This window comes from Manis javanica, chromosome 11, assembly GCF_040802235.1.
Source record: "Manis javanica isolate MJ-LG chromosome 11, MJ_LKY, whole genome shotgun sequence".
Taxonomy (NCBI): domain Eukaryota; kingdom Metazoa; phylum Chordata; class Mammalia; order Pholidota; family Manidae; genus Manis; species Manis javanica.
In genome coordinates this window covers 109,419,520-109,488,675 of record NC_133166.1, presented here as the reverse complement: position 1 = coordinate 109,488,675, position 69,156 = coordinate 109,419,520, and the positions used below count along the sequence as shown (strand labels likewise).

At 59.6% G+C, this 69,156-nt stretch overlaps 2 protein-coding genes and 1 long non-coding RNA gene across 24 annotated transcripts in view; 2 read left to right on the top strand and 1 right to left on the bottom strand.

The window, feature by feature from the left end:
• LOC118971118 (uncharacterized) overlaps positions 1 to 1,306 on the top strand; it is a 9,270-nt gene extending 7,964 nt beyond the window's left edge. For 2 of the 4 annotated variants that reach the window (XR_012123023.1, XR_005059397.2), the window contains exon 5: positions 1 to 1,306. This exon is cut by the window's left edge and continues 875 nt beyond it. This is a non-coding gene — a long non-coding RNA (uncharacterized lncRNA). The other 2 variants (XR_005059398.2, XR_005059396.2) reach the window with 2 other exon arrangements.
• Positions 1,307 to 12,827: 11,521 nt separating this feature from the next.
• On the bottom strand, positions 12,828 to 40,885 carry TPCN2 (two pore segment channel 2). 2 transcript variants are annotated; one of them, XM_037011383.2, is made up of 25 exons: positions 40,737 to 40,885; positions 36,731 to 36,795; positions 35,970 to 36,046; positions 35,473 to 35,650; positions 34,048 to 34,164; positions 32,161 to 32,267; positions 31,511 to 31,583; positions 29,993 to 30,095; positions 29,019 to 29,084; positions 28,553 to 28,617; positions 27,889 to 27,986; positions 27,230 to 27,311; positions 26,930 to 27,016; positions 23,949 to 24,068; positions 23,757 to 23,816; positions 21,817 to 21,945; positions 21,031 to 21,080; positions 19,294 to 19,393; positions 17,020 to 17,091; positions 15,757 to 15,830; positions 15,209 to 15,290; positions 15,043 to 15,125; positions 14,557 to 14,638; positions 14,084 to 14,178; positions 12,828 to 13,473 (listed from the first exon to the last, which is right to left on the bottom strand). In XM_037011383.2, exons 1-25 carry the CDS (start codon positions 40,807 to 40,809, stop codon positions 13,395 to 13,397), a joined length of 2,217 nt encoding a protein of 738 aa, XP_036867278.2. In that variant the 5' UTR covers positions 40,810 to 40,885; the 3' UTR covers positions 12,828 to 13,394. The 2 variants fall into 2 exon arrangements, with proteins under 2 accessions (XP_036867278.2, XP_036867279.2); XM_037011384.2 differs by having other exon boundaries at positions 29,993 to 30,092.
• A 26,307-nt stretch (positions 40,886 to 67,192) lies between these two features.
• Positions 67,193 to 69,156, top strand: part of LOC108395368 (mas-related G-protein coupled receptor member F) — a 7,968-nt gene continuing 6,004 nt past the window's right edge. For 4 of the 18 annotated variants that reach the window (XM_073217258.1, XM_073217256.1, XM_073217253.1 and 1 more), the window contains exon 1: positions 67,209 to 67,406. Coding sequence is in view for 2 of the 18 variants with exons in the window: in XM_073217241.1 (XP_073073342.1) it covers positions 68,707 to 68,827 (121 nt within the window). In the remaining 16 variants the exon portion in view is untranslated. Of the gene's footprint in view, positions 67,407 to 68,317; positions 68,535 to 68,594; positions 68,828 to 68,847 lie in introns of those variants that run through there. The other 14 variants (XM_073217252.1, XM_073217251.1, XM_073217257.1 and 11 more) reach the window with 11 other exon arrangements.

Here is a 69,156-nt window from a genome sequence, read left to right as displayed (position 1 = left end):
CCCCCCGTCGCTCTGCGCTGTCCTCCCTGGGGTGACTCCTAACCCTCCCTTCTGTCCCATGACCTGGCCAGCACTTTGGTGTCTGGAAGCAGCTGGCCCAGGCGTGCACAGAATTACGGGGGCTTTATTCCACGATGGTCTGAGCTTCGGCTCCCTCCTCTGTAAGATGGAAGCGAGAATACTCAATCGTGCAAGCAAGTATGATGATGAAGAGCGAGCCCCGGGCCGGCACTGGGGGAAGCAGGCCCGGGGGCCTCAGGGTCTGCACCAGGTATGGGCCAGCACTGCGTTTATTGGACCCTTTTTCCAAGCACATGGGTTCAGGCCCCTTTTATTCCCCTCCTTGTCAATGTCCCTGGAGCATGAAATGGTGAGCCAGGAACTTGCCTGTCCTCAAGAGGGGCTGAGCCTGGACAAAGAACAGGTGGGGTGTGGCCCCTTGGTTCCTCATGGCCTGTCATCCTAGCTACGTCCTGGTGCCACTGAGCCCAGTACTCCTGGGCCTGGTGCTCCTGGGCCTGGGTGCACCTCACGGAGCCCCATCCCTCCCTCCAGACCACTTGTGGTCCAGCACCTGTGGGGCTAGAGAAGCCAGACTCATGTCCTGGACCCTGTTCCTCTACCAGCCAGGCATGACGGTCTGTGAGCCCCAGGTGCAGGTGACAACGGGCTTCTCCTGCAAAAGGTGCAGCAGACCCCACATCTGAGAGCAGGACCAGGGTCCCTCCCAGCCTGAACCCTACCTGGGCCAGGTGGCCGCACATCCCCCGGAATGAAAGGACACACTGGGGAGCTTCCCTCCCTCACCCCCACACCCTGGCTGCTCAGAGGGGGACTTGGAGGCTGGGCACATGGTCAGGCACCCATTCACTCGTCATTCATTTGGCCAGCAGGTGCTACAGAGCACATACTAGATGCCAGGCAGTATTCTGGGCACCAGGGATTCAGCAGTGAATAAAATAAAGTCCTTGCCCTCATGGAGTTTATATTCCAGCGAGAAGCCACAGACAGATAACCCCCAAAATATAAGCGACCCCAGACAATGGGAAATGCCAAGGAGGAAGTCAAGGCAAGGGGCAGAAGGGCTTCTGAACCTACAGACGGGGCGTGAGGGGGTGTGTAAAGGCCCTGGGGCACGTGCTCACAGAGCTATGGGGAGGTTGTCACGCTGAAGAGACCTGGGTGGTGGGGAGCCCATCTGAGAGGCAGGTTTCTGGGTAAATAAGGTGCGTGAATGGAGCACCCACAAAGAGTAAGGGGTTTTGAACCGCAAGAGACCACCCAGGAGGAACCCTGCCTGCTCTAGGCATCGAATGCAGATACCTCGTGCCAAGGGGACCAAAGCGGCCCCACCCAGACAGAAGGGGCTGCAGGCTGCCTCCACAGCGGCTCACAGGAGGGCCTGGCACTAGGGCCGCTCCAACCCACCCAGAGGAGTCCCCAGGGCCAGAGCGGGCCGGGCCATCGCCCTCGCTGCCGGCAGTCTCCCGGCTGGGCGCCGAGCAGTCCCACCACCTCCCCTCCAGCAGGCCAGGTTACTCTCCGTCCCACAGCCTGCAGTTCTGTTCATGTGTGGGGCCAGCAGTGGGCCAGGACACTGCCACCAACCGAGCCCCCTGGCATCCCTGAGGCCAGTAAGAATAGCAGAGTGAGTGACAACAGCAGGGGCTGTGAGGCCAGAGGAAGCTCCAGAGCAGGCCTTGGGGTCAAGAAGGGCTGTGGGACGAGGAGACACCAGACCGGGAACCGCCCCCCAGCGCAGGGGAGGGAGGGGGCCTCTGGGGACACCCGCTAATGGAGCTCTGCTGCCCTCCGCTGGCAGGCCCAGGCACTGCGTGTGTGTCCCTCCAGGTGTGCGCATCCTACCTGGCCCTCTACCTGGCCGGGCCTCCAGACGCCTAAGGCCTCTGTCTTGGGCCTCACCTGTATGCAAATCACCTCTGGGGCCCCCACCCAACTCCCAGGAGGGGCAGCATTAAGAATCTGCATTTCCGGTCCCCAAAGCTGGATCTGTGGGCATCAGGTGGATTAACAAGGTGCCTGCCCCAGGCCCACAGGACACCCTGCCCCAGCTGGGCCAGCACAGGTGCTGCCTCGCTGGTGCCCACCTCCTCTGTGGGGTGGTGCTGCTTGGCACCACCTTGGGGGCTTCTTCAGAAGGTGCCCACCTCACCCCTGAAACAAGGGGCACAGCAGGGACCCAGTGCCTGTGCGTGGACCTGGGGGTGGGAGGGAGGTACCCAGTGGTAAGGGAGGCCAGCCAGCACCTTAGCACTGCCCATTGGGTGCCAGGTGACGGGAGCAGCACCCAGGGAGCCCATGGGAACCCCGCTCCTCTCCGTGCCCCTTGTGGTCACTAAGGAGCCACACAGACACATCAGGCAGCAGGGCCGCTGGGAAATGTCGGCATGGCACCTGGTGTTCTTCCCTGCCCTGACTCCCCGATGCCCCCCGGTCATTTCCATCCCGCGTCACACACCTGGAGACTAAGGCCAGAGGAGAGCAAGTCACAGAAGGGGTTCCCGCAGAGCCGGGGCCAAGCCCTCCCCGGCGTCACCTCTGAGCCTGCTTGTCACCTACGCTGTGCTGTTAACAGGCAAACCTGCCCGGGTGGGCATCCTCTGAGGTCCCCAAGCCCCACTTCAGCTTACAAGGCCACAGCAGAACAGCTGGGGCCCCACAGGGGCTGGTGCGTGTCCCATCACGCAGCCACATGCTTCCCCGACCCAGACCCAGCCTCGGAGCCACCACTTGTGAACCGGCCAGGAGAGATGCCCTCTCTGGCAGCCCCCGGACCAGGCGCCTGCACGCGTTCCCGGAGTTGCTCTGGGTCACCCCTTTAAGAGCAGCCGGGGACCAGGGCCTAACACCATCCTGCCGAGCGCCGATCCCACTGCGAGGGCCTGAGCTCCCTGGACTCACCTTCCAGGATCTCCTGGAGCTCAGCAAAGAGCTGCTGAGTTCGCAGAGCGCATCAGGGGCGCGCGAGGGTCCTGGGGCCACTGTGACCGACGAGCACAGACAGGCGGCTCAAAACAGCAAACCAACCCAGGGTCTGGAGGCTGGAAGTCCAAAATCAAGGCGTGGGCAGGGCCGCACTCCCTCTAGAGGCCCAGGGGAGGGTCCTTCCTGCCTCCGCGGCAGGGGGTCCGGGCTCCTGGGCTGGCGGCACCCCCACAGCCTGTGCCTCTGTCCGCATGGCCCCTCCCCAGTGTGCCTGTCACCCCTCTTCTTATGCCGGCACCTGTCATTCCACCCAACACAGTCGCATCTACAAAGACCCTATTTCTGGTGAACTCACCTCCGTAGACCGAGGGGGTGAGGCCTTGGACACCTCTTTTGGGGGTCACCATTGATCCCACTGATCGCCACTGATGGATGCCGGGCCACCCTCCCCAGTGGGCACCCCCGCTGCGATGACCAGCCAACACCCTCCCCTAGCCCCTGCTTGGCACTTCGGTGAGTCCTCATGGCAGAACCCTGCACCCACCACCACGAGAACAGGAGGCCCTGACTGTCTCCCCCTCACACACACCTACCTTCCTTCCTTCCATGTCCGTGAAGAGCAGGGCGGCGTACGAGGGCCTCCAGAATGCACGTTCATTTGGGAGCCTACGTGCCGGTGAAAACTGGCGAGGTTGAGCTGGCCGCGCCTGGTGTGCCTCTGTGTAGCTGCGCCGCAGCCCTGGTGGCACCAAAACCCATGAGTGCCTACAGCCTGGCGCCAAGCTCCTCTGGGGCAAGGCCCCCTTCGCCCCAGGGTGTGACCCAAGGGACAGGAGAGGAGGGAGACCCCACTGCCTCCCCATGCTCTCCCACCCCCAGCCGCAGACCCTCAGGGCACAGGCACCCTCCAGGCTGTCTGTGGCAGCACCATCTTGGCAGCCCTCTGCCCCAGTTTCCCTGTCTGTAAAACAAGGGTATCAGGCTTGATGACCTGAGGCGCACCCAGACCTGAACTCCACCACCTCTGGCATTTCCCTGGAAGAGAAACCTCACCCAGGGCTGCCTTCTCTGAAGAGGCCGGGCCCCTCCTGCCCCTTGACCGCACCCATGGCCAGGACAGGACCCCATCTTTCTCCTAAGTGATTAAAAGGAGCTTGTGAAGGCCCCCAGGTGGGGCAAGTGCAACCTCCAGACAGTGGGAGCCTGCTGGCCTCAGTGACCCACCCCCAGGGGCCTGGGCTGCATCCCCAGATGGCAGAGGTGGGACTGATGGGGCCTCTGAGGATGTTTCTGAGAGTCCAGGTACAGGTGCCACACCAGGTATCACCAAGTGCCCAGCACTGGACAGGGAAATATGCAGGGAGGGGGCCCCCAGGAGGGGCCCAGACCCAGGCACCAATTCGGGTGCCCTGAGCCACTCTGGATACTGGCTGAGGCAGGAGAAAGCCCGGGGGAGCCCAGCCCACCCCTAAGCACACCTCACTGTGCCTCACCTCCCACCTTCTGCAGCCGCACACAGAGCCCCCCGGGACTGTAGAGACCCTCCCACGTGCAGGCGAAGGTGGTCCTGCAAGTTTCATCCAACGCAGGAACATTTGCTATACAAACCTCTACCCTGGGCCTGTGGCGCTGGCGTCTCACGCCCATGTGCCGTGGAATGCCAGCGGAGAATTACCAGGCCGGGTGGCCTTGAGCAGGTTACCCGGCCGCTCTGTGCCTCTGGCTCCCCATTTGTTGGCCGGGCGGCAGCCGGCGCCTTCCCTGGGTTAAAGGCGTCACTAGCCTGCTCTCCGGTGCTCACAGCATCGCCTGGAGAGCCCGCGCTCGCACAGATAGCTCTTATCATGACCAATCATCCCTGTCGCGCTTCTGAAAGTCCCTTTACAGGAAACAGACTGCCGACAGCTTGTGTGTCTGCTGCTTTGGAGACCAGAAGGGGCTTTCGCACCCCCCCGTCCCATGGGGCCCCCACGATGAGCCCTGGGAACGCGCAGATGGCGAAACGGGCTGGGGAGGCTGCCGCAGCAGCCTTCCCAGAGCCGAGTCCCAGCGGGGCCTAGCCATGCCCTGACGCAGGGCGCTCCCTCCGCCCCGGCCGGGCCCCACCCAACCCACCTCCACCCCTGTGGCGGCGCCTCCCAGGGCCTGGTGTGGGATTTGGCTCACCAGCAGGAAATCAGCTGCCCCCTCAGAAGAAACCTTTTCCCTTTTCCCAAAGGCTGCCGGGAAGCTCTGAGCGGGCCTATAGCAGGACGGAGTCCTCGGGCATCTGAGCAGCCTCTTCCTCCTCCTCCTGGCCCAGGCTTTCCTGTTTCCATCCCACATCACACCCGTGCCTGGCATGTAACAGACCCCAATACCGAGTCATAGAGTGAGTGCTAGTGCCCGACATAAGACCCCTCTGTTCTTCCCAGTACTCAATGGCATGAATAGCTACACATTCTTCTGCTCACAGATATCCACTGGGCACCAGCCATGTGCCAAGCACTGCCAGCCCCTGACAGAGGAAGGAGCAGAGACCCCACTGTCTCACAGGGTGGCTGCAGGAGTAGGGAGGAGAGCACAGGATCGCAGAGCAGAGGGTGGGCAGCCAGGACCCCATTTGCGCCCAGGGTCCCTGCCACAGCACCACACCCAACCTGAGGCTGGGCAGGGCTCCAGACTCACTCTCTACAGGTGGGAGGGAGGGAAGCGAACTGCCCGGGCCGGCCTTTCTCCCCGTGTGCACGCTGCACCCAAAGCAGCCTCACCTGGGAACTTATTAAAGGTGCAGCCTCTTGGGCCCCCACGCAGACCACAGACATCAGAAGGCGGGGCGGGCCCAGGGCTCTGGGCTTGAACAGGCCCTGCCCCAGTCCTCCGTGGGGCCTCTGGTGGTGGCAGCCCACCCACGTCACAAGTCCACATGCCATTAGCTGCGAGGAAAATGTAAAGGCCAGGGAGGTGGGTACGTGGGTCTGGCTCACCTGGCGACAGGTGTTGCCAGGGCCCGGGTGCAGATTAGCCAACTGCTGTGGGCCGGGGCAGCAGCCGGGCCCCCACAGGTGCGGGCCAGCCGCTCGGTGGCTCGATTGTGTTAGCCGGGAGAAGAGCTGGGCCCCAGCGTGATCAGAGGGCGGTGACACTGCCCTCATGCCTGCTGGCCACTTTGATGTGGGGCGTAATGAAGCTCCACGCCCCCTTCTTTAATTTTTAAGAGGAGCATGGTGTGCTTGCCTCCCACTTTTTTTAAACAAGGAATCGTTCTAACCTTTTAATAAGAACCACCAATTATCTCTGAGGCAGGAAACCAAACCCTGGCTGTTTTGGTGAAAGACAAGATTCCTCCCCGCGTGCTGAGCAGACGAGGCCACATGAAAGGCCGCAGGCCGCTCACTGAGTCTCCCCTGTGCGGTTCTAGCGGCAGATTGGGCCCAGGGCCTGGACCCTGTCCAGCTGCCAGCCCGGGGGCGGCCCCAGCAGGGAGAGGACCTCAAGTGCCGTGCAGCTCCTCCGTCTAGGGGTGGCAAAACCCCGCACAGGCACGGCTGAGGCCGCACTGGCCCTGGGGGTGCAGACCCCCCCCTGCCTCCCCAGCCCCTGCCCTCATTTCCAGGCCGCTGCCTCTCCCCACCCCTAAGCCAAAGGTCCGGCAACTCTTCTCCCGCCCCTGCCCCACCGGGGCGCCCCCTGCACCCGGAATCTTCCCCAGCAGCCTACACAATTGTCCCGTGTCAGTAACCACGGCTTTCTTGACCCCACTTGCCCCCCACTGTTGCCCCTACTCTGCTGCTCCCCCTTTGCAGCACTTCCCTGTCCACGCTCACTGTCCGCAATTCCTCTCCTTATCCTTTTATTATAATACAAAATTCGGCATCTGCAAAGGAGCACATGTAACCTGTACATCCTAAAGCTTAATGACCATGAAGCACACGCAGGCCGGGAATGAGGACATCACACATTTGCACACACCTGTGTACCCCTCGTCCTGTCTCCCCAGGGGTGACGCACTGCGGCATTACAGGCTCACCGTGCCCGAGTTTTATTTTCAAGGATTCCTGTTGCCGGTGTGTACATGCCCATGCAGTACATTACCTTTGGCTTTGAATTTTATATAAATACCATGCCGTATGGAGTCTTCTGGAACTTGCTTCGTTCACTGTCTTGCCAATGGGTTCCAGCCCCGGGGAAGTCCGCTATGGATTCAGTGACCAAAGAAATTGACAGCGAAATGTTCTTGGGGATGAAAGGGTTTATTACCCGGCTTGTTCTCCCAGCGGCAGGTCGAGCACTAGCGTCTCTGCCTCCGCCCAGAGCACTGGGCCGAGCTCTCTATATAGTACAATAGCTTATTGCCTGCAGGTGTGGAAGTGGCGGCCCAGCAACAGGCCAGTTACGTCATCAGGTGGTTTAAGTTCAGTGAGGATCCCGGCCCCAGGAGCCCCAACTTCCCATTCACTCAACATTGCGTTGCTAAGATTCCCTCCATGTAGTTGTCTGTAGCTAGAGTTCATGTGTTCACTGCTGCGTGATATTCCATTGTATGAATTAACCTGATGTACATGAGGGCCTTCACGTGCCCCACTTTCTGCTGGCACTGCCATCGCTCTTTTGAACAGTCTACCACCTGGCACACGTGGGAGGGGGCTTCTCTCCAGGAGGATGTGCCTAGCTGGAGAATAAAGTTTGTCACATTCAACTACAATTAAAAACACTGAATTATTCTCCCAAGAGACTATATCCAAGTTAATTCCTTCCAAGTGTACATAAACGTTCCAACCAAATGGCCACACTTCTTCAATTTTGATAGGTAGTGACACTGAAATGCATCTCGAGGTGGTCTTACTTTGCATGTTGCTAATTACTAGAGAGACAGAGCATCTTTTCATGAACCTACAGGATCAGAGTATTTGATTTTCTGTGAAAAGACAGCCCAAGCCCATTCTTGCTCTTGGTCTGCCTGTCTTTTTCCTGCTGGTCTGTAGTTCTTGTGCCCAGATATCTATTACAGATACATTCTCTCAGGTTGTGGCTTGCCTACCTTATGGCATCTTTCAAAGAAAGCTTTTGATTTAAATGCACTGAGTTTATCAGTATTTTCCTTTTGTTTTTTAAATGCTTAAAAGTTTGCCTTTGACATTTGACCTTACTCCAGCTGGGATGTAATTTTGTGTTAGATGTGAGACCAGCACCTGATTTCATTCCTTTTCCACAGATTGGAATTTCTGGCAGCATTTACTGGATAATACATCCTTTCCCCGTGATTTTCTGCTATTCATCAACCCTCACCTATGTATGCTCCTCCCATTGGGTGGGGGCAGAACCTGGGACTGACGCAACAGTCGCTGCTGGGGCAGGTGGTAAGTCTATGGCACAGCTGATTCGAAGGAAGGGAGATGATCCCTATGGGCAGGGCCTAATCAGGTGTGCCTGTAAAAGGCCAGGGTGAGGGGTAAAGGGGATTCACTTTGTGGCATTCTCTGCTACTGACTGGAGGTGGGGAGCCATGCAGCAGAGAACACAGGCAGCGTCCAGGCCCTAAGAGCAGCCCCCTTGCAAAAGCCAGCAAGCGGGCAGGGACCTCAGTCCTACGACCTCAAGGAATTCAAATTCAGCTAACAACCTGAATGAGTGCAGAAGTGGACTCCTGCTGAGGGTCTGGGAGGGATGCAGGCTGACCAGTGCCCTGAGCCAGGGGGCCCAGCTGAGCCTGCCTGGACCTCCGGCCTGTAGAACCACAAGCTATTTGAGTAGGGGGTGTTCCTAACTGCTATGTGGTCATTCGATACACAGCAATAGTAAACTAACGCAGCCTCTACTCAAGTCTGCAATCATGGATTTTAATGAAGTTCTAGTTTTCTGTATATAGGTCTTGAACATCACTTGTTCAACTTATTTTTAAGGGCCTTGAGGATTTAACTCTTTAACAGTTTTTTTTTATTAAGGTATCATGGTTTCATAATATAAAAACTCTTAAACAGTATTTTTATATTATCTTTTAAACGTATGAGTTTATTACTAGTGTTTAGAGAAAGCAATTTCAGTGTATTAATCTTATAGCAAGCCATTTTGCTGAACTTGTACTATGTTGAATAATTTTGGCTTTTCTATATAGTCAATTGTATTATTTGTGAATTGAGTCACATTCTTCTAATGCTACACACTTATTTATTCATTGGTCTTACAGAGCTGCCAGTTTCTCCAGTAAGATGTAGATTTTGCTGTTCTTGATTTTCAGGGGCCTAACGGTACCATCTCCCCACCTGAAAAGCTCTTTCCCGGAGGTTTGTTTGGAAGGGGTCCCAGAGCACCTGAGTGGGGTGAGGCGGTGGCAGGGGGCGACTCACAAGGGACTCAGTCAAGGAGAAAACAGGAACCACGCAGAGAGAAGGAGTCACAGGCACGGAGAGCAAACCGGAATGTGCCCCGTGGCGCTGGGCTGAGACGGGAGGGTGCTGGTGCCGCCTCACAGGTGTCGACGGATGAGAGAGAGGTGGGGTGGCTTTGATGAAGTAGATACAGATGATGAATGGGTGGGTGGGTGCCTGCACAGATATGGATAGATGGGCAGACACACACACACACCTCTAGCTCCGTCCGAGAGAACCTGGGTGCAGCAATTCCTCCAGAGCAGTGAGTGCACATCACCCCCGCACCTTGGTTCCCAGATGCCGTTGGCTTAAAGGGACAGGAGTCCTTGAAGAAACGGCTCATTACTGGGCTGGGGCAGAGAAGGTACAAGAAGGGCCCAGAACATCTTTTCGTGCCAGAAAGCAAAGAAACATTCAAAGGATGGTAGCTACACAGCAAACAAGACACAAACTAGATGCCGTGGCTCCCACTGGCCATAAGAGGACAATTAAAGCATGAAGTGAAATACAGTAACAGACCACAGCCTGCGGGGCTAGAGGAAGCATGACGCACGCGGATGGAGGCAGCTGGGGGGTGGGGGGTGAGTGCAGAGGTCACAGGAGGAACAGGATATTCACAGAATCCAAAGTCCCTCCCGCTCATCCACTACGGAGGGAGGAAGACTAACTTTACACCTGGCGGTGTGGCAGCCACCTCCACCCGGTGCGCACCAGCTGTGGGACAGCCTCAAACTGCACGCCACCTGCCAGGACGCACTTCTGTCATATTCCTGCAAAGACTGCAGAACCTGAAGCCCCTCACGAGGGAACCGTACACTGACCCAGTTCGGGAGCCATTCTACACAATCACTGGCTGATTTCTAACAGCGTCAAGGTCACCTGTAGGGAGACTACAGACATGACCCCAGAGGCCCGAGGGACAGGAACTACAGGGTCATAACGGGGGGACCGGGCAAGCTGTGAATGGGGGAACCACAGCCCTCCCGGGCTTCCTGGTGGTCTGGGGTTCTGTAGGAGGGTGTCCCTATTTGTTGGGAGACTCCCTGAAATACAGAGGGTTAAGGGGACCAGTGGGGTACAGGGGATCGGAACCACACCTCACTCTCCCGTGATTCAGGAAAAAGTTATTTAATGTGCTTGCCATTTAGATCCTCTAAGCTTGCGGTTGCTTTCATGGTATTAAACAGTCTGCAAACTGACTGCCCCCAGTCACCCCAACTTTGGAAATGGCAACTTCGTCCCTTGGGTTTCTGCAGCCAATCCCGCATGTGCTCCCCACAGTGGAAGGGGCTCGGCACCTCCACGAGGAAGGTGGGTGCCGCCTGGGAGAGCCTGTTGTTCCAGCCCCTCCACCCAGGGAAAGCTGGCAGACTGGGGGATGGGGGCTCACTGCTGAGGCTCTGGGCCTCTGGGCAGGGTGGGAAGCAAGACCCTCCCCACATGGGGGCTGCAAGTGCCAAGCAGGCACACCTTGGGCATGCCAGGCAGGTGGGAGGGTTGGTGCGCAACCAGGTCCCTGCCTCACCCATGCTCCCAGCTCTCAGCCCATCAGGGACCCAAGGCCCTGCCCCTCTCTGGTGTGTGCAGCCTGCAGACACCCACGTCACCCTGCTCCACTCATGGCCCTTTTGCTGCTGGACAGACCTGCCCTGCTCTGACAGCCCTCCCAGGGGGCACCAGCCCTCCTTGGCCCCTGGGCCGGCCCCTCCTCCCCCGGGCCAGCGGCCCTCTTCCAGCTTCCTGCCAGCACCCAGGCCAAGGCTGCCCAGCCCGTGAGGACAGGCCGGTCCTGGCCCCTGCCCTAGGCTCCTCCCACCTCCCTAGAGGCAGGGATACCAGCTCCAGGTGTCGACTCCTGCCACTGCACTGGGTGGCACCTGGGCCCAGCAGGCCTGGGCTCCTGCACCTCACACTCAGCCAGGCCCCCCAGGAGGCGAGAGGAGCCCATCAGAGCTGCAAGGGTTTATCTTAAAGTCTCAGGCACACATTCCTTCTGAAGCAGGTCTTCCCCAGAGCCTCCGAGGGGGGCCCCGAGCCCCATGGAGCACGGGCAGGGTCGGGCCTGGGTCACTGCAGCCTGCACGGCCTCACCAGCCCTGCCCCCTTTAACCGGCAGCCAAGCCCCAGCCAGCCTTGAACTCAGCCCTGGTTCCGGTCTGGAGAAGGCTCAGAGGCCACCATTTGGAACTGGCAGAGGAGGCTGATGCCCCCCCCAGGGCGTCTGAGAGAGCCCAGCTCACGGTCAGAAGGCAGCAGCTCGATGGCAGCAGCTCAGTTACCCTCCCAAGGACAAAGCCAGCCTCTGAACAGCGCCGTCTCCCAAGCCCAGGGCAGGTTGTCCAGAGTCATCTGCTGTGTGACGGCAAAGCCCGAGACGTGGCTCCACTGCGCATAAGCCGTGGATCAGCAAGGCAGCGGACCCTGGGGGTCAGAGCTGGGCCCTGCACCAGGGCAAGGCAGAGGGCCTAAGTCCCGCCAGACACGCGCCCACTGGGGCCAGGCTCACTCCAGAGGACAAGCCTGCAGCCCCGACAGTGAGGCCTGGCTTCCGGCCTCGGACCCCAAGGGCAGCAGAGGAAGCCGATCTCCAGTGGGCCTGCGAGCTACCCCAGGGGCACACCAGGTCCAGCTCACATGAGCGGACAGCTCGACCCAGTCCTGCCACTAGATGGCGTTCAGGCCTGCGGTGGGGGTGGAGGTGGCAATACGGGCGGTACGGACAGCCCCTGAGAGGCGGGCCTCACGGGTCCCGAGGGCAGGGCACCGAGGTGCAGGCTCCTAACCCACCACACAGCGAGGTCCTCCCACCCAAACCAGCCTTCTGGTTAGGCAGCCTGCAGAAGGGACAGATCTGGGGTATCCTCACTGCCCCACAAAGGTCCCCAAACCGAAGGGGTATCGGGCAAACACACAGAATTTCAGGTGACCTCCAGGATCGGAGACGACAATGTGCACGTGTGCCTAAACCACTGCCAGGCCACAAACCCCAAGCACTGGGTCTCATGATGTTTTAGAAGCCGTGTTTGTAGTCAAATTTTCCTTGAGCCCGTTTTCCCAGACAAGCGGGGAAAGATGGAGATCACATCCGTCATTTCCCCTTCAGTGCCCACGAGAGACATTGCTAATCGATCCAGGCTTTCTTTTCCATGAAGATTCCAATCCTTCTCAACAGAGACCTCCAGGAGCCACCACCACTCAAGCTGGCCCTTGAAATGAGAGAACCGTTTGCCCATCTAGAGCTACAGGCGCTCCGGCAGCGATACGGCATGCCACACATCGCTCGTTTTCTCCTCCTCCCCATCCCAGCCCCCTCGGCCACACACCCTGCGGACACACAAAGGAGGGCCACCACTGGCTCACACATGCCTTTATGCAACTTAGAAAAAGGTGACTCTCGCCTGGGTGGACAGCCCACTGGCAGGACACACACCCTTGCAGCCAGATACCCTTGTGCAGTGCATAACCTGAACAACCTTACCTGGCAGCCCAACTCGAGAAGGATTGGAATTGTACCCAAGAATGACCACCTCATTCTTTGCAAGACTTACTGATGAAAATTATTAGCATTCTAATTAACAAAGCAGAACACACTCATATGAGCTGTAACTTAATAAAACAGTGAAGATTCTCTTCATGTAAAACCACGAGGATGCCAACCTTAATGCCCCAGAGAGACGCTGGTTGGCCTGTGCAGGGCCCGTACGGGCCTCTGGTCCCTGAAGGCCACCAGCAGTGAAGGCACCATGGAAAGCGCAGGGCAGGAGAGGAGGCCTCTGCTGCGTGCTTTTCACTGTCTCCAAGGTCCCTGTGGAGTCACCCTCTTCCCACATCTGGAAAGTAAGGGTCTCCCCGAAGCAGCTTACAGTGGAAAGTGGTGCAGGGCAGACACCACCCAGAGCCAGCGGCCGTCCGAGAGGCTGGTGGGGGCAGCAGTCCTGCCTGCTCGAACCAGGGCCTCTGTTCTCAGTCTGGCCTCAGGGGCAAAGTGGTTCTATCCAAGGGAAAGCCTTCCCGGGCGGCCGCCGCCTCTTCCCATGCAGGCCTGTCCAGAGACCACGTTGCCATCCACGTCCCTGGCCAGGGAGGCGCACCTGGATGTCACCTGCACAGCCGCAGGTGCGGATGGTGGCTCAGCTTCTCCATCAGCTCCTCCTCTGTCGGCTCCTCCAGGACATCCCTGTGGCGTCAGGGAGAAGATGCCCAGGGCGCACTGGAGGGAGAGGCCCTGGACACCTCCAGAAGGACGACAAGCAGACCCAAGGACACCCCGGGACATCCCGTGCAGGGGCCCCCGGGGTCACCAGACTCCTGCAGAAGGGAGCAAGGCAGGGACTGGGGACACAGGGATGCGGATCCGCCTCGGGGCCATCCACACGCTGCTCTCAGAAGCCCAGACACCTGTGTGCCCGTCCAGAGGCACGCGACATGGCTAGTGCTGTCTGAGGGGATCTGGCCGCCCACAGCGGGCGGCCTCTGGGACAATCTTCACCTTCCTGAACCTCAGGGCACCAGAGAGGAGAGAAAGGCGAGGTTCCCTCAGGCCACCTGTCTACACCCATGAACGGCATCACCTGGAGGCTAAAGGGCCTGAGAAGGCTCCCTTCAACGTGCGCATCACGGGGCAGGACAGAGTTCACAGGCTACCCAGCAGAGAGGCAAAGGAGCCCAGCCAGGGGCTGGGGGAGGGGGACAGGGTGCCCAGGGGGCACGGGGAGTACCACTGCCACAGAGGACACCCTCCCCTCGCCCTGGGAGGCCGAGCAGGAGCCTATTCCCCGGCCACGCACCTGAACAAGAGCTCCACAGTCGTCTGAGTGGTGGCCTCTGGGTCGCCGGTGAGCGACTGCAGGTGACTGCGGCGGTCCCACTTGTGAAGGAAGTTCTGGCAGGAAGGGGGGAAGGGTGTGAATACAGGGTCGGCCTGGTGTCGACTGCAGGGAGCTAGAGGCTCACCCTGGACACTAGGGTCCTGAACCCGGCAGGGCCACCAGCTCCTGCAGGAGCAGATACCTGCAGGCCCTCCTGCCCCGCCCCAGGGGCTGGGGACCCCACAGGGCAAATACGAGGGGCATTCCAGGGGGCTCCCAGAAGCCAGGGCGAGCAGTGCAGAGCCCAAGGGAAGGAGAGGGCCTGAGCTCAGGCCCCCCTGGGCCCAGCAGGGCCTCTGCCAACCACGGTCCCCAGTGGGCCGGGGCAGCAGCCCCACGCCACCAGCGAGTTAGGAACTACCAAGGAGGCAGCCTGGGCAGGGACCTAGTACCTCCAGAATCAGAGCGAGAAACAGGCTGACCCAGATGACGGATGACACCAGCCACCACAACACAAAATAGACCTTCGACCACCTGGGAGGACAAGAAGCGGCGGCCACCGTGAGCAGAGTGAGATCACGCCCATATCAGAAACATGGCACGTGTGCCACAGCTCCCGGGGGGTCGTGCCCAGGAATTCTGCTGTTATGCCCACTTTAGAGATGCCCTAACCAAAGTTTTAGAAACACTCAGTGAGTTGCCAACGTAGCACGGCCAGCACGAGGTGCTGACCCGGGACCACCTGCTGGGGTGCATCTGAGCTCCGCCCACCCCCGGGGGCCCCACACCCAAGCAGCCCTAATGCTGCGGACCTCCCAGAGACCCTCACCCCCCCAGTGCCCCCGTGACCCGGGAGCTGTGAACCCAGAGCCCGGCAGGGGCGGGGCAGTGCCACAGCCCTGAGGCAGCAGGGAGGAGACCCAGCACAGGCCACTCACGGGCCCGCGTAGCGGCGATAGGCGTCCAGGAACACCTGCCAGTTGTTCACCACCATGACATTCCACAGAGTGATCAGGGCGGCCTGCGGGGCAGCAGACGAGGGTCCATGGGGTGCGGAGGGCGGCGGGGGGGGCCAGTCCCGAGCAGCTGGGGTGCAGGACTCACCGCGAAGTCGTCGAAGTTGTTGGCCCAGTACTCCAGCTGCTCAAAGCTCCCGCAGGGCGCCGAGCCATTGTCAGAGGCCAGGCTGGGGACACGACAAGCTGGTTGAGGGCTGGGGCAACACGCACAGGGGGCACCCGCACAGCCTGGAACCCGTATGCACCGCTGACAAAGGCGGGAAAAGGAGAAATGCCCCCCTGGGCTGGGAGGCGCTATGAGCGCGGCGAGGGAACCAGAGCACCAGAAACTACACTAGGACCGGGCAGCTGGAGGGGCCTTCTCCCAGCCCCAAGCCACCATGGGCTCTACAGCCCCAGAGCTGGCATCACAGAGCCCCCTGCCCGCTTGCGGCTCAGCCTCCAGGTCCAAAAAGGGGCCACGGGCCGGGGGCGCTGCCCTGAGCATTCCCAGTACACCCCCTGGGTGCGGGCCTGGTGGGGAGCAGGGGGGAGGGGGGAGGGGGGAGGCAGAGGAGGAGGAGCCAGGAGGCCCCCACCGCGGACCCCCGCCCCAGCCCCTCCCTGCCCGCCATCCCCCAGGCCCCATCCCACCTGCTGTTTCCAGGAACCACGAGCACACCTCGGAACAGGCTGATGCCGACAATGGCGAAGACATAATACACCACCTGGCGGGGGGAGAGCTGGTCAGCACCCGGCCCCGGCCCTCTCAGACTCCGCAGAGCTGGGCTGAGGCCGAGGCCTGCACCCAGCGGGGGTCCCAGCCCTGGCCGCTCCCCTGGGAACCCCCAGGGCTCTGCTCCCAGGTACCCGTGCTGGCCACCAAGCTGCCCCAAAGGGAAGGAGGGAGGGCCGGCCAGGAGAGCCCCAGAGATAAACCGGGGGCCAGGGGAGGACCGAGCAGCCCACGGAAACAGGCTGCAGGCCCCTCCTCCAGGACTGGCACAGCACCGGCCACCCTGGCTAAGGAGTCCACCTCTGGGTCAGGCGTCTGGGGAAGGGCAGTGGGAACTGGCCAGGCCCATCCAGAAGGTGGCATCCCAGGAAGGCAAACAAGTAGCCCCATGCCGGCCAGGGGAAGGGCTGCCAGTGGTCTGGCCTGGCCCTTACACGCTCAGGGGACAGTGGCACACACCCCAGGCTGACCCAGCCGCTCCTGGGCCTGTTCCCTCCACTGTGCCAACAGGGCTCTGGGTGGGTAACAGCCGATACAAGTGCCTATTTCTAACATCCTGTGTTGGGCCCAAAGCACCTCAGGCCCCAGGCAGCTTCCCACCCCCACGATGCTCACAGTAAAGGCTCCCAGTGCCTCAGGTGGCCCTCTGCAGCCAGCAGGTGGCTAGCCTGCCCCGCCTGCCCCACCTGCCCCACCTCAGGCTGAAGCACCCCAGGACGGAGCCAGCAGCCCCTCGGAAGAGCAGCAACACCACGGGGCGCAGAAGGCAGGGAGAGCCAGTCCCGGGCAGCGGGCTCTCCCACGGACGTGGCTGTGAGTTCCTGAAATCCCTGAGCGAGGAGAGGTGGCCAAAACCCCCCCGGGGTCATGTGGGCTCTGGGGGGTTCTGGTACCTCTTACACTATTTTTCACCAGTTCCTCAACAAGCCCATAACCCAAAAAACATGACAGTGGCCGAGAGGCTCTCTGGGGGGGACAGGGAGGTGGTCAGGCACAGCCTCCAGGAGGGAGGGGGCACCCGGCTTCCTGCCCGCCCCGGGGCTTACCAGACCCGAACTAGAGCTGCGAGCACAGGAGGGATGCTCCCCCAAGCAGGACGGCCCCCCAGCCCCATGGAGACACTCACCGACCCAAGGCCCCGGCTCCAGGGCCCGCCCCACAGCCAGCACGGGCTCACTCACCACCAGGATTCCGCCAAAAGCCCGCATGTTCCTGATCAGGTCCAGGATGGTGCTGGCCACCAGGGCCGTCAGCTGCGGGAGGGAAGGACGCACAGACCTGTCCTCCCGGCCCTGGCCAGCCCCATACCCGCACACTCCCCACAGCCCCCCACACACCTGCACAACACCCACAGCTCCCCCCACACCTGCACACACCCCGCAGCCCCCCTGACACCTGCACACACCCCGCAGCCCCCCACATACCTGCACACACCCCACAGCCCCCCACATACCTGCACACACCCCACAGCCCCCCACTCACCTGCACACACCCCGCAGCCCCCCACACACCTGCACACACCGCGCAGCCCCCACACACCTGCACGAATCCCGAAACCCCACCTGCACATACCCCACAGCTGTACACACATACCTGCACATGTACTGTGTACACACAGCTGTATGCACAGACCCCTATAAACTTACACAGCTATATGCACACCCCACAGTTCACACACACAGTCGTGGACACCTACGCGTGCCCATATGTTCCCACACCCCTAGACATCGCCGACCACTCAGCCTGAGGTGGGTCTTGATTCCAAGACCCTTTGGCAAAGCCACCGTGTGCAGGACCGCAGTCCACCGTGCCTGCTGACCTGCTAACAAGGCTGCACTAACTCCTCTCTGCTCAGGAGGCTCCAAAGCAGGCAGATCTGGAGGCGGCCAGGCCAGACCCCAGTGACCAGGTCTGAGAAAGGGGGCCTCAGAGCCCCAGCCAGGAACCCCAGCTTCACAGGACAGCTCCGCTCACCTGCCAACCTGAGCCCTGGACAGCTGATTAGGCCTCTTACCCCTTCTGATCCGGCAGACACGGGAACCACCACATACGTGTACATACGTGGTGATGTGCGTATACTGGTGGTCCTTGAACAACACAGATCTGAGCTGCGGGGGTCCACTTGCATGTGGATTTGTTTCAATAAACATACTGAAAAGTTTTTTAAAGGTTTACAACCACTTGAGGAAATATTTTCTCTTCTCTTTTACTCTTAGAATGCAGCATATGATCTGTAACATGAAAGTATGTTTATCAACTGTTTTGTCACTGGCACGGCTTCCAGTCAACAGTAGGCCATTAGTAGGAGTGAAGTTTTGGGGGAGTCAAAAGTTGTATGCAGATTTTCGTACTGAGGTTAGCACCCCAACCTCGTTGTTGTTCAAGGGTCAACTGTATGTGCATTCATACATGCACGTGTGTGCACATGATGCAGGCATGTGTATACTGTGTGCATGATTATACACGGCTGCATGCACGTGTGGGACTGTGCAGTCACGTGTATGTGTTCAGTTTGTATGTGTGTGTGTGGCTATGTACTACATGGATATGATGGTGTCACTACCTGCGTGGTTGTGTATGGCTGTATTATGTATGTGTGACTATGTGAACAATTATGTGGATGTGACTGCACACGTATGGTTGTGTGTGTGCTCACATGTGTCACGTGTACGGACTGCACATGGAGGCATGCGTGCAGGCCTTGGGGCAGAGCCCCCATCTGCACCTGGACCCAGAGCCGCCTTCAGATGGTAAATACGGCTGGACAACAGGTAACCCCCAGACAGGCAGACGCACAGTTTGCTCAGAGGGACAGACGTGCACACAGCAAAGACATGGACACCCACTAAGGGGTCTGACATCCTTGGGTGATCTCTGCCTCTGTGCCAGAGCCTGAACACCCTGATCACCAACCTTCCCTCCCCTCCAGGTCGGTGTTACTCCCAATGGTGCATTAAGAGAAACCGAGGCTTGGAGATGGTCACAAGCCAACCTGCTCCTGCACGGGAGTCCTGGAAGTGAGCACCCGGCCAACCCTACCACTCCCCTCATTACTAGAAGCCACTAGGAGCCCAGGTCAAAGGCCTTCTGGACACCCCAGGACACCTAGGAACATACTGGTGTCAAGGGCTCCTGCCCTGCCTCTCATGAATGCCAGGGGGCCAGCCAGGGAGCATGAAGGTGCCCCTGTGACTGGCCGTGGGGCCTCACACCAGTCCCACCACACCAGCCCTCAATCGCCTGATCCACAAAAGTCCGGCAGGACCTCTCCCCGGCTCCCAGCCGCACCCCAGCACCAGCCGGCTACAGTGCAGGGCTGCGCGCACACCAGGGGGCCTGAGGTGGCAAGGTGGCCGTCCTCGGGCCTGGTCCCTCGGCACCAGGCCCGCCCACTCTCTGGAGCAGTGCCCAGTCTGAGCCGACGGCAGGGAAGGGGGTCAGGCACAGCCGCACACCTTCACGCTCGGGATGATCCGCAGGAACCGGAACACGATGAGCATGTTCGCCAGCCGGGCCATGTCCCACAGCGACAGCAGGCCCAGCATCTCCGGCTTCCTGGAGGGAGACAGAGACGCGGGCTGGGGCAGGTTCAGGACACGGGCCACAGGAAGACCAGGGGACGCAGGGTACAGAGACAGAGGCGGGGAGAGAGACGTGGGGAGAGCACCAGGGGCGGGGGGCACTCACCCTGCAGCCGCCACCAACCAGAAAGCTCCTACTCGGCAAGGGGGCGGGGCCCCAACCGCCCTCGTCCATGCCCAAGACATGGCCCTCTGCAGTCCACGGGGGGCCACTGAGGCCTGGGCACTGCCACCCAGCTCAGGTCCCTGCACTGAGGGGGACCTTGCCCCAACCCCTAACCACATGTCCTAACCCCTGACCCTTCCTCTGACCCTCTCCTTCACCCTTGATGCCACCCTGTTCCCTGACCCCTGAACCTGTCCCAACCCCCATCCCTGGATGACCCTCACAGCCTTACCGTGCTCTCATTTCCATTTAAATTTAAACCCATTTCACCCAGAGCGCCGCCCTGTGTTACTCGGCGGGAGTGCTGTGTGGGTTTGGGTGCACGTTAGGCACTGGCCAAGCCGCTGGGCACCACCATTTCTGAGGTGGGCTCCTCACGCCAGGCCCTGGGGCCACCGAGGATGGCGCCAGTCCCCGCAGCCTGTCATCCCGTCCCGCATAAACCCTTCCTGCAGCTCCTGGGAGCCGACCCCAAACAGCAGGCGTCTCGGCCCCACTCCCCACCTCAAGCAATTCCCAGCTGCCCCACTGAGACCAGGGCTGCCCTGCAGAGGCACCAGGAGACCACGGCCGCCCAGGGCCCGCAGTCGGCTAGTGCGCCTGCTGGGGCAGCTGCGTTCTGGGCCGTGTGACCCGAAGGCTGCCACTAGCCATGCCAAGGCACCCCGGGACCCCTGCCCAGGTGCCCATGTGTGACCAGAGCCGGGGGTGGCATGGTTCACATGGTAGCGAGAGTCCAGCGAGCCCCAGGCCCCCTCCTCGGCCACCTGACAGGAAGGTAAACCTGACACCAGGTGGGAGGTGACAACCCAAGGTCACAGCTTCCAGCCAGAGGCGGTCCCTAGCCCGATTCCAGGGCTCACGGGACCCCCAACCCTCAGCGGGGCCCCTGTCCCTGCTTCCGGCACCCAGTTCTCCAGGGCCACGTGTCCCCCACCCCAGTGCTGGGGCTGAGCCTCGGGAGGGGCACCTTAACAGCTTCCTGACGAGCTCTGGGAATGCCACCGTTCTGGAGGCAAGCTACGATGTGCTAAGGAACCCCGAGAGCCACGAGAAGGGGCCCACTCCCGAGTCCTCAGCGGGGCAGGAGCCCCCTCCTAACAGCCAGGCACACAGTGGGGCAGGAGCCCCCTCCTAACAGCCAGGCACACAGCGGGGCAGGAGCCCCCTCCTAATAGCCAGGCACACAGTAGGGCAGGAACTCCCTCCTAACAGCCAGGCACACAGTGGGGCAGGAGCCCCCTCCTAATAGCCAGGCACACAGTAGGGCAGGAACTCCCTCCTAACAGCCAGGCACACAGTGGGGCAGGAGCCCCCTCCTAACAGCCAGGCGCAGACACCTAGCCTGGGGCAGGCCCGGGCCCGCCTCGGGCAGCAAGACCCCTTCCCTGGGCCCAGGCAGGGCACCGGCTGCCGCGGCCTCCCCCACTTCCCGAGCCACATACCAGCCTGGGTGCGGGAACCGGTACACAGCCAGAGTTGAGATCTCCAAAACCTTTAATCACCAAACAGAGAAGGCATCGCTACAGCAACGCTGATCTGGGCGGCTTTTCAATGAATTCTAAAGCTCGCGTCCAGCACATTCTCCCCAGAGGAGGCTTTTGGAGAGAAATCAGAGCTCAGTCCTTGTCCCCAAGGGGTGGTTCCAAACGTGGGGACTTCCTGCAACTGAAGGCGACACTCTGCTCTCAGAAATGGGGGGCCTGTGAGCACGAGGGCCGGGCTCCCGGGAAGGCTGGCGGAGTCTGGGTCGAGTCTCTCACACCGTGTCTGCTCCTGCCCCGAGGGGCCACGGCTCAAGGGGCCAAATACGTACACGCCTCCCTGACAGCACTGTGACACACACACCGGGCAGCGGCCCCGCACTCCCCCGGGTCCAGGGGAAAGGAGACTCTCCCAAGGACACGAGGTGCCTGAGAGCCACCCTGCCCCGCCCTGCATGTCAAGGTCCTACTGTCCTTAGGACTGTGCCCAGGACCGGGTTAGCCGCTGAGGGCTGTGGGTTGCCTCTGTGGCTCCCTCAGGGGTCAGAAAAGGCAGGCTGTCCCCACGAGGCCTCGGAAACCCAGCCTCTGGACCCCCGGTGGCCGCCTGCCAAGCTCAGAGTGGTGCAGGATGGCCCTTTGTAGCCGGCCTGCGGTTCTCAGGGCGGCCCGAGCAGGAACACGGCGCACAGTGGCCCCTGAGGCCAGTGCCCCCAGAGGCCAGCGCCCGCCCCTCCTGGACTTTACCAGCAGGACGATGGTGAGGAGCCCATCAAACACGTTGCTGGGGTGATACAGGTACCCCCGCAGGCCCAGGGCAAACACCTTAAGCAGCATCTCCAGCAGGTAGTACAAGATGAAGGCACAGTTGAGAATCTGAGGGGAAGACAGGCACCTGGAATCAGCCCCACTGCCGCCCCCTCCCCACCCTCACCCCTGGCAAAAGGCCCCTGCAGCCATTCGGTCCCCAGGCTCGGCCCAGAGGGGGCCTGGAGCAGGGCCTCGTGAGCCCAACTGGCACTGCCGTCACATCACCACACAGGAGCTGGCCAAGGAGCGCAGGCCTCCGGCCATACCACCCTCTCCCTCCGGCTCCCTGCACCTCCTGAGCCCCCATCCTGCCCGCAGCCCCTTCTCACACCATACCTACTCAGGCGACGGGTACCCCACACACAACTTCACTGGCAACTCGCACACCAGCTCCCTGGCCCCAGACTCCCCTGGCCATCCCAGGGGCCCTCGGCCCCCAGGCCCCACATCCGCTCTGTGCCTGCAGGGCCTGGGTTGCCCTCCAGCCCACCCACTCCTGTCCTGCCACATCGCTCCCTCCCCACGGCCACCACCTGAGCTCAGCCCCCAGCTCTCTTCCCCCTGGCCTCTTTGGGGGGCCCCCACCAGTCCACTCTCCAGGGGAACGTCAGGGCAGCCTCCTACAACACACAGGGGCCGTGCCCCACACCACCAGGCATTCCCAGCTCTCGGCAGGTCCTCCCGAGCCCTGGGGAGAGGTGTGCTGGGGGGGTCTCCTCATCAAAGGTAGTCGCAGGCTACTGCACCACTGTCTTTTTTAAAAACGGTAAATAGCTAGTAGCTCGTCCATAAAAGGAGGTCACATGAACCCTCCCCATACGTGCACAGACCCACATGGGGGTAATGGAGCATGGGGTCAGCTGAGCACAGCAGGTCACCTTGCCCAGGTGACCACTCAAAACCCTTGTGCTCCTGGTCAGCGCTGTCTGTTCACAGCCACGAAGGGATGCAGGATAAACATCTGGTCCTGCATTACGAGCAGGTATTGTGGGCACAGAACGGTGGAATTCTACAAAGTCATCCCAAGACCCCTCGGTGGACTCATCAGACCAAAGCCTCTCAAAATAATCAAGCTGATTCTAGCACTTAAAAAGCTGTTGTTAAAAAAGGTAAAATACAATTTGACATCTGTCAGGAATAAAATCCAGCCACCTCTGCAACGTTATTCATGAAGAGGGGCCTGACTATCCTCGTACAAGAAAAAATACAACAAAATTACAACATTAAAAAGCTTGACTTTCCTGAAGCATAAAATAGGAGGGTTTTCAAGAAAGCCATTTTTTTCCAACTTTGATGATGTGATAAGTTTTACTCCATTTAACATACATGAGATAATGTGCCATTTTTAAATTAGAGCGAATCAAGCCTTTCCTTACATAGAAAATATTTAATAGTTTTCATCCTTTTGATAATGTCCATATTATGTTCATTAAAATGAACTTTAAAGTACATGCCTTGCTAAGGTCCTGGTACTAAGTTACACAGAGGTATTGCTGCTCTTCTGCTTAAAATCCAAAATGGAAAAATTATTAAGTCATTAAGGAGACTGACAAGAACTTACACTACTAGGAAAGGATTCACAATTCTAAACGAGGCCGAGAAAACAGCTGACAGGAACGGTCACATCCCAGGGCAAGACCAGCCGGAAGACGACCTGTGGCCCTTCAGACCCGCCCGTCTTCCTGGCCCTCGGTCCCGTCCTCCCACTACGCCTGCCCACGGGGCCTACACCCTCCGCTGCCTCCACCTTCCTGGGGCGCCCCGGGAACGGCCTGCCTCTCCAGGCTCGGAGCGCAGGTGGGGGCCGCGCCCTCGGCTCTTCTCTGCGACGCCTGCGTCCCCGGCCACGGCCTGAGCGCAGCAGCCTCAGGACTCACCCCCAGGATGAAGTCATCTCGGTCCCTGGGAAGCACATCTGCATCCATCACAAGGAACGCCTGCAATGCCAGGGCGGGGGCAGCTCACCAGCCCTGCCCAGCACAGGGGCACCCGGAGGCAGGGCAGGCAGGGGAGCTGGGGGGTGGGGACGCAGCACCGCCCGGACCCCGCGAGGGCAAGCTCACACTCACACAAATGGACAGGAGGTTCCCGAGGGCAATCAGGTTCCCCAGGCAGTCAAAGCAGCGGTGGCTGAAGAGGAACTGGGTGCTTCGCAGAAACGGAGACCGGTACTCGGGCCGTGGCGGGGGCTGGGGAGGCAACACACGTGCTCAGAAACACACGTGCTGGCAGGCGAGCCCAGCCCACCTGGCCTCAGGAAATGCTCTCAGACACACACGTGCCTCCACACACGACGTCCATCACACGCTGCTTTGTAACTCCAAAGGGGAGCCAGAAACAACCCAAACAGCTACTGACTCCTTAAGGAAACCACAGCAGAATGTCAGGCAGGCGAGAAAGGCACAGGGTTTACCATGATGTGAAAGTGCTGTGAAAAAACACGTAAATCACGTGCCAATAACTATGAAAGCACAGAACAGGAGTAACCCATAGGCTGTGAACAGGCGGGAGTGGAAAACGACGGAGGGCAGCCTGGCAAGAAACACTATCGTCAGAACAACCGTGAGACCCCGCGCCTTCCACGCCCGCGTCCTCCCAGGACGCGTCCATGTGCACGAGGACAGAGGCCTGGACGGTCGCTGCAGCACCGCGACGGCAGCCACCTGGACGCTCCTCAGGGGAGGACGTGGCGCAGCAGCCAGAGGGCGTGAGACGGACCCACGCGGCAGCCCCACGGGAGCCGCTGGCGGCACATGGCTGCTTAGATTGGAGTCCAATCAAATCACTCAGTTCTCTGTCACAACAGTCACATTTCAACAGCCCAACGTGATCCGTGGCTACCGCATCAGGGAGGCAGACAGAGAGCATTTCATCATCATGCAAAGGTCCACAGGAAAACGGAGAGCTCCCTGGGGCCCCCCCGAGCAGCGAGGCACCTCATGTATGTCAGACAAAGGTACCGGCATTTCTTCAGGACACACACGCGCTTGTGACCACACGGGGAAGGGTCTGGAAGGAAAACACTGGGGCATCAAAAAGAACAGCACGGCTATTCTGGGCCTGAACTGGCCGCACTGTCAGTCCACTGCCTCTCGGCTCCCAGTTCACCCTCCCACGCCTGCCCCATTACAAAGGGCAGAGCCCTCCCGCACCTGCCAGGGGGCACGAGGCTAGCCCCCAGTAGAGGACGAGGCCTCCTGCACTTCCTGGCTCCCACGTGGTGGGTCAGCAGGGTGAGGCTGTCCCAGCCACACCCCCAGGTGTCTCCTGCCCCCCTTGCATCAGCATTTGGGGGATGAGAGCGTCCTAAAACCAAGGCACAGACATCATAGCTCCCCAAACCTCTGGGACCCAGACTTCCACCTCAAAACCACCGTTCTGGACTTTAGACCCAGGCACGTTGGGGAGAGAACATCCCACCGCACGAAAGGCACGGGCAGAGCGGGGATGTGGCCCGCGTGCTGCGCCGACCCCAAGCCTGTGCCCGATGCGTGCCTACTCCACCAGTCACGGCCACAGCACCTTTTTTTGATATCATGTGATCCCAACACCAAAAGGGTGGGAAGGTCAGATTTGGATGACCCAGACCCCACAGTGTCCTACAGACCCAGCAAGCACCCAGGGGAGCCCAGATGTTGGCAGACACCCCCCAGCAAACCGAGAAGCAAGCCCGCCTTTCCAGATGTCTCCCTACCCAGTCGACTTGCCCCAGGAGGGGCTGAACCCCAGCAGACCAAGCCCACAGCTGCCAGGAGCTGCCTCCTGCCCCAGGATGAGAACCATCGCCAGGAAGGTGCTTCCAGCTTCCGCCTGTGCTTCAAGGGCCATCGCCACGGTTTCCGCGACATCCGCCCTGATGTGGACTCACTACTGCCCCAGGTCACCCCGGAGTGACAGCCTGCATCCCAGGCAGAGCTTTGGTGCACTGACACACAGCGCCCGCCTGCACGTCCCTGTGGCCATCTTCCATGCCCAAAGGAGGCCACGCCGAGGGGCCGTCGAGGAGGGGCACCCCAGAGGACGACAGGAGGGACACTCGGGGCTGCACGCCAAGCAGGGCTTGGCTCCAGACGACCTGGGACACCTTAGGGAGACACCTCTGACAGGGGCCTGAGGCCACAGCAGCTGGCAGCAAACCACTTAGTTGTTACAGGCTGAGCTGTGCCCCCAAGGTGTACATACCGAGGCCCTGACCCCCAGCTACCTCGGGTGTGCTTATACTTGGAGGTGGGTCTTTAAAGGGGTGATCAAGGTAAATGAGGTCATAGGGTGACCCTGATCCAACGTGACTGTTGTCCTCAAATGAAGAGGGGGTCAGGGCACAGACAGCATACAGGGATGACCACCCGAGGACCCAGGGAGAGGACGGCGTCCACACACCCAGGAGAGGCTCCGGGGAGCCGGCCCTGCCCACCCCTGGGTCTTCGCCTTCCAGCCTCCAGGCCTGGGGAACAATAATCCTTGTTGTTTCAGCCATCCAGGTGTGGTATTTGCTACGGCAGCCCCAGCCGAATGACACGAGAGCGACAGAGCCAGCAGGAGATGTCTGGCTCCAACTCTGCCCCCACCCCCACTCCAGGGTCCAGCTCGGGCCTCTGAGCGGCGGGAAAGACGGCCCCTCCGCACTGCCTACGAACTCCTGGGCTGTCTCCCATCCTCTCCACCCCCCACCCCGAAAAACTGCTACAGGAAATGCAGGGGGGCCCAGGGTCCTCAGGACCCACGCTGAGCCGGATGCCTGGACCTGACAGACAAAAAGCTCTGGACGAACACAGGAACCTCCCAGGAAAGGACACCCGGGAAGAAGACGAATCTGTCATAGAGACAAAAAGTGTCTGCAGGCCCCTCCAAGCCCGGCGAGGCCCAGGCCAGTCCCTGGGGTCTGCGGACCTCAGGAGGTCAGCAAAACCACCCCACTCTGCAGGAGCCACACCACCCCCGCTCCCACTCACCCCACCCCAGGGGCCAGAATCCCCAGGAGGGTGGGTCACCAAGGGCCACCCAGGTGATGGAGTGACACTGGAGCCCCCTCCTCACCCTGGCCCGTTACCTCTTTAATGACCCTCCTGTCAAGCTCATTGAAGAGCTTCTGGAAATCGTCAGCGGACAGCCAGTCATCACCGTAGGAACACGCCTTCTGCAGAGGGGGAAGCACAGGTCAGCCGGCGTCGGTGGGGCCGGAGCAGGGCCAGAGGCGGGGGGAGGCAGTGAGCCGCCCAGCCCCACCCAGGCTGGGCCACCCTGGCGGACCTGAGATGACACCCCATCCTGAAGAGGGGCCGTGGGCCTGTGAGACCTCCGGGAGGAGCCCAGAAGCACAGGCCACGGAGGGTGGGGGAGGGGCTGATACCTCCACGATGGCCTGCTTGCGGCTGCTGTCCAGCTGGACTTTCTGGAGCACCTGAACAAGGTCCCAGGTTCTCACCCCGACTCTGTGTGGGGAAAGAGTGCCCATAGCCCGTGAGCCCAGCCAGCCTAGTGCCCCGGGCTGCCCTGACCTCTCGCCTGACCTGTGGCCCAAAGCCACTGAGCAGCTCCCGGCAGTGACAAGGACCTCCGGGAGGGAGCCCACCAGGGCCGCCTCACAGCCACCCGTCATCTAAACTCCCAGCAGGCACCTTCGTCCGCCTCACAGAGGAGCCTGTGGACACTCAGAAGGGGCTGCAGCCACAGGGCTGGCGCCTCCTGCGCTGACACCACCTCAGAACCAGGCAGGGAGGCCCCTCTGGTTCTGACCCAAGGACAGGGGTAGAGGGGGGATGGGGTACAGCCAGAGCCGCCAAGCCGCCCACCAGCCCAGGACCTCCAAGGGGCCATGAGGACAAACAAGCTCAGACCAGAACCATGGGGACCCCGGACCCCAGGGAAGGGGCACCTCTGGAGTCCACAGGCGGAGGGGGGCCAGGGCAGCCAAAGGCACAGCCACTGCCCGGAGACACCCCAGCTAAACAGCTGTGCGGCTCCCTCCAGGCTGGCAGCCCCACTTCCCTGGAGAAGCACCGCACTCACCCTTGAGGGCAGGCTGCTCCCCCCGCTGCCGTGGCCAGGACCTCGTAGGCAGCCCGGGTCCCCAGCCGCCGCCGGAACAGTGAGGTCTGGAAGGATTTCTGCCGGGAGTGCAGCTCTGGGTGACTCGGCTCAGTCCTGCCCCAGCACCCTGAGGCCGAGGGGCGCCCTGCCCACCCACAGCCTGGAAAGCAGCCCCCTGGCCCCTCAGACACCAGTCGCAGACCCCACGGCCGGTCCTCAGCGGAAGGAACCACGGCCCCATGAGGTATGTAATTCACTAACGTGTGCATTTCTTCCTAGCATATTCGGGGATCCCTGCCCTCCCACTGGTGGATTTGGGGTCACTTGCCCTGGGAGCTGCGATTCTACAGCAGAGGGGGTGGGCAGGGAAGAAGCTCCCAGGTGGCCCTGGGGACAGAACTGCCTGGGGGGCCCGCTGGCTCACAGGAGGGACCCACAGGGCGGTGCAGAGCCCACTGCAGACCCCTGGCCGCCCACTCCGCCGTAGCTCACCCATGCCAGGGGCCGGGCCACCACCCTCCCGGCTGACACCCCCGGAGCCCGGCTGGAAGAGCCCCCAGACCACCCAGCTGGTCAGCTCTAGGCACGCCCACTTGGTCTGCAGGGACAGCTCTGTGGTGGGGAGGTGAGCAGCCCGGCTCACCATCAGGTAGCCCCGAAACTGATTGTAGATGATGGCCGTCAGCAGGTTCATCAAAAACAAGCTTCCTTCAAGGGAAAAAGCCACCGTCAGGAGGGACTGCCCTGGCTGGCGGCAGAGTGTGGCAGGAGCCAGCCGCAGCCTCGTGGGCTCAGAGGGCAGACACGGGCCCGGCACACCCGGGGTGGGGTAGGAAGGGCCCAACAGCCGTGGGGCACGGAGTACCTGCTGTTCCTGCCGCACAGCCCAGGGCACGCCACCCAACACGCAGGCCACCCACCCACGTCCGGCAAACAGGAATGCCACCCGACCTGCCCAGACATGGGCGCTGAGCACACATCACCAGCAGTCACAGACCAAAGAGCACGGGTGAGGGCCACGCTGAGGTGACAGCACGGGTCTGGGGGCACACCCACCCTGAGCCCTCCGGATCCTGCCAAGTGACCCCTGCAGACCTGCCCAGACTCACCGATTAGGATGAAGACTATGAAAAAGATGGCGTAGGCCCGGTTCTTGGAATACGCAGGCATCATCACTACAAGAGAGAAACGGGGGAAACTGCAACAGGCCCACAGCCACAGCGTCCGGCCAGGCCCCGTCGCGACCCTGCGGGGTCCGGGTGGGAGAGCGAAGCAGCCTCCTCGTCCAAAGTCCCTGCCTCCCACCTCTGCTTCCACACGCATGGGAACAGCGGGCCCAGCACCGTTCAAGGATGCGCGTTCCTTACCGCTGAGCTGAGACCTGCCTCCCCGTGACCACTGCCCAGGCTGGAGGCTCAGGTCTCCCTCGGGTGACTCACTGGGACTCACAGGGTATGTGGGGACAGTGCCCAGGGTCCAACTGCACAGCTCTCCCTGGGTGTGGAAGCTGGGGCTGCCCTCCCGGGAGGGTCTCTAGGGTCAGTAAATGCCCCCAAGCCCAAGAAGGAAGGCACCGGCCGGCATGGCCAGGCTGCAGGACTGCGGCCACCGCATCCTGGCCACCCCCCGGCCCAAGCAGAGGCCCCAGCGGCAACCCCGACCGTGAGGGCCAGCCACCTGGGCCCGGGGCCTCTTACTCGCGTGGCTCCAAGCGGCGCCGGAACTGGGCTTGGGTGGCAACAGGGAATGGCCGGACCCCTTCAGGGTATGAGGTGGCCGCCAGGGAGGCCCCACTGAACACACCACCGCCCGCCACCACACAAACACCACTGCCCATCTTCAGCTTCCCCGTGGGGTCGGGAGATGCGGGGAAAGGAGTGGGGGGCGGAGCCAAAGGAAGAGAGAGAGAGAGCACAGGGTGGACCAGAGAGAGGTGGGAGGCGAAGGAAAGAAGCAGCAGACACGGGAGAAGAACGAGAAGGGAGGGAGGAGACGAGCGCCACCCTCTCACCCGCACCTGCCCGTGAGAAGGCCCCGGGGGCCGGCCTCCCCCAGCCCAGCCCTGGCCCCGCTCCTCACGCACCGTCAGGGTTGTTGGCAGTGGTCAGCAGCACCAGGAGGGAAGTCAGGGCCTCCGGCAAGTTGCGGAAGTAGGTCAGCCGCTCCCCGTCCTGCCCGTCATCCTGCTGAGAGCACGTGTGGCCCTCTGAGCGGCCACTCAGACCTCCACCCCACCGGCCAAGGCTCCAGGCCCCAGACCCCGCAGGCCGGGACCAGCCACCATGCTCCCCGCGTCCCTGCAGAGCCCGCTCTCAGCCAGGCCAGCCCCAAATCAGGGCCTCCGAGCCCGAGAGCCCAGAGAGGCCCAACACCGCATGGACACGGGCCACGGAAAAGGGCCTGCTTGGAACCACGGTGCAAAGCTCTCGGCCAGCCGGGCTGAGCGCGTCCTCACAGCCCAGCGGCCCAAACAGCACACGCAGGGGCCGGCAAGCCCCCTTCCGGCCTGCCTCTGCCAGGTGCTGCACCGTGCAGGCTGTAAGGCCGGATTCCTACCCACAGGTCGGCCACCATCACCACCTTGTCTGATCCCCGACGGTGGGCAAGGAACAGGACCCACACCAAGACCAAGAAGCACAGCCCCCTCGGGTCCACAATCACACACCACGCCGCTCCCCTCAGCCCAGCCGTACTTTGTGGGGCAGAAAACGAAACCACCAGAGGAAGCGACGTCCCCCGAGCCCCTCAGGACACTCAGCGTCCCCAGATCAGAGGGCTCTCCTCGGCCCCCCACCATTCTCAGATTCTGCACAACAGCAGCGTCACTGGGCCACTGAGGGGCCTGAGAAGTGGGGGGCTGGTCCCCACAGGCTAGCTGTCCCCACTGCCCACAGACACGACAGTTATACAGACACGTGGGTTCACATGTAAACAGACACACATATGCACAGAGACACACAAAGGGGCATCTAGCCCCCCCCAGGGTCAAAAGGGACAGTCCGTGGTGTTCCCCCAGGGACAGCACAGCCCCAACCCCAAATGGAGCCACAGATGCACCAACACCAGTCTGACCGAGCGCCGCCACGCTCCCAAGACAGACATGCAGACACCAGCCCTGAGGACAGCGGTCCCGGCCAGGACATGAGGACAGACACCGGGACCACAGACGCACGGGCCAGGGGCCAGAGCAGGCCCCAGGGCGCAGGCAGCAGACGCCTCCACAGAGCGCGGAGCGGCCGGGGCCAGGCGGCAGCAAGGACCACAGGGAAGGGGCTCGGGGGGAGGGCAAGCAGGAGGCGCCTGCCTGGAGAGAGGGGCAAGTGCTACAAGGGGCACTGATGGCCCCAAGCGCCAGTGTGAGGGGGCCTCCGTCCAGGAGGGGTGCAGGGAAGGCTGGGGGCTGGCCTGGGAGGAAAGGGGCACGGAGGGAGGGAGCGGGCGGGCGCCCGGCAGGGGCTCAGGTGGCCCAGCACTGGCCCTAGTCACGAGTCTGGGCGGGCGGCCTGACCTGGGCCTCCATCTCTGCTGGCCCAAGAAGCACAGACGGGGCCCCGCACGGGGGCCGCGGGCAGGGGCGGGCAGGGGCGGGCAGGGGCGGTACCTTCTCGCCGGTGAACAGCAGCATCCCGAGCACGGTGAAGACACACAGGTGGAGCAGCAGCAGGAGGAGCACACTGCGGGGCCCACACTCAGCGCCGGCCCGGACGGGGCCCCCACGGCCCGCCCCTGCCCCAGCCCCCGCCTCGGGCTCAGCCCTGGGGTCCTGCCCTGGCAGAGCTCTCTCCTTGGCAGCGACAACTGGCAGCTCCAGGGGCATTTCCCAGGGACCCAAGGACCCCAGGGACCCAGAGGGGACGGGTTGCTTCCGTCCATCTGGACTGGACGGGAAGGGTCAGCCACGTGAGCCTCTGGGGGAGCGGGGACACGCCAGGTGGGGGGAAGACTGGGGTGGGGGGATGGGAGAGGAGGGGGGCGCGGCCACAGCCACGGCGCTCTGGGACGCACAAGGCTCCAAGGAGCTGCCAGGGACCCCACAACAGCCGTCCCCCCACCCCAGGCTGTCACTGGCCACGCCCTAAGCTGGCAGGGGACTCAAACAGGTTGGGCACAGTGCCCAGTGGGGCTCAGATCACGTGCGGGGTCTTGATGCACAGCTGCCAGGACGGAGGCCCGGGTGGCTGGTGCCCTAACCCCGCCACAGGGGGCAGGAACCCCTACTCGCCCCCCAGCACACCGGGCACCAGAGCCCACCTGGCCATCTCAGGCAGCGACCACCTGATGCACTTGAGCGTCTTCTTCATCAAGGAGGAGTTCTGCATCAGGAAGAAGGGGCGCAGCAGCCGGCGCAGCCGCAGGGGCTGGGAGAGACCAGGAGGGGCCGTGGCTGAGCCCACGCCAGGGGGACACGGGTGCCTGGCCCGGCATCAGGCTGCTCCGCGGCTACCTGCCCCAGTGCTTCCGGTGCCTGGTCACACCGTGCCCATCCAGCGCCCCTGCCCACACAGGCTCTCACCGTCCCCCCAGAGCAGGCAGCCAGCACCCTCAGAGCAACCCCCACTCCTGCTGGGTCCCTGCTCTGCCAGGAGGGGGCACCTGTTCCCCCAGGGAGCAGACTGCCAGCCCATGGGGCCTCACCCACCCGTACCCACAGACCACGCAGAGGGAACTCCGCCCCCTCCACACGGGCGTATGTGCACACCCTCCACACACACACACACACACACACACACACACACACACACACACACGGGCACGCACGCACGCACACACAGCATCTCCCACACCCCCTGGCCTTCCTGTCAGAACCGAAGGCTGTCCCACCACAGACCGTCCTCAGGACACCCCCAGGCCGCTCACAGGCCCGTCACGCATGCTTTCCCCACGTTTCAATACCTTCCACTCACAACAAAGTCAAGACGCACCCCTTCACCAGCCCGCGCACCCCTGCCCGTCCCAGACAATCAGTCCTCCTGCCAGGAGTGGGGACCCACCCTCAGTGACCTCCAGGCCTCTAAGCCAGCCCAGTGCCTCGACCATCTCCTTTATACCTGATCCCCAGGTGCTGGACACCCAAGCCCCCGCACTCCCCTCCAGCCCCATGCCCTGGTGAATGAGAAGCTGTGGGTTTTTAGTGTCACATTTACACTCTGGACTCCCACACACAACCTCCAGCCCAAGCTCTCAACTCAACTCCATCCCACCGGACATCTCATGTTCGAGACACGAGGCTGGCTGTGTCCCCTCCCTGCCCAAGCCCTTGCAGCTGCCTGGAGGCCCCCAGAACCTGCCCCCAGCATCCCGCTCAGCCCACCGGCCTGCTCGGTGGGCTGGTCGTCCAGTCCCTGTCTGGGTGTGAATACCACCCCTTCTAGCTGCCCTGGGCCGCCTTCCTTCACACCAGCCACTGCACATGGACCAAAAGCCTCAACTGGAAAAGCCCCTGAGAGATGGTGACGAAAAGGACACCCTGCAGGGGGCAGGGTCCTTCCCATCTGGGCCGAGAAGGGGAACAACTGGGTGGGTGGTCAAGGCGAGGAAAGAACAGGCTGCATGCTGGGGGCGAGGAGTCCAGGGGGCCGACATGGATGGGGGCGCACAGACGGGGGCCACGTGCGGGCGGGGAGGATGCGTGGGGACAGGCCCCTACACGAGTTCTCCGCCACAGCACCGGATAGGCCTGTGTTCCCGAGCGGCCCTGATGGACACAGATGTCCCTGAACCCACGTTCCAGCTCTGCTCCTCCCATCACAGGGCAGTGCCTCTGGGGCCTCCAGGAGCCATCAAGATGCTGCCGTGGGGGAGGTCGGGGCCTGCCAGTCTCTGTGGGCTTTTTCTCACATCGCGCCTCCCAGAGCTCCAGCCAAGTGGCTGGGCTGAGGCCCTGGGGCGGCACTTGCATGGGGAACACAGCCAGGGCGAGGCAGGACCCTGGGATCCTAGAACATGCTCCCGGGCCCGGGCCCCCCAGGCCTCAGCCCCTCCACCTGCAAGATGGGGACGCAGCTCCCCAGCCCGTGGCTAGCTGGGATGCCACAGAGGGGTCAGGGCCGAGCAGGTGGGCAGCCAGTGCCCACCATGCACCTGGGCCACAGCACACCCAGAGCCCCACTCCCACCGTGGGGCTGCCGCACCGCTTACCTCCCGACAAACCAGACTCAGCGTCACGACCCAGTCCAGGAGAGACACCGCCAGCGCCACGAGGTAGGCCAGCAGCCAGAGGTTCTTGCGGAACTGAGCCCAGCCGACCAGATAGCTCTGCAGGAGAAATGCTGCTGAGCAGGCGGGACTGGCTGCAGACACAACCGCGCAGCCGGTCTGAGGCCGTGGGTGCCCGAGGCCAGGGGGTCGGAGCAGAGTGCTTCAGCAGGCGGCGTGGTCTCCGTGGGACTCGGGGAGCAGGAAGCTGAGCAGCAGTCGGAGGCCCACCCGGCCCACACTCCCGCCAGTCCATCAGCCACCTCAAGGGGCTGCTGACCATGGGCTCGGCACTCAAACTGCCCCAGCCTCGGCTTCCTCACTGGTACCAGGGTCCCCACCCAACCATCCATTCAGCTTGTGCAGGGGAATCTTTCTGGAAAGACTAGGGAACAATGACCGCTCAAGGCCAAGCTTCCGCTCCGTGCCTGGGGCTGGGAATGGGGGGGATTCTGTCGTGGATTCTGCCCTCACCCAACTGCCACCTCCTGCCACACTGACCCTCCAGGGGTCTCAGCTCGCAAATAAAAATGTGCACATTCCCACCTTTTGAGCCTCCTAAAGGTACCGACCATTCAAAAAATGCTGATAAGAACTTCTCTTCAGTTTCAAATGCAGCTATAAACCCCCAGACCTCCTAACCGCACATGAGCTAAGAGAGAAGAAATAAGACTGCCCAGGGCCCTTGGTCTCCCACACGCACACCCCAACTCACCCACGCCCCTCACATCAGCACACAGAGGTCCAAACCCCCCTCTCCCTGCAGGACCGCCCAGCAGGTGCCAGGCAAAGGCCCACATGACAGGGACCCACGGGCAGGGCGCGGCCCAGGCTCCATGCCATGGCTGTGTACACAGGCCGGACTGAGCACGAGAACCACAGCTGTTCAGCAGAAGTGACAGACCTTGGGGCTCACAGCAACCCATGGCGCCTCCAGGTCTCCTGGGGGGGTCTGACGCAGCTCAGAAGCTCAAACGAGCAAAGCAAAGCCCACTCCAGCTTTCAGAAGGACTCGGGTCACAGACAGAATCCAGAGCTGGACACACAGCAGCATGGCAGCAGAGCGGGAGCCCACTGTTCTCTCTGGCCCAGTCAGGGTCTCTCTCACAGTGGCACTGCCAGACCACAGCAGGCACCCCAGAGGTCCCAGCAGCCTGGGCTCCCTGGGTGGCTCCACCCAGCCTCGGCTTGCACTTGGAGGGAGAAGGGCTGGCAGGCACTGCGTCAGCGCCCAGAATTCTCCAAGAAACCCAGTCCTCTGCTCAGAGGGTCGAAGTGAAGCGGGGAGAAAGGCAGGGCCCCGAGTGCTAGAAATAAATGGAGAAAGCGGCCAACGGGCCGGGAGGTGCCTGTCGGTGCCCACCTCACCTTCACAGAGACGTCGGCCAGGAAGACCAGCAGGCAGAGCCCCTCCACGCTCTCGGTCAGGCCGCAGGGTGGGTTCCAGGGCGCCGAGCGGTAGCGCACGTCCGAGGTGCTTGTGAGCGAGGAGGGCGTCTCGACAAAAGCCAGAGACAGGATCAGGAAGATAGCGATGCTCAGAGCCCTGGGGAAAGGGCCAGACCAGCAGAGATGCAGCAACCGGCAAACAAGGGGCCGAAGGGCAGAGCCGCAAGCAGACACCCGGGGGGGTGGGACAGGCCCCAGGCGGGCCGGGGGAGCACTTCCCAGGTCCCGGCCTGCCGAGTGGTCAGAGAGTGAGCCGATCAGGCCGAAACTCAACTGCCATGGCCGACCCAAATGTTCTGGAAGGAAACTCACGCTGCCAGAGGAGCCCTTCTCCCCAAAGAGCCCAGGGGCAGGGGAGCCTGCCTGGCCTTGCACCCAGCCTCCCCCGAGCAACCACACTCCCCGTGTGTTCTCACCATTGGCACACGTCCGAGTAATACCACTGGTAAAGCCACATCGACCGGACGTCCATGCGGTGGTTAATGGAGCGATACTGTAAGTCAAAGGTCACAGGAGAGCGTGGGTGGGGCTCCCAGGGCCACACCACACAGCCTGCATGTGCAGGGCACCCCCTCAGCCGATGACAGGCCCAAGGCCGGGAGACAGCTGTGGGTGGCAGGGTCCACTGCGACTTAGCACAAAGTGGCGGTGCCCCCTCATGGCCCAGCAGGTCAGGGTCAGGCCTCCCAAGTGCCCTGAGGGGTGGACCCCATGCAAACAGGGGCATGAACAGATGCGCACTGCATTGTGTGCACCCAGCTGTGCCCTCTGCAGAGTGCTCCCCCAACCCCATTTCAACTGTGACCTCTGGAGTCCCGGCCTAATCCCCAAGCTGGGCCTGTTCGCCTCCATATTCCATGTCCCTAACGGGGCCTGAGTGTTGTTCGGGTCTGGCCAAGTTCGGACATCGTTCACAGGCCCTGGAATGCAGGGCACATGACAGGCCCTCGAAAGCTGGTGAACTGATGACAGGAAGGATTCCTGGACTCGGAAGAGCGCCCGGTGCTCAGTCCTCAGCAAGGACTCCAGGAGAGCTGAGTCCAGAGGTCAGCGTGGCCACAAGGACCACGTGGTCCAGCAGCCAGCCGAGGCCTTGGCCCCGGGGCGGTGAGGAGTGAGGGGCCAGCAGGGCGGCCATCACCCAGTCCCCACAAGACCCGGGGCAGGTGCCACCCACCTGAATGGCATCTTCAATGAAGACCACAGCCTGGTCAAAGCGGAGCTCCTGCCTGGCTTCAGCACCTGCAGGCAAAGAGGACACCCTGGGTGACAAGGGGGCGCACGGGGTGCTCGCCTGCCACAGCACGGCTGAGATCAAGGGAAGATGCTGGCTGCATTCCCCCCCAAGGCTCTGGAGCATGACGCCATCCACACAGCAGCAGGTCCGCGCACATCCAGGAGAGAGGCTCCTGCTCAGCGCTGTGCCCCACGGTGGCAGGCTCCGAGCACGTACAGGGCGCCAGGCCGGGGGAGTAGCAGCTCCGCTCCTGTGGCCCCCACGCACCCTGGGGCAGAGCAGCAGGGAGCTTGCAGCACGGAAGCAAGGCCTGGAGCCCGACTCCCTGTTGGCCCAGACGCTGTGGGCCCCGGGCCTAAGCTCTCTGCCTGTCTTTCCCCTTCTGCCTACTAGGGTGCTAGCGGCCATCCAGCTCAGCCCGAGATGCCACAAGGGGCAGCTCAAGAGCAGGAGAGCCCCCAGGCCTGGCCTGGCAGCGTGCTCACTACACGGGAGGCTGTCGCCACCCTTCTGCTACCCTCACCAACCAGCAACTTGGGTCCTTGGGGCCCAGGAGGCTGGGACGGGGCCTCCATGGGCCTGGCAGGCTCCTGACTCCCAGAGGCCGGCCGCAGGAGAGCCTTGCAGGAAGTCAGGCCCCAGGAGAGCCCTGGCCCGACACCCAGCCCCCACCCATCCAGGGGCCAGGAGCCGCACTCCAGGTCAGTCACCACGGGCCTGCCCATCACATCGCAGCTTCACTGCAGAAGCTGCCACCTGACACAGAGGGAGAAGGGCATGCGCTGCCATGTCCACAGCGACAGAGGAGCCCCACCTCCTGAGGCACACGAGAGGAGCGGCCCAGGCAGTCCAGGCCACAGAGCGGGCACAGCCAGTGGGCGGCCCCCAGCAGCTCCCAGATCTGGGCCTGGAAATGAGGTGCACAACCCTGACGCCAATCCACAGAAGAGTCCACTTTCACATCCAGTCCCTTGGGGCCAGCGGCTGCTGAAACCCCTTAACCGGTGCCGAGAGAATGTAGACGTGCGCCAGCCAGCCCAGAAGCAGAGGCCAAGGCCCGGGGCTCAGCAGGCGGGGCACCTGGGCAGCACTCAGCCCATGCTCACTCGGTCCACCATCCCGGGAAGGCGGCTGCCCTGTCCTCGGGGTTCGTGCAGCAGGGCCCAGGGGCCTGTCGGGGAGCTGGGGGCCCGGATACAAGTAGGAGACCGGACTCCCTCCTGGCTCTGCCGCCACCTCGCTGTGTCACCCAGAGCAAGCACCCTGCTGGGTCTGGGCCTCGGTTTCCCCCATGCACAACCACCAAGCTTGACCTGAGGAACCCTAAAAGCTCCCTAGGGAGGCCCCAAGGGTGACGACCACCTGCTTCTCCTGGAAGTGTCCTGGGACCTCATGATCAGTGGCACTCTGCTTTGCCCCCTGCTGTGCCCACACAACCCAGGACAGCCAGGCTCAGCACACAGCAGTTCTTTAGACAGGCAGAGACAGGTACCCCAGGGCTCCAAGGCTCCCTCCAGACCCAGGCTCACACTGGGGCACGCCATCACAGGCCAAGGGTGTCAGGCACCCTGGGAATTGCCCAGCACTGCCAATCCTCTGCCTGCTCAACCCCCTCACCTGACTTTTGGTTGTTGGCTTGTGGAACCTGGGTTTGGCTACATCAGCTGCCCGGCCCTCAGGTCACCAAACCTCAGGAAGGTCATCAACCCCTGCTTTGCAGCCCCCAACACCAGGCCCCCTTCCCCGTCCTGCAGCGGCCAGAGGAATCTTGTCACTACCCACAATTCTAAGAACCTCACAGCTTTCCATGGGTCCCCAATGCTCCAGGGGCGAGTCCACACTCTGCCCCCAGCCTGGCACGCAGGTGCCCATCTCCACCCACCTGCCTCCCCTCCTGCTGCTCCCTGAACCCTCCATGCCACTCATGTTGAGCTTGGTTCGTTCTGCCAAGGCCACACTCTCCAAAGGCTCCAGGCCCGTGCCCAAGCTATCGGTCCTAACAGGAGCAATCTCCCAACTCGGTGATCTAGAGACTCACTACCCAGTGGCAACACGACGGCAGCCCCCTCACCCCAGCAGTTTGGAGGGTCACGGCAAAGAACAGGAGGTCGATCGACAACCCACATCAGCCCAGGATGGCCTCCAAGGCTCCGCTCCCCGACATCCAGGCCTGAGCCCCTCCCCTGCGCTTGTTCCAGCCTCCACTCTGAACCTGGACGGGGCCTCAGTGAGCCCCCGCAGGACCCCAGGCGAGCCTTCACCTCTTGGTGCCTCAGCTGCTCCTCGGGAACTGGACCAGTGCGTAGACTGACAGTGTCCTACAGCTAAAGCGCTCTGCACAGAAGCCCTCCTTAGAGACTGGCTGTTATTTCAAAAGCCCTTCTATGGCATCAAAATCTCTCGCCCTCTGACTTCTCCAAAACCAGTAAGACCAGGAACAAGAAAATGACCAACCTCACCCTGAAGCCATGGCCCATGCAGTAGGGCTGGGTCAGAAGGACGTGACCACAGGGTCCCAGCAGCAGCCTGCCCCCCCACCCCACCCCCGTTAGCAGGAGAATCCAAGACAAGCCCCAGCTGGGAGTCCTGCACGGAGCTGGGCCACGGAGACTGAAGGGGCCATTCTCAGTGCCCACTGCCCCTTGGTCTGCAGAGTCTCGCCGGGCCTGGCTGGGGCGATCCAGAACACAGAGCGCCCTGTCCACATTCTCAGAAGCCCGCACTGAGGCCACAATGTTGGGACAGAGAGCCCTCTTCTAAAGTCGTCTCTCACCAGCAACGCTGCCAGGCCCCTGGCTCCTGTCTCCACCGGCATCGGCTCTGCCAGAGCTCAGACCTGCAAGGACTGTGGTACTCCATTCAGAAGGGTCGACATCCCGAGGTGCACCAGCTCTGCCACCTGGCCGAGCCCTGCGCCCAGAGCATTCTTGGATTCTCTCTGAATCCTCGCCATACCCCTCACCACAGCCACTCTGCCTACCCACCTTTTACTGAGACTCAGAAAGGTTAGCCAACCTGCCAGGTCACACAGCACCACAAGGGCACCAAAACCTCCAGACACAAAGTCTATGTCCCCTGAATGCTGCCACGTCCTATGCCCCTTGTCAGGGCCCTTCGGGGCCTGGCACGGCCTGATGGAGAGCTTTCCTGGGGATAGGTGTGTAGCCGCCTCATGCTCTGATTTTCGTACCTCCTGTGGGGGACCCACCCCCATATTCCACAGACTAGTGTGGGTACACGCTACAGGCTTCTCTGGACAGAGGAGGCAAGCAAGCCGAGAGGCAGGTGGCCCAGGAAGGAACCCCAAGCACAGCACTGGCAGCAGCCCGATGCCAAGGCTGTGACCTCAGACGGGCCCCAGAGTGTCTCTGGACCTGTTTCCTCCGTGTAAAACGGGGTTGAGGCCCTTCCATATCCCCACCCAGCACCCATCCCCTCCGGTATCTGCCAGAGGCATGGACCCCACCGACCCGCCCTGACCGGGATTCCGCACCCTCTCTGCTGGTAAACGGGAAGGACGGAGGGGCGCTGCAGAGGGTAAGGGGGGAAGCTGTCCCGGTCTGCAGAGGCCCGCCCAGGCCCCAGCCGGAAGGGGGACCAGCCTCTAGGGGGACTCCCAGCAACTGGCATGAGAAGGTGGGGCGAAAGAACTCCCAAGTCACCCCCAGCCGGCTCTGAATCCACATCAGCCACTTCCTGGCGGCGTGCGCCCTCGGGCAGGGAAACGGCCGCCTCCGGGCCTCGGTCTCCCCCACAGTAACCGGGCAAGTGGAGGTGCCGCCTCCTGGGAGCCACAGAGCGCCTCCACGGACAGCAGGGGCGGTCCCCCCGGGCGCACCGAGGGGCACGCGAGGGGCCGGCTGCCCGCAGGGTGCGCGCCCGCGCGGGGAGAGGCCAGGGGCGGCCGGTGGGGCGCGGCCCGGCCCCCTGCCCAGGCCCTGCTCACCAGGGCCGACGAGGACGCTGCCGCCGCGGGCCCGGCTCAGAAGCGGCTCCGACTCTGCCCTGGGGTCCGCCATGGGGCCGCCGGCCGACACTCCCAGAGGGACGGGACGCGCGCAAGCCCTCCTGCGCAGGCGCAGCGTGTCCACCCGGGAGTTCGAGGGGGTGGGCTCCTTTGCTACCAGCCAGCCAATGAGAACGGCGGCCTCGCGGGCAGAGCGGGGCTTTCTGCTGGCTCCGCCCCTCAGGGGGCGGGGCTCGCTTCCCTCCGTCCGGGAGCCGCGCTAGGGGAAAGCCTAGGGCGGGGAAGAAGGCGTTCTCAAAGAGTGGTCCGCGGCCCAGCTACACCGCCTGGGCGCTGCTGGCTAGACATGCAAATTCCTGGGCCTTCCCAGACCTGCCAAATCAGAAATGCAGGGCAGGGCCCAGGAATTTGTGTTTTGCATGTGGGTGTTGGGCACAGGGGGGTGCCCCCAAAGGACACACCTCCAAAACGGAACTTGAGTTTACCCTCTGATAATGTAATTAAGATCAAATATAATTGAGAAGGAAGTTTAAAAATACAGTGACACTCTTGAAATAATATTTGCAACATATATATAAAAAATTTTCAGTATTAACCTATAAAGAGCTTGTTTCCTATTGCTGCAGTGGCACATTACCAGATTTAATTTAAAACACCTCCCATTTATTATTATCTCAGTCCTGGACGTCAGGAGTCCAGTGGCTCAGCTGGGTTCTCATCTCAGGGCCCCACAAGGTGCCAGCAACCTGGCCAGGATCACCCAGGTGGTTGGCAGAATTCACTGCCATGGGGCTAGGGCTGAGGGCCCCATTTCTTGCCAGATGTTGCCAGGGTCATTGTCACTTCCTAGAGGCCCCTGCATTCTTCTGCTGGAGGCCTCTTCCATCACCAAAGCCAGCACGCTGAGCCTTCTCATGCTTTGAATGAGACACTTTAAGATGCAGCAAGATGCTTCCAATCTCTCTGACCTCCCCCTCTGCCACATCTCTTTGCTTTTAAGGGCTCACGTGACAATACTGATTGCATCAGATAATCCATGTTAACCTTAAAAATAAAACTCTCAGTTATTTTATCAATGAAATGGGTTTTTTCAGGAATAGCAGGGCGTTGCAATTCAGGACTTGCAAGCCAATGCGAAACCATAGGCAAGTCCAGAGAACAAAGGAGAGGGATTGCTCTGTCATAGAGGAAAGGGGGGAACTGGGAGGGGCTGTTTTAAACAAAAAGTCCCTTGGCGTAAGATATGGAAGCAACCTGAGTGTCCATCAGGAGATGAATGGATAAAGAAGACGTGGTGCATATACACCATGGAATACTATTCGGCCATAAGAAAGAAACAAATCCTACCATTTGCAGCAACATGGATGGAGCTGGAGGGTATTATGCTCAGTGAAATAAGCCAGGCGGAGAAAGACAAGTATCAAATGATTTCCCTCATCTGTGGAGTATAACAATGAAGCAAAACTGAAGGAACAAAACAGCAGCAGACTCAGAGTTCAAGAAGGGACTAGGTGGTTACCAAAGGGGAGGGGTGGGGGAGGGCGAGTGGGGAGGGAGGAAGAAGGGGATGGAGGGGTATTATGATTGGCACACATGGTGTGGGGGGGCTCATGGGGAAGGCAGTGTAGCACAGAGAAGGCAAATAGTGACTGAGGCATCTTACTACACTGATGGACAGTGACTACAGTGGGGTATGCGGGGACTTGATAATATGGTAAATGTAGTAACCACAGTGTTTTTTCATATGAAACCTTCATAAGAGTGCATATCAATAATACCTTAAGAAAAAAAGAAAAAAAAAGTCCTTTGGCGTAAACTGGGGGTTCCACACAAACTGGCTTCTCATTGGCTAAGTTGCAACAGTCTCTCAGTGGCTGGGCTGCTGCTGGGTGAGGAAAAAAAATCTTCCTTCCTCGTGCTGGGGTAGAAAAGTAGGCTTCCACCCTTTGGAGGCACAAGGTCATCTCCTCCTGTTGGGGTCTCACTTGATGTTTGGGTACAAATTCAAGGGGAGGCTGCAAGCACAAGCATCGGCACTGACTTTATGGTGTCCAGCCTGGTTTGGGTGTGGGGTCCTCCCGGAGAGACAGAAATAAATTTTCCAAGGTGCCAGTGGACTGGTACAGCCAGACTTTCCCTGGGGAGCAGACAGATGGCATCTGGGCTGTGTCCATCCCTAGTGAGGGGCCAAGGGCAGGCTGCCCCAAGATGTGCCGCTTGGGCACACAGGATATGTCAGAGCTGACAACAGTCAAGGCCCAAAGACTCAGAAAGAAACTGATCTCCCCCAAAAATGGCATGAAAAGAATTCAGATGGAGGACCTACTCCAGGAGGAGAGGCACCACTGTGGAGAGCAACAGCACAGTGTGACCAGAAGGGCTGGACAGGGAGGGACCCGCCAAGTCGTTCCAGTCCTTCTCTGCCCCATTGTCTCTGTGTGGCCTACCCAGCAGGTGACCTGCCTTCCTCCCCAGGCCCCTTCCCTTAGTCCAGGGTGACAGATGCTCCACACTGCCCCTGACAGTCCCCTCAACCCACAGGCACTGGGTTATGGCAAACGGGCCACCAAGCTGCTGCACCCCCCCCCCTCCGGTTTGGGGATGCTGTGTGCACTTAGGCTGTGGTGCCAGGAGGAGCCAAGGAGGAGCAGGGAGCCACAGGAGAAAGCAGGCAGTAACCTGGACGGTGTCCGCACGCAGCTCTGCTCAGCAGGAAACTGCCCCCGACACAACCCTGTTATTGCTAACACTGAACGCACCTACCATGGCTTCGAGGTCACTGCCAGCAGCACCCAGAGCTTCCCAAACTTCAGTCACTGTCCTTCCTCCTGAGTTTTGCCATCCCACATGTGGGTAAAATTGTAATATTTCCAGAATATCTCGCCTGGCTTTAGTACATCTGCATATCAGTAGGCCTTCAGAGCTGGAGAGAAGTATGGCTTTAGTGCAGTCGCATCATTCCTCAGGGGTGGAGAAGTCATCTCCGTATCAGTGGGTAATGACCTGGGCAGGGAGGGCTTGTCTGTACCTGAGAGGTGAGGGGGGGAGGGCCAGTTTTGCTTCTGCTGGAGCAGGAGAGAGAGAAGGGCCTGGACTGCAGTTTGTGAGCAATAAACGGACTTTAAACTTTATTTCTCCCTTTGACTGATTTCAGTTTTTAGAGGTATTTTGCCTGGGGATTTCCTCTCCCTGGACTTACACCACACCTCTGCTTTTATCTTATAATTCTCTCCAAATGGATTTAAACTCATTCATTTCCCCTATGTAGTTCATTGCTAATTTGATGTGCTACTTATATTTTCTCCAAGACCCATTAATATGTGTATTGGTTAGCCATCGCTGCATAAGAAATAACTTAATGGTTTAAAATGTTTATCATCTCCTAGTTTTTCTTGGGCTGGAATCTGACCATGGCTTAGCTGAGGCCTTTGGCTCTGCGTCTCTGCCAGGCTGCAGGCGCGGTATGGGCCAGGTGATGGCGTCTCCCCCCGTGGCTATTGGCCAGACTCAGCTCCCCACGGGCTGTTGGCCTGAGGGGCTCAGCTCCTGGCCACATGGGCCTCTCCCTCAAGCAGCGGATGCCCGGGCAGCCTGCTTTGTCAGAGTGGGTGGCAAGAAAAACCAGAGAAGACTAAAGAGGTAGATGCAGACCCCACCACGTGACTGTTAGAGGCCACCACCCGGTCCAGCCCCACCCCCCCGGGGTCACAGGGGGCAGGACCCTTGGGGGTCCTCTCAGAGGACTGCCTACCACCATCCGTGATGAGCAAGGCTTGGTTTCAATGTGACTTGAGTCCTGTGCCCAGATGGTCATCTCCACGCCGCAGCTCTGGTGTCACATCCATGCTGAGCCCAGACAGCTGTCACCCCCCTACTGGCAGGTGTGGAAACTGAGGCTGGAGGGGCTCCATGACTGTACTCCCAAGGTCACACTGCCTGGTGGGCTGGAAGGGGCACGTCCGAAAACAGCCCTGGCCCTCCATCCCCCAGGCCCGGGGACAGGCCCGGCTGGGCCCTGGTGCAGGCTGGGATCGCCACACAACACCACAAAGAGCGGCTTCCTTCTGCAGGTGGGGCCAACCCAGAGCAAGTATGGGGCAAAGTCAGAGCCAGTGATTTGCAAAGTACATGAGAAAGGGGGTCTTTGGCACAGAAATTCCCTTCTCTGCCCTGCCCCCCATGCAGGCATTAATGACCCCAGGACCCCCCACCGCTGAGCCCCCGCATCTCCCACACCGCCTCTGGTGCCCACGTCCTTACCTGCAGTGCAAAGCGGCACCACCCTGCTGGGGATGCTGGCTCAGCCGGAGGACCACCTCGTGTCTTACGGGGCGGCTGCTGGAGGCTGGCGCCATCAACACAGAGCTCCTCCTCCCCAGATTTTCCCCCGGAGGTGTCTACAAAATTGATTTGAATGTCAGAAATCCCTCCCTCCTCCAAACCCCCAAACACATGTGCCACCCGTTCCTTTGGGCAGAGTGCCAACCACCTCTGTGTCTGGTTCCCAGTTTGTCTTCTGGGGAAGTAACGGAACCCTTGTGGTGAGGCAGCGAGGTGCACAGGCGTTCCCAAGAGGGCCCCAAATGTCCTTGCAGCCTGGAGGCACCAACTGCCACAGGCTGGCCCCGGGGCTGTTCTGGATGCTTCCTGGTTCCATTCATTTCCTTCCTGGGTGCATCAGGCCAACCCCCCAGGGCTGGGTTTCTTGTTACCCACCAGGGTGGTGAGCTGGTGTCCACACAGGCCTTTCTAAACAGAGCTGTGTGGTTTGTATTCTCCCAATCACCCCTTCATCCATGCATCCACTGACCGCCTACTGCATGTAGGAACTGCCTTAGGCCCCAAGGGGCTCATTGCAACAGTTCCAAATGATTTCTAAAAGCCTGCTGAAAACGTTAAAGAGAAAAAAAGTAAAAACTCCCACATGCAAGTGTGAGAAACACACGGGCCTTGAGTCACTTAGACCTGAGTTCTTCTCCCTCCCCACCACCATCCTCATGAGCTCAGGCGGCCCTGACACCTCACTGGGGCTTCGTTTAAGTGCCCACAGAATGGGGTCGACAATGGTGGCCACTCCCAGGCTCGCAGAGAGAAGGGACAGAGAACAGGGCCTTTCGCACTGGTTCTGGGGCAAACACGACACAGTGTTTTAAGATCATAAAGAATTCCCAAATCCCTTGTCACACTTGAGCCTCGAAATCACCACAAGAGCAGAGCAGCAATTACCCTGCAGTTTGCTTGGGGAGACCAAGGCTCAGAGAGGCCATGTGCTTGGTCTGAGGTCACACAGCAAGTGAGGGACACCAAGCCTGGCCCAAGACTGGAAGGAGAGTGCTAAAAACAGGCCTCCGGTGGTGGCACTGCCCCTTGTCCATGCCCTGGGGACAAACCCCTGGGAAACCAGATACTTCCCAGGCCGGCACAGGCTGCACTTACTATTTTGAGCCATCTTATACATGACGCGAACAACAAGAATCTGGGAAGCCCGGGATCATCTGTTGTGCTGGAAACAGAGGCTCATGCTGGCAGCCAAGGGCCAGCAGGGCAGGGGCGGGAGGGCGGGCGGGCTGGGGGCTGCATGGTTGGGGTCCAGCCCCGGGGAGAAGGCCCCTGGGCGCCTGGGCTCAGCTCCTGGAAGACGCAAGGGGCCACGTGGGCCTGCCTGGAAAGCTGGCTGGAGGGGTGGAACCTGGGGCAGCACCAGGTCAGGCCCAAGCACAGACGCATCTTCCTAGCCAAGCCCTGGACACAGCCCCTGAGGCAGGGTTTGAGTAGTTTGCTTGGATGGCCAGCCCAAACAGCAAGTCAGGAAAGGGGAGGAAGCCACGGAAGGTGCATCCCCAGGGCATCACCTAGGGGCGAGCAAGTGGGGTGCTCCCCCAACTCCCCCACAACACTGGCCATTGGCCGGGGGCCTCTCCTAGGCACGGATCTCCCTGCACAGAGGCGCACAGGCCCTGGCAGGAGGGCACCACTGGTGAGTGTGTGGCCCTAGCCATAGGCACCAATAGCAGCAGCTGCAACGAGGCAGCACAGAGCTCACACAACCCTATGCACCCCTATTCACCAAGCACCCCCATGTGCCCTGCATGGCCATCATGGGGCCACAGCCAGGGGCACACAGACCAGGCCTTCCGTCTTGGGGTGACCATCTCATTCAGGAGATTGGAAATGAGGCGAGCACGCAGAGAAATCAAAAGCAGAAATTGCATCCATGGGCAAAGGGACCAGTGGATGAACAAAATGCATAATATCCGCACAATGCGATGCTGATCAGCCATGTAAAGGGAAGAAGTGCTGAATCTTGAAAACCATCGTGCTAAGTGAAGAAACCAGATACAAAAGGCCACATAGTATATGATTCCATTTATGTGAAGCGTCCAGAAGGAGGAAATCCAGAGAGACAGAAAGCAGATGACAGTCGCCAGGGTCTGTCGGGGGTGGGGAGTCACTGCCACTGGGCACGGGGCTTCCCCGGCGCGGTGAGAGCGCTCTGAAACGGGGCAGTGGTGATGCTGCACGACCTGACGAATATTCTAAGAACTACTGAATCACATGCTCTCAAGGGACGCATTTTATGGTAAGTGAATTATATCTCCATTCTGACAAGCGCACCCATGGCGGGGCTGTGTTCAGAGACAGTAAAGGAGGACCCCCGGAGGCAAGGACACTGTAGCTGGGGTCTGACGGATGAGGAGGAGCTGGCCATGGGGTGGGGCAGGAGGCAGGGCGTGTGGGGGGAGTGATGGAGCACCGCCACCTGGAGGGGACAGGGCAGAGGTGAAGGTGGGTGGCAGAGCAGACCCTGCAGGGCCTGGCATCCATGCTGAGGGGTATAGATCACCTTCTGGGGGCAAGGGGAGGCCTTTAGAGGATCTTGAGCAGAGGAGAAACCCAGTGGGATTAATGCTTTTAAAGGGTGGTGGGCTAGGGTGTGGGGGGGTAAGAGGGGGCAGGAGGCAGATGCCCCCAGGAGACCAGGTGTCTCCTGGAATCACTAGGGACCAGTACTGGGCAGTGCAGATGTGTTCACACCCCGTCCTTAAGAGGGCTGTGGGGGGGGACTGTGCTCTGGCGTGGCCATTTGTATGATGAACCCCAGGCGGAGGAGAGAAGGTGGGGGACAGGAGGGGGTCTCCGTGGGAGAACCACCTCAGGGCTGCGGGGCCAGTGTGCCATGGAGGATGGGGCACCCTGGGCAGAGACAGAAGCAGGCAGACCTGTGACAGCCAGGCAGCAGCCCGAGCTCTCAGCCCGCTGCCAGGCCAGCTTCCCAGGGCCCCTTGGCAGACCCGGGGCCAGGGGGCAGGGTCCACCGGGACTCAAAAACCCAGCTCCCAGAGTCCGAAAGGGGAGGCCCCACCCTGCCTCAGGCCTGCAAGGGGCCTATGAGGCTGGGAGACCACAGTTAACGGGCAAGAACAGCTCTGTGGGCCGAGGAGCAGCCCCACCCATCCCGGGCAGCGGGGGGGACCCTGCGAGCCCCTTGGAGAGCCAGCAGCGCCCCCCAGGGGAGCCAGGCAGCGGCTCAGAGAATGCTGGCAGGGTACTCCCAGCGGCCAGCAGGGCAGGTGGGCATGCCACGCCGCACACAGGCATCTCCACGTGCCAGGTGAGGGCCAGCCACCGTGCCATCCCCAGGAAGAGGCAGTTACAACCAGACCTCATGTTCCAAAGGAACAAGGGCCTGTCATTCCCTCCGGAGCTCACTTCAGAGATCGAACACATAGTAGGTGCTCAACAAACATTTGTTGAATGACTGACTGAAGCCATGAGTGTTGAAGGGAAGCAGCACATCGGTGGCAGCCCCTTTGGAAGGAGCATACAGCTGAGCATCGGTGGGGAGGGAGGCTTCCTGGAGGAGGTGATGTTTGAGCTGGGCCCTGCAGACTGCATGGTTTTTTCCCAAGGAATGGCAGGCAGAGAGAACCACAGAAGCACAGGCTGGAACCAAACAGTCCACGCCAGGGGCAGGGGCTGGAAAGCTGGGGAGACCCCTCCAGGAGGGGCGTGGCCCTCGGGTCCCTCTGCCAGGGGCCCCCTTGGCTAGCCCATGCTGGGACGGGCCAGCAGCACCCTAGCTGTTAGACTCCTTTGATTCTCCCAGCTCCAGCCTGGCCGAGGCTCCACCCCTCCCGCTGCCTAAGCCTCTTTCCCAGGTGATGCTGGGTGAGGACAGAGGTGGGGGGAGTCCATGTTCCCGCTGGACGAGGCTTTGGTACCCGGAGGCTGTGCATGTACCCAGGTGATGGTGCTCACCATCTCAGGGAGAGATCTCGGGGCCTAGCCCACATTTGCAACTCCCCTGCAGGGAACCCCACTGCAGAAGAAAGACGTGCAGTCGCACCCTTCCCTATAGTCACAGAAGCCACCAGCACATATGAGCTTCTGGGGGTGGAGTGGTGCAGCCCCAGGACGGGACCCAGGGCTCAACAAGTAGCACAAGCTGGAGTTCTGCCCCGCTTATCCCCTCAACCAGGTGCATTTGAGGAGTGCACAGCCCAGCAACCGTACAAGGCGGCCCTGCTTGCAGCTGTCTTCGCAGGGCTTCTGCAGTCTGGTGACGGGGACCTGGAAAGGCCCAGGTCCCACACGCGTCATGCTCTGTTCTGTGGCGCTACATGTTGCTGTTGAAGAATGGTCCACTTTGAGCTGTGGCCAACACTCTCAGAACAATTCGTTTACTACGCAGTCAGTGGGGCTTGAAGGCAATTCTGGGAAGAAGACACAGTGATGCTATAGGGTTTTGATCTTCCAAAATTCTCCTACAAAAATGGGCAGAGCACCTAGGAAAGCAAAACCCCAAACTCATGAGTAACAGCCACAGTGAAACTCGGAGGCAGGGCGGCCTGCAAGCAGGTGCAGTTGAATGAGCAGAGCTGTGAGCCCCGGGTCACAGGGGCAACAGCAAGAAAGGACAGTCACCGGGGCCGGGTGGTCCCGAGAATGGAGCACCTCCCACGCACTGTCCACTGAAAGCACAGGGGTCCCATCTAACAGCGGAGTCTGTGACTGGGGGGCACGCGCCGGCTTCCATTTGTAGTGGGCACAAGGACGCAGCGGCAAGGCCAGGTGGGTGCAGAGCCTACGGGGACCCCTGAACTATAAAACACGAGACCTCCCGCCCAGACAAAGCATCACACTGAGAGGAAACTGTCGGGGGGCAGCTGTCCAGGACGGGGCAGGGCAGGGAGAGGATAAAACCCACTTTGCCTTCCCAAAGAGTCAGAAAAACTCACCTCACTGGGAAAAACACAAGCAGCAGAAAAGAACTGTAGTCAAAACCCACACAAACTCTCTATGCAAAGCACAGAATGAGGAGCAGAATGCCAACCCTCCACAGCCCAAAAGATGCCTTCCAAGCAGGTGAAAACTGGGAGCTTAACATTTCCAAGTGAGCTGCCATTTTACTTTATTCTGTCATTTATATTTTGACATGTACATCCCAGAACTTAGTTATAAGCTCTTGTAACTGGAAGTTGGTATCTTTTGAAGTAGGGCGGGGACCTGGGACAAGCATCATGATTAAGTTTTCCTGCCAATGATGAACAATGCCCAGATATAAACAGTATAGTCAGAACAGGACGGACCCCATCTCAAGGTCAAGATTCCATTTTAAAAACCAGGGAGTCAGGACGTGAGATTCCTAACCGCCTTCTTTGGTAATCAGCCAAGAGCCTACCTTGTAAAGCCGGGCAGGCAGCCCTCACAGATACGGCCCCACTGCCGGGGCGGAACCACTACCTTGGAGAAGAACAGGATCAATAAATTCCTTGTGTTAAGTTTATCTGGCAGAATGTCCAGAGGACAGATGGTGACATAATGTCTGTCACTGGAGAAGGACATCGTGAGACCACACGTGAAGCCTACACGCCCCCTTCCCTGGCCCTTTGCCCCATTCTTCAAAGCCTTGAACGACAGAACCCCAAGTCCTTAAGTGCACCCCCTCTCTGAGGTTGCCTGTACTGCTCTTTCTTCGAGTGTGTACTTTTTGCCTTAAATAACAACTTCTCGCTGTTCAACTGATTGCATTTTCTCTCTGTGCTCTTCCAGTGGTAAGTGTCTTTGTTACTTTGCTATTTCATTCCGTTTTCTAGATTTTAGCACAAGTCTTCACTCTGTCTCTGACCTGCTCCAGACAAGCAGGGAAGCCCTGCTGAGAGCTCTGATCTGGGCCTGCAAGTTCCCATCGCCCGGGTGACCCGGGCAGGACTGCAGCTGTAGGATCCTGCTCTTTAGTAGCCTGCCTCCGAATCTCCTTTCTTTGCCCTTGGGAAGTTCTCAGAACATAATCTCACTCCACCCAGGGCTCTGCGGCTCCCCCAAACCCTGGGGTGGTCGGGGCTTAGTCCCCACGCTGTGCAGATCCAAGCGGACGCTAGACGCCCGGGGACGCTGGCTTTACAAGGCGGTGAGGGATGTGCCCTGTGCCAGGCAGCAGTTCAATGAGCTGCCCTCTCCTCTGTCTGCTCTTCCTTGCCCTCTGCTGTGGGCACGGCCGCTGCCATCCCCTGCCACTCTCACATTCATGAGTCCCTTCCTTACCTGCACTCGTCCCAACCTGCTCGAGAATCTGTTCTCTTCAAGGTCAAGAGCACCCCCTTCACCTGGTGCACAGGGAGAGACCCCCCCAGACGCAGCTGCCCAGAAGCCCTTTGACGGCTCTCACTCACTTCCCCCAGCCCCCAGCCCAGCCCCCCACCTCTGGCAACCACTGATCCGTTCTGTCATTATGAATTCAGCTTTTATACATTCCTCCTATAAGCGAGATCACATGGCATCTGTCTTTGTCTGATGTATATTCCTTAAGTAACACCCTCAAGCTCCCTCCATGTTATCACAAATGGCAGGATTTCCTTCATTTTTATGGCTGAATATTATCTATTACTTTAAATATTAAGAAACTAGTGGAAATTGTGAATGAATAGCACAAATCAGAACTGAGAAAAACTCAGAAACAAGCAATTAGAGAAAAAGAAAATGTGAAAGGTGTCAACTCAGAAAAGAATTGAAATAAGAGGGAAAACTCTTTAGAAGTGAAGACAAAGGATGAAAGAGCCAAGAAGGGCTACAAACTGTGCCTTAAGAAAAGCAGGCTGTGGGAAAACACTTAAAAATCAAAAAGAGATGTTGAGACAAAAAAAAATGTTGAGGGAAAATTATTAATGTACAAAATTGGCAAATAAGATCCAAGAGGCACAGAGGAATCCCAGGGGGAACCAAGGCCATGGAACAGAGCAGGCATCAGAAATGGTAGTTCAAGGAAGTTCCCTGAAATAAAAAGAAAATTTTAAAGGAATTGTAAAAGAGCTCACCTGCTCAGAGTAGGAAACCCAAAGGCCAAAAAAATGAGGGGCAAGGGGTGCTATATAAAGGTATGAAGGTAACCACAGGGATGAAAACATGGAGGTTCTAAATACAGACCCACAAAAAGGAGACATAGAGAGTGTGACAGTTGCGTGGACTGACTGTCGGTGCCCCACCATGACCCCTGGGTCACAGCCCACTCCCCAGTGGGGTGGTATTTGGAGGCAGTTAGGGTTGGATGAGGCCAGGAGGGTGGGGCCCTGTGACGGGACCGATGTGCTTTTCGGAGGGACACAGAGAGCTCGCTGGCTCTCCCTGCCGTGGGAGGGGGCACGTGACGGCGGCCATCTGCACGCCAGGACGGGAGTCCTCAGCGGGCTCTCACGCACGGCCACGGCAGCCCACGGCGGTCTCTCCCGAACCTCTCCGTGACCTCCGCTTCCCACCTGCCCCGGTGCCTCAGGTCAAAGTGAGCAGTGCCTGTCCCCCTGAGCCTCCGCTGCGGCTCCCCAGACCTTCCCCTCTACCTTCACAGAAGCCCAGGGGTCTGCATCAAGGCCTTTACTTCCAGAGAACATGTGGTTCTCTTCCCCTGATCAAACTCAGGTAGAGGCGGTTTTCTACGACAGAAGTAGGGCCTAGAGGAGCAAAACCCTAAAAATGAGAACCTGAAATGTGTTCTCTGGCCTGATCATAGTTAAAGGCATTTATTACCTCATTGCCAGTCGTGAACAGGCTGCGGGCAGTCATGTGAGCATACAGCCCCGGTACCCAGGTCATCACCGCCAGTCACAGGGAGCCGCCTACGGAGGACAGCATGGCGACGCGCAGCTGCCGCAGCAGAGTACGACGGTGAAAACACAGCCCAGCAGAGCACCCGTGCTGTGAGGCCGCCGGCCTCTTGGAGGTGCGCCGCAGAAGCTGGAGGACAGCGGTGTGAGCTCGAGGCTCTAAGCACCTCGGCTCACGGCCAAGTCAAGGTACCAGAAAATCACTGTCACTGCCCTAAAAAAGCCCAACCCTCTTGCAGCCAGAGTTGAGATTTCAGAAAAACCAAACCAAACTCTGACCCTATGGGGAGGTAGCTAAATCACAACACAACAATTTGAACTCGTGGCCACAGTCAAAACTTTAGGGCATCAGTTGGGAAAGAGGGAACCCTGATCGTCAGAACAGATTCCATTTGGGAAGAGCCAGTGCAGCTAGACACTGAAGCCCCGCATTCCGCAGCACCCCTCTCGCCCACGAAACAGCCCCTGGCCCTCTCTCTGAGACGTTAGCTTGAAGAAACTGCTGCACCACGACCCCTTCTAAGGGATACACTTCCTCCAGAGCCCACCACCACCTCCTGCTTCTGAATCTGTACTAAACTCAAATCACAGAGCACTCCAAGGGCATGGGCACGAAATCTAACCCAGGAAGATGTGCTTCACAGGGCAGAAGAATTGAGGGGTATTTCCAGGATCTGTTGACTGGAACCTTGGAGCTAGGTATGGTGACGGCCCCTACAGGTGTCAGGCCCAGAAAGACAGTGGGAGACGCTTCCCCCGCAGTGGGCTTCCTGAACTCCGAGGGGATGAAGGACTTCCAGGGCAGCAGCGGCCAGGGAGACATGGAGGGGGTCGTTACCGCACAGTAGCCGCCATAATCAGAATGGCTTGACACACAGAGATGGTGGCAGTGGCCTATCGATCATGAAGTTACTTGGGACTGAAATGTTTGGTTTAACCACCCAAAATTGCTGGTTGTCAACCATTTTCAATATCTGTAATTAAACCTGGTTCACCAACAGAGGAGCAGCCTCCAGAGATCTTACCTGATTTGAATAAGCAAGAAACAAACAAACAAACAAAAATTCTAGATCTGATCAACAGACCTGACTCGGATCACCAGGGACTCCTGGCCCCTCCTCCAGTTCCCAGATTTTTTTTTTAGAACCTCGTAAGGAAAGACCGCTGTCCTACTAAAAATGTATAATCTTCACATGTCCTGCTTGCTTTCCCCAGAAGAGGCCATTCACCTGGGGAGTATGGATGGGAAACAGGAGCACCTGATTGTGGGGGACAGCAGAGGGGACCCCTCCACTGGGCCTGAGCCAATGTGGATCCAGGGGGACCCAAACTGCCACTGTGGCCCCCAGTCAAAGCAGATCATGTGGACGTCAAGCAGTCAACAAGCCCACGCCAGGCTCAAGGGCCCTCAGACCCACCCGGGAGCAGCTCCCGGTTCTGGAAGCACAGGGAGAAGGAACCATCCCCGCAGGGAGCAGAATCCACGCAGTGGTTTCCTAACTGGTAGAACAGGGACTGATGGGGCGATAATGGCCAGCAGCTGCCTCTCTCTTCCCAAATAAAAAACCAAGAGTAATATTATAAAGTCGGTCGGCTGGTGCTCTGATTCCACGCGCTCTCCCAGACTCGGGATCCGTACCGAAGCAAAGCAACGCAGCTCCCAGTCCCTGGAAAATTCTTCTTTCTCTATACCTGTTATTCAAAAAGCGAAAAACAAGTGAGAAGTTCGTTCTCACGTGGCCAAGACAGCAGTTCACCCGCATCTTGTCTCAGGCCGGTCACCTCTCCGGCTGGCGTCACCTAGCTGCCAAGAACCCACAGGGCGACAGACTGATGCGCTAGACGGACGCCGTTGCCGACTGGATGATGTGCGAGAAGCGCACATACTCTGGGAATCGTGGTACACGTGCATGCATGCGAGCCGGAGGCTGGGAAGTGAGCCCCACAGAACACAGGGGCCTATCATATCAGTGAATTTCTAGAGGCACAGTGGTCTGGGGCCTCCCGAGATACCTTCTCCAAGAGACGTACAGGTCACTACACCAGGCAGCCGCTATAGCCGAGAAGGCAGCACAGCGCCTAGTGGGTGTCTTTCGACTTGGGATGCAACCTGCATCTCATGAGAGGTGTTCTTCCAGCTGATTCACGGGCCACCTGTAAGGCCTCCGGGTTTGAATGGGGAGGCTCTGCAGTCTGTCCAGGCTGCGGGGAAGCCAGTTGCCCCAACAAAACCCCCAGATCTTGAGGTGTCCGGGGAAAGTGCGGGTTCTTTATGAAGCCTCTTACAGGCTCCTACAGGTGCATACCGAACAGACCATTGGAATTTTGGAGCAAAGCATGTCTTCTTTTGAAGAAAACTGTCCTCTTCTTAAAAAACAGCTTCTGGCTTGCTGTCGGCCCCATCAGAGACTAAGTGTGTGGCCATGACTCTCAAAGCTACCATTGATCTGAGCTGCCAATCTTGAACTAGACATTAACCAATCCAACTAGCTATAGACGTAGCTGTGCACCAGAGCTCCACCTGGTCAAGCAGAAGTGGGATGCAGGACGTCAGACTTGAGCAGGTCCCGCAGGCACAAGTCAGACGCAGAAGCAAATGGCCAGACACTCACGGCACCTATTTCACTGGTCACAGGAAGTCTGGGGCAGAGGCATGAGGAAGTTTCTTTCAGCGGACACAGGCGGGCAGCGAGGTATTTGTGTTCCATGTAAATACTCACCAAAGGCCAACTTCGCGGGGGAGGCCCCCAGTAGCCAGATGGCAGGATGACCTGTGTCCCCAGCCACCCCGCGTTGCATGGGCTCAGCAGCTCCAGCATCCGCCCCCACAGCTGACACAGCTGGGAGGCCAGATGCCCCATGGGGACACCGCCCTCCAGGGGACAGCGAACCGCCTGGGGATGGGTGGGTGTCACGGGACCACCGCCACCTTGGAACGGGAGGCGATTTGCTTTCCCTGGAATAATGACTTGCTCTGAACACGAATCTGCCTCCCCTGCCCAAACCACCACGCATGGACCTTCAGAAACTTCTTGGCCATTATTATAGTCCCCACAACACTGCTTCTGATCAGGACATCTCTCCACAAATTGATGAAGTGCATCAATAGGTTTATGCCCACTGAATTCTCCGTCTGGCCATGTTCCCCATCATCCTAAAATTTCTGAATGAAGGAAGGGCCTTCGAATGGCTGGGTGATAGGACTCTAGGATGTAGTCTAGGCTCTAAACCAGGAGGAGATGGGCATTGCTGTGCCAGCTGGGGTGGCTGGCCCCGGTTCCCAGGGCACCGGGGGCTGCAGCACAGTGGGGCATGTGCCTGAACAGCAGGAGATTCTCCGAAGCTCCGCTGGGATGCTGGGTCCTGCGGGGCAAACCCACAGCAACCCAAAGGAGGCAGGCCTGCTGACAGCACAGAACCTTCAGGAATGGAGGTCTGGGTCCCCCGCCTGGCAAAGAGCCACAGGCCAAGATGGGTGCAGAGGGCGAAGGGAGTGGTTTGGAACAGGCAGAGGGAAAGAAAGCAAGGGGCATCCACTGCGCTGGGATCGCAGGAACAAGGACATGGTTCTGGGGGTTTTCTCCCCGCCTCCCGCTCCTACTCCATCCGCCGCAGGTGTGTGAGGGGTGGTGACCCAATGCCTAGGATTTCTGCTACAGGATATAGACAGGGGTGCGGCTCAGCTAGAAGGGAAGTGGACACCCAGAAATGGAGAAAGGAACAAACAGGACTGTTTGTGGCTCCTCCTCTGGAGGGCGGGTTAGTGTATCTTTGTACCCGGGACAGCTGGGTTCTGTGAGGCCGAAGCACATTATTGTCTTCTTTGTTCAGAAGTTACGTTGAGGTGTCCACAGTGAGATACACCTAGCCCCCTTTAGGATGGCGCCTAGGAAAACAACATGTGTTGGCAAGGATATGGAGAAACCGGAACCCTCGTGCCCTGCTGGGGGGAATGCAAAATGACACGACTGCTGTGGAAAACAGTATGGTGGAGACTCAAAAAATTAAAAAGAGAACTACCATGTGATCCAGCAGTTCGGCTTCTGGGTCCATCCCCACAAGAACTGAAAGCAGAGGCTCACGTTCCCAGCAGCACTGTTCACAACAGACAAAATGCAGACGCAACACAAGTGTCCATCAACAGACACAAAACACAACGGTTAACCAAGTACAATGGAATGTTATTTAGCCTTTAAAAGGAAACAAATACTGACACCCACTACAACAGGGACGAACCTTGAGGATGTCATGCCGCAGGAAATACAGCCACAAAAGGACGAATCATGTGTGATTCCACTTAGATGAGGACCTACACTCATCAGATTTCATGGAGACAAGGTAGGATGGCCGACGCCACGGCTGAGGGAGGGCGAAGCGTGCGAGGGTTTAGTGGGGACAGGGTTTCAGTTTTGCAAGATGCAAATATCCTGGAGACGGATGGTGGGGCTGGTCGCACAATAGTGTGAACGCACCGAATGCCGCAGAACTGCACACTTAAAAGAGTCAAAATGGCAAGGTTTGTGGTAGGTGCATTTCACACAATTTTTTTTAAATATTCTGGAGTTAAAACAATTTTTAAAAGAAAAAAGTGTGAAACACACACACACCAGTGTAATCTGCTTGGCTGGCAGACGGAACCAAGCCTCAGAGAACATTCCAGATCAAACAGACTTATCAGGACATAAACAGTCTTGAGTTTTATCTGGAAAATAGCTCCTTCTGCCAGAAGGTTTAGGAAGTGGCCCTCTCACAAACAGCAGACACCAGATGACTAACTCGAGAATGACTCTGCCGTTTTGCACCAGTTCCAGAGAAAACTGTGACTAATTTAATGCATCAACTTGTATGTTGTTTTGTACGTATGTACCCGTGGCAGGCCTATACGGAATTCCAGAGCATGATCTCAGTATTTAGTACATCACCTGTGGCCTCTCTGTCCTGTTTCCCCACATCAGGAGTGGGTTCACACCAGGCACCCTGAGGCCCTGACTGCTGGTCTCAGCCTGTCTCTTCCCCCTCAAGCCACCTTCCCTGGGCTCCGCGTAGGGTTTGCAGGTATTGGTTGTTGCCCTGACCCACTGAGGTGACCTGAAACCTAGACCCCTCAAAGCAAGGTGGGAGCGAATTCTCCACGTTCCTGACCATCCCTATCTCATTTCCCCACCTCCTGTGGTGCCTCCTGGGATCACCACCCAAATAGACTACTTGCACCCCCCCACACAAAAAAATATAAGTATAGTTAAAGTGGGGGATCAGCAAGGAGTCCAGGCAGGTGGTGCCAGAGGCCTGCACTAGGGTAGTGGCCACGGTGGGGTGAGAAGTGACCACAGCTGGAACATTTCTGGGCTCCAGGGAAGTGGAGAATCAAGAACCCAGCAGAGACGCTAACTAGAAAGACAGGAAGTCAGACAGGCCCTGTGCCCGCCCACCCAGACGTGGGAGGGGGCTGGGGTCCGGGCGGTGAGGCCGCCCCCACCTCCCAGCCTGGCCCACATGCCCACCCACCTGCCCGTGCTCTCCAGGACTCACGCCAAGCCCTTTCCCTCCTCGAGGACCCTGGAATGCTAGCTGGTGGGCACTGGGCTGGCTGGTCCCTTCTCGGGTGGCGCTGGCTCGCTTCAGGACACAGCTCAGGCAGAAAACGCTTCCTCTCACCCTGCTGCCTTGGCCCATCTGCCCCCCGGGGGGGGGGTCCCGGGGCTGCTGTACCCCAGACCACAAACTTAGTGGCCCAAGACAACACACAATTACTCTCCTGTAGTTCAGAGATCAGAAGCCTAGAATCAAGGTGTGGGCAGGGCGGATTCCTCCTGGAGCTCCAAGGGGAGGACCCATTTCCACGGCTCCTCAGCTCCTAGGGGCACCGCGCCCCTGCGCTCACGGCCCCTTTCCACACCATCTGACTCTGTTCGGGTATCACCCCACTCTGACCTTCCTGCCCCCAGGACCCGTGAGATCACACAGGCCCACCCCAATAATCCAGAACCACCTCCCAAGAGCCTTAACGGCATCGCATGTCAAAGTCCTGTGGATAAAGTGAGAGCTCCTGGGGCCAGGACTCTCCCCTGGCCCTGGTTGGCTAGCTCCCTGCACACCTGTGGGCACTACATGGCTGTGGACTCTATAAAAAGAGCTCCGCCCAGTGCTCTGGGCACACGACACGGTGGCAGGGCTGCAAGGCTGCAGGAGAGCAGAGCAGAGGCTGGAGTGGTGGCAGCGCTGAGGACAGAGAGGCCCAGAGGCAGAGACCGGCCTGCTGCCTGCAGACTCGGTCTGTGTGAACGGGGTTCTAGTGACTGACCTGCCGCCTGGAAATAAAGTTGGGTGTAACCCTTTCACCCCAAAGAGCATTCTGCTGTCAGTTTTCTTTGGTCACAGTGAATCCATAGCGAACTTGCCCGGGGCTGAAACCCATTGGCAAGACAGCCCCTTTTGCCACATTAAGTCATATATTCTCAGGACCTGGGGGGTAGGACTGCAAGATCTTTATAGGCCGTTATTCAGCCTACGTCACACCCTCTCCCTTCCCATCAAGTATTTCTCCATCTCCACACCTGCTCCTCCTTCTCACTACACTGATCTCAGTTGCAACTGTGAGAAAGGGAAGGAAGGAAGGCCCCGCAGAGGAAAGGACAGGGGCAAGCAAAGGTCCTGTGGCAGGGAGGCCAGCCACGCAGGAGGAGGTTGAGGGAGGGCAGGGGCCCAAGGGGAGGCGGCCCAGGCAGGGAGGGGGTGTGGACAGAGCCTCCTGGCCCAGAACTCACCCTCCTTGTCCTGCTCTCATGCCTCTGCTGCCATTTGCCCCACGTGCTCAGGGGATACTGCAGTGACCCCTCAGTGTGTGCTGTGAACTGGGGCCTGTGAATGCAGTCGTCTTGCCAGTGGGTTCCAGCCCCGGGCAAGTCCACTGTGGATTCAATGTAACCAAAGAAATTGACAGCAGAACGTTCTTTGGGGGTTTATTACCTGGCTTGTTGTCCGGCGGTAGGCCGAGCACTAGCGTCTCTGCCTCCGCCCAGAGCACTGGGCCGAGCTCTCTATATAGCACAATAATGGCTTATTGCCTAAAGGTGTGGAAGCAGTAGCCTAGCAACAGGCCAGTTACATCATCAGGTGGTTTAAGTTCAGTGAGGATCCTGGCCATAGGAACCCCAACTTCCCCACACTCCACCCCTCCAGGATTCTTGGCTTACAATCTACACGCTTTCAATCTTCTGTAAAGGTCCCTGTGTGAGAAAGCTGGAGCCCTGTAACCAGATTCCACAGTAGCAACAGAGGGTAACAACTTAGAGATAATAACAAAAATTATAATAGTCCTCAAGCCAGAGGAAGTTCCCAATCCACAAAGACTTTAGGGGCAATAAGACATGTCTCAATGCCACCCACATAGGCCAATCTTGTCCATCAGGTAGGATGCCTGCAAGAGTGTGGTCCTGCGATAGGACTGTGGCAGGAAGGGGGTCCCTTCCAGGTCTACCATACCATACTTTTATGGGGGTTACTGAAGGGTCTATATATAGTGCTACTGGAGGTGCATGCAGTGGCCATAATGATAAAACAACTCCCCGGTAAGATGCTCCTACGTTCTGGCCATTCAGGATACACTACTGTGACCTTTGGGGGCCACTCTGCTGTTATTCCAGGAATACACAGGAGGCCAGCTTCCAGGCCTTGTCCCCAGGTGCCAGGAGAGCCAGCCATCGTTGGTCCATGTGTCGAAAGGTCCAAGGCCACGTCCACTCAATGGAGTCTCCAGGGTTCAGTGCAGGTGGTGCTGGCAGCAGGATGTTATCATGGTGACCAAACCTCGGCTTCAGTGATCCTTCCTTGGTTTGTACTCACAGTTCAGGGGAGGCAGCCACATGTGCTAACATGTCTACGGGGCTCAGGGCTCCCTTTCGGGGTCTCTCGTTCAAATGCTGTAGCACAGTCCATAGGCAGACTGACCATCCCTGCTGACTATTGGTACCTGACTTTAGTCCGGATTTAACAAGCCACTGTGCCTCTGTCATGCCTGCTGCGGTAGGACTGTACGGCACATGAAACTTCCACTTGACTCCCAGCTGTCCACCCACCCTTGCAGTGCATGTCCGGTAAAATGGGTGCCCTGATCACTCTCAATTACCTGTGGTTGACCATAGGCAGCAAAGGGGTGCTCCAGGCCTCTTTTGGTCATCTGCTGGTCTGCACCACTGGTAGGAAAAGCAACCAGAAGTCCAGTAGCTGTGTCCACACAAGTTATCACGTACCGACATCCTTCTGACACAGGTAGAGGCCCAATATAGTCTGTCTGCCACCTGACGAGGGGTATAGGCCCCTTAGCTATTGTCCCATGTTGCTGTCAGTGTAAGTCCCTTTTGGAGCACACAATGCACTCCTGCCGGGCTCTACTAACTTCTTCGAAGGTGCAAGCCCCACCGAGGGGCTACAGCAGACATGGTCTTTTGCCCCGCATGCAACACACATTGATGTAGCCATTGGCAGGCTACATCTATGGCATTGGTTAGAAGGCAGGCATTCCTTTTAACCAACATATCCGGGCCAACTTACCTGCTTCATCATTTCCTGGGATGCCAGTGGCAAATGACCGGTCACATGGTAACTCTATAATTATTTTGGTCTGACCACAGACCTCTAAGTCTTACCACAGCTCTTGCCTGCAAAGGGGTCAGTGACCAACCAGCCAGTTGGCATGGTACCAGGTTGGTAGCCACAGGGTCAAGCCCCGATAGACAGCCCAGCTGTCAGTGCAGACAACTATCGGGGAGGGCTCCTGGCTGGTCACAAGCCACACAGCCCACAGCTCTGCCCACTGGCTGCTCTTCCCCTAACCATCTTCCATCCATATTGTCTCAGTCTTAGGATGGAAAGCTATGGCCCTCCACTTTGGGGGCTGCCCACGGCTGGAGCCATCTGTGCACCATGCATCTTCGGGTCTAGGGGCTCTTCCCTCCCGATAGGGACTCTCTGCTGCTGATGGTTCAAAGGCAAGTTCTTCTTGCTTTTCACTAGTATATGTCACCAGCCCCAACAAGCACTGGAGTTCTTCACTCAAGGGGCTACTAGAGAGGGCACCATGCTGCTGTAGGTAAGCGCACCACTTGGCTAGTGTGGGTGTTTGTGCCACACCACTCCTTGGCTTTTGGGTCCAGTCTCATACCCACCCCAAGATGGGATAGGTGGTTATTACCTTTATCGGGGCCACTCCAGTGACGGGTTCTGTCGCCAGCAAGGCGTGATACACGGCAGCCAGTTGTTTTTCTATCAAAGTGTATCGTACCTCTGCCCCTTTCCAGAGTTGTGACCAGAATCCAACGTGTTGGTGAGTTCGTTCAAGCCGCTGCCAGAGACCCCAGCCATAACCGTCTGCAGTGACATGAACGTCCAGTTCACAGGGCCTTGATGGGTCTGTCACACTCAAGGCCTGCCCAGCCTTGACTGCCCATTTTGCTGTAGTAAAGGCAGGTGCACATGTCTCATCCCAGTCCCACCAGATGCCCTTTCCTACCAACCAGTATAAGGTCTTCAGAATTTGTGCCAAGTGTGGGATAAACACTCTCCAGTAGTGAAAATCTTTCATCTGGGCCATAATTCTCTGGATTATAGATGGCATTTCTTATGCCTAGCTCTCCTAGCACCTGTTGGAGCGCAGCATATGTCTGCCATCTAACAGGAGAGAATGGCAGATCACCCAGATTGGGCCACACAGCATGACTGGCCTTAAGCCAATCGAGGAGGGAGTGACTCCCTGGGGTCTGATGTGCATTTTGTAATTGCTGCCTCAAGGCGGGCTGCACTGTCAGGGAAGACAGCTTTCCCATCTCTGATCCCGACAGCACAATTCCATCCATCCCTAAGTCCCACAGCCCCCAGCTCAGCCTGGGTACAGGGGCGGAGCACAGAGTGCTGCACGACCTGGGGAAGGGGCTGGCCTTTCCCTGGGGAACTTTCAGCTGCTGGAGCTTTATTTTCTTTACAACCACTGGGCCTGCTTTCAGTACAGGAGGCGCCAGTGCCTCCGGCACCACCCCTTCATCCTTCCCCAGCTCTTCCATTTCTGGGGCTGATGGCACCTTTCTCTCCCCCTCCCCCGAGTGCCTCCTCTGCTACAGTGCCTCGCAGCAATGCCAGCCCAGTCTTCAGGTCTCTTACCTTCAGCTCAATGCTTCACAGCTGGCATTCTCGTGCCACCTCCGCCTGTGCTTCCCTCAGGAGTTGGTCTTTTTCCTTGATGGCCTCTTCCTCCTTCAGAGCACCTGGCAGCGCTGCCGTCTCGTCTCCAATGGCACCTTGCTGCCAGCGCTCTCGTAGCAATGCCATCTCCTTCCTCAGGGGATCCACAGAGGTTTGCAGCTCACGCTCTCGTGCCGCCACCTCTCGCATTGATGTCGGGGTTCTTGTTCACAAAGCCGAAGAATGAGCTCCACAAAAACTCAAGGCAGGAGACCAAGAAACAGGCTTTTATTTAGAGATAAAGTGACGGGACAGGGCTCCCCGCTCACACCAGGAGGAGACAGGAGAGCCCAGGGTGGTGCGCTGTCTAGGGGGTTTATAGGCAGTTGAGGATATTAGGGGTGTGGACTTGTTAAGTGGTCCCTGAATATTTAGAATTAACTTAACATAAGGAATTTCCTGCCTTGATTTCTCCCTGGGACACCGGCACCTTGGTCTGGGAGCACATCAAAAGGCCACCCGCCCAGCCCCCAAGGTGGGCTGAGGTATTGTCTACTTGCTAAAGAATCTTGCCTCTTGAACTTCCTGGGTGTTAAAATGCAATCTTATCTTTAAGATGGAATTCTTCCTGCCTTTTACCATGTCATCTGCAGCGGAGTCTGCATGCTAAGCTAGTTGGTCAGTTTGCAAATCACCTCATCGTATGTGAAGGAGGAAAGACAGCACACAGGCCTGGGCCTTTAGCACGCTAAGGGGAACCTTACACATGGTTAAAATGATTAGCATAATAAATCATGTGCTGCTCTTCTTTATCTGGGGAATATTAACTGACCTCACTGAAGAATGACTCCAGAGCTTAATGTTCAACACAGAGTGTTGGTAGGGGGTTTCCTTGCTTGTAGTTACATGGCTCTGACTGCAAATATCCTGTCTTGCTTTCCCCGGAGGCCCTCACCCTGCTCTGACTACACCCATGGTCCCTGTCTCAGCATCGATGCCATCTCCCTCCTCAGGGCACCCACAGTGGTCTGCAGCTCACGTTCTCATGCCGCCATTTCTTGGGTCTCCTCTGTACACCTTTTTAATACTGTGAGAAGCAGCCAACCCACCGTCCCCGCCATCTTCCGGGCACTCCGCTTCTCAAAGGTTCTGCTTACGATACCAAGGGCCACCCCTACTGCCTCAGGTGGCACCTCCACTTGCCTGCAGTCCTGGGTGGGGCCCAGTCCTCTAGGAGGCAAGCCACCTCAGACCACATACCCACTGGGGGACATCCACTGTCTCCCCATTCTCAGGGGCAGCCCGCTGAAGCACCCCTCCCATAGGGGCAGCCTGTCTTTTCCCTTGGTCAACAAGGAACCCTGCCGACTTTCGCCAATTGTCTTGCCAATGGGTTTCAGCCCCAGGCAAGTTCGCTATGGATTCAATGTGACCAAAGAAACTGACAGCAGAACGTTCTTAGGGTGAAAGGGTTTATTACCCGGCTTGTTCTCCAGTGTAGGTCCAGCACTAGCGTCTCTGCCTCCGCCCAGAGCACTGGGCCGACCTCTGTATGTAACGCAGTAATAGCTTATTGCCTAAAGGTGTGGAAGCGGTAGCCTAGCAGCAGGCCAGTTACATCATCAGGTGGTTTAAGTTCAGTGAGGATCCTGCCCATAGGAACCCCAACATCCCCACAGTAATCATTTCATCCTCACAGCCTCCCCCACTTAACAGATTCACTTAGCATGTTCATACTGAGCACCTACTGTGTGCCAGGCATGTTCTCGGTTCTGGGAGTCTGTGCATAAGTGAAACAGATAAAGTTCTGTGCTACAGGGTGCCCAGATCCTAGGAATGAGGAAACCGAAGCCCAAGGGGTAACCCCGTGTGTCTATTCGAGACCCCTGGCCCAGAACCTGCACCGGGGCTGGCTCTGCTTTGACCCTACAGCCCCAGCCCCGGGGGTCCCCCGGCCACAGCAAGGAGGGGTGGTGGAATTCGGTGATTCCTCTGCTCCATACCCTCCCACCTTCCACTCCAGCTCTAAGGGGCTGGTTCTTTTTTCTCAGTGGGTCTATGGAGATAAAATTCACATACCAAATAGTTTGCCCTTTAGAAGTGTACAGCTCATCGGTTTTAGTGTATGTGCAGAGGTGTGTGACCATTATCACAGCCAATCATAGAACGTTTTTGTCCCCTGCCAAGGAAACCCTGTACCCGCTGGCCATCGCCCCTCAGCACGCTGACCTCCTGGTGACCACTTGTCCACTTTCTGTCTCCACGGATTTGCTTGCTCCGGACATACCACAGGTGGGGCACCACACCCCTTGTGGTCTTGTCTGGATCCTTGTACTCAGCAGAAAGTCTGCAGGATTCATCTCTGTGGTGGCAGGTGGCGGCGCTGTATTCACCCCTGCCAGCTTCCCCGGGGGCTCCGTCCTCACCTCCTCAGAGCAGCCTCCTATCTACCTGCCAAAACCTGTCTCCCACCCCAGGAACTGCCAGCAGAGGAGGGCATCTGATGGTAGGAGGGTGGGAACAGCGTGTGCGTGTGGCCACTCACCTCGGGACTGAGCCCTGAGCCTCACCAGGTTGCAGGGGAGGGAGGGAGGGAGCGGAGGACGCCAGGCCCACACACTGGGCCCTGGGCAGGGTGTGTCTGAGGGGCGCAGAGCTTTTATACCCAGAATCTGATCCCTTCCTCACTGCAACTCCGTGAGCCATTCATCTCTCCCACTGACAGGTGAGGAAAGGAAGTCCAGGATCAAAAAAGGTCGGAAGCAGCCGCAAGAGCCTCGTGGGCCCCCAGTGTCCCCCGCAGCCTCCAGGCAGGGACACCAGTGGCAATGGGGCACCCCCAAGCCCAGGCACAGGGTGACTTTCCCACTTACAAGCACCCCTCATTAGTGAAAGAAACAAATTTCCATACCAAATAAGGCGGTGGACCTCAGAGCCACTGCCTGCTTCACACAATTCCTTTTAAGTGTCCAAATGCAATTACACTTGGAACTTGCCTGGAGTCAGCCTCCCCAGGCCTGCCCCCCTCCCCCAGGCCTCCCCATGTAAACAAGCAGCCCAGCTGGGCCCCAGCTGGCCCCAGCCCGGGGAGGGGAGGGCGCTGCAAGCGCCTGCCCAGCCTCTCAGCCTCAGCATCCAGAGCCCCCCCTCCTTGCCCCTCCCTAAAAATAAAGGCCCCAAGAGACCAGCTGGACCACAAAGGACTCCGCGTACAGCTGCCCCCTCTGCTCTGAGGTCTGCACTTGGATAGGACATCAGGTCCTCCCAGGGGCCAGCGCCAGGGAACGGCTGCTTCTGGGGTCTCTGAAGATGCCCACGGAGGCACCGCCTCCCATCCGGGCACCATTTGCTCCTGCAGGAAAAGCACTCATCAGAATTCCCTTGGGCTCCCTGGGCCATGAGAAAGTTGGCCCAGGGCAGGGGGGCCTTCCCGGGTGGCTCCCCGGGAAGGCCCTCCTCACCGCCCCCACCCTCATGGCCCCGGCTTTGGCTCAGCGCCCCGTGACCCCGAGGGGGCTCACTGGGTGGGGGCAGCTGACTCACCCTCCCGCTGAGCGTGCACACCAGGCACCATGGCCCGCCAATCCCCCGCTCGGCCCGGGCGAGCCCTGTGATTTTCCACTTGCACCATCTGATTGCTATTAGGGCTGGAAAGAGGGAATTCCTAGTTCTGCAAGCCCCAGGCTTCTGGCAGATGCCAAGGTAGGGTGGGGGGAGCAGAGTGCCAGCTGGGGGGCATCACTGACAGCTGGGGGGTGTCGCTGCCTGCTGCCAACTCCCCCCCAGTGGACCTGCACCGCCCGCTCCATGGGCCTCACCCACGGTCTCCTCCTGGCTTCTCTGCATCAACCCCTGGACACATTTAAACAACCGGTGGGGACCTAACCCTCCTGGGCCCACACACCCCCAAATGCCCAGTGGGAGCAGATGGAGGGCACGGGCGAGCGGGCAGCCCAGCACTCCTTCTCCAGGGCAGCCCTGAGAGCAGAAGGATGCGAGGGCGGGCAGCAGTGGGCCTCCGGGCCGCGGTGCTGGGGCCAACGTGACGTCACCAGGCGGGGAGCTGCGTCCCCACGGGGCCCTGGGGGGTGCTCCTGAGCGGGACATTCCTTCCTGAAGCCTCATCCCGGCTCAGCCCCTCCGCCCCCGCCTCCCCCTCCCTGCTCCCCCCTCCCACCGGGCCTGGAATTGGGTTCGGGGCGGGTTCTGCTCCCAAAGCGTCTCCTCCAGCAGGCAGGAGGGTGAGGGCTCTCCTCCCCTCTGCATCCGTGTCCTGAGGCTTGGGGCAGCGCTCTGCACCGGCCTGGCGCCCCTGTGGGCCAGCATCCCGGGAGGAGCCCGCCGAGAAGGGGAGCCGTCCCGGGGCACGACCCTGCAGGTAGCTCCGTGGGGCCCCGGGCCCAGGGGGAGGGTGTCCGGGACCGGGCTGCGGAGGGTCGGCGGGCAGGGCAGGAGGCAGAGATGGGCGCCCCCCGGGCAGGCAGCCTGGAAATCACGTGGCCAAGGAGGAGCCCGGAGCCCCCACACAGGGCCGATACCCACTGGGGGACCTCCTGCATCACTGCTGAGGCTCTGAGAGGCCCGGGGACCCGGGGGAGAGGGGCCCCTGCTGTGGGGCAGGCCCTGGAGTTCTGCCTCCTGCGGGGGGGCTCCCGGGTCCTCCCGGACCCTCACCCCCGTCTGAGTGTGCTTTGTGGAGGGGCAGGAAGGGCACCCCAGCCGGCAGCATCCCAAGGGCGCCCCCGCTCTCAAGCACACAGACAGTGCCCCCCTTCCGGGGGTGCTGAGCTTGGGCAGCCACGGAAGGGCCCAGCTGGGCGGCTGCAGGGCTGGTGGCCCCGCCCCACCTGCCCAGGCTGGGGCGCCTCTCCACGGATGGAGGCCACCCCTGGGCGGCTCTGAATGCTCTCATTCCCCCCAGATGAGCCCCTTCAAGCCACGTTGTGGGCAGGGGTCGCAGGCCTGGAGTGAGAAACACGGGCTCTGTGTCTGTGGGGGGCGACCACCGTGATCGCCCAGGGCCAGGGCTCTCGGGCCCGGGTCCAAGGAGGGCAGCCAGGAAGGCAGATTGCAGAATCCGAGTCCGGGATTCCTGCCGAGGCCCCCGGGGGATGGGGGACAGCCTCGCCTGGTGGCCTTGGGGGCCCCGGGTGGTGGGGGGGGCGGTTAGCGGGGCAGCTCCCTGCGGCCGGAGGAGGCAGGCAGGCGGCCTGGAGCCCACCCTGGGGCTTGTGTGTTGAAGGGGAGGTCAGGAGCGAGCCGAGCTGGTAGCTTTTTTTTCTGCTCCAGCAGAAGCTACTTCCGTCAGCGGCCAGGTCCCAACGACAGGGAGAAGCCCGTGCGCTCTCACACAGCCCCTACACATGTCACACACGTGTCTTTTCATGGCTCATCTGAGGTCCACAGGCTGCCGGCTCTCTGTACAGCAGCTCTTCAGGTCGCCCATGGCAGGGCGGGAGGGCGCAGAGACACCCAGGGCCGCCATGCACACCCTCACCGAGGAGAGGTGGGCTTGGGGCCCCTACTCCATGCGCAGCCCCAGCCTGGTATCCTGGGCCAGGGCCAGCTGCCCTTGGGGGCATCTGCGTAGTTGGGGGATCTAGCCGGCTGAGGGGAAGGGCGAGGCTCTCTGTCAGGACACCCCTCAGGGATGGTACGCACCTGGAAGGGCCCCTGAGATGAGTGGGAGCGGGGGAGGTGGGGAGGGCGTACCTGGAGCCCGGAAGGACGGGGTGAGGCCGGCAGCTCTGCAGGCGCAAGCATGGGGAGAACCTGGCAGGCCCCAGTGTCTGCGGACAGGTGAGGCACTGGAGGTGCTCCCTTCCTGGCATCCGAGTGGGCCGCACACCCTGAAGGACCCTACCAATGGGCACTCTTGTTCTCGCCCACAAGGGCTCCCACTCCACACAGAGCCACCCGGGGCCCCCGTGCTTGCCCCACACTGTCACCTGCTGCCCGGCACATGTGCACCAATGCCCCCCAAACTCATGGCGCTGTCCACCCCGCGGGTCAATGGCTGGAAGGGAGCAAGGCCACCAGTGAGCCAGGGTCTGCCTGCTGACCCCTGTGCCCCCCGTCCACTTGCACTGCTCGCAGGAGACCGAGGATTAATGGCGGGTGGGCAGTGC

What these genes read in the sequence shown, in the direction of transcription:
- TPCN2 (XM_037011383.2), bottom strand. Translation starts at nt 40,809, where the DNA reads ATGGCGGACCCCAGGGCAGAGTCGGAGCCGCTTCTGAGCCGGGCCCGC. An exon ending in GCAAGCAGGCCATCGTGGAG is followed by an intron (nt 27,017 to 27,229) that starts GTATCAGCCCCT and finishes CCCCCTCTGCAG; the next exon opens with AAGGCGTGTTCCTACGGTGA. An exon ending in GGATCATCCCGAGCGTGAAG is followed by an intron (nt 17,092 to 19,293) that starts GTGTGCGGCTGT and finishes TCCCTCCCGCAG; the next exon opens with CTGACGGCCCTGGTGGCCAG.